The sequence below is a fragment of the Magnolia sinica genome, chromosome 18 (genome assembly GCF_029962835.1).
Source record: "Magnolia sinica isolate HGM2019 chromosome 18, MsV1, whole genome shotgun sequence".
NCBI classification, from domain to species: domain Eukaryota; kingdom Viridiplantae; phylum Streptophyta; class Magnoliopsida; order Magnoliales; family Magnoliaceae; genus Magnolia; species Magnolia sinica.
In genome coordinates, this window is record NC_080590.1 from 50,157,382 (window position 1) to 50,229,470 (window position 72,089).

Below are 72,089 nucleotides of genomic sequence, written 5' to 3' on the forward strand. Positions count from 1 at the left end.
ACATGATGGGTCCATGTAAATAAAGGGTGGACGTTATCTCCCAACTTGTTCCCTCTTGTGTAGCCCATTTAATTAACTGATCATCCTGATTTTTGGGAATTTGATGTATTTATTCTATATCCACGCCGTTCATCTGTTTTTGTATTTAATTATGGAGTACTGGAAAAAAATGAAACAGATATAGTCTTAGGTGGACAATGCTTCAGTCAACAGTTGTGATTGTACGGTCCACTGTTAAACACTTATTAGGACCCACCGTAATGTGTCCATAATGTTTATTTTCCATCCAACCCGTTGAAACGGTTATATAAATCTAGATGGAGTGAAAAAACAAATATCAGCTTTATACAAAACTTTTGTGGCCTATAATAAAGTTCAAGTGGACCCCACTATAAAAAATAGTGGGGATAGAGACATCCACCATTCAAAACTTCTTAGGAGCCATAGTAGTTTCCAAAGAAGCTGATATTTTTGTTTTCACTTCATCTATCTCTATGTTAACTTATGGATGGATCTCAAAAATACATCACTATGGGCTCTATAAATGTTTTAACGGTGGGTGTGACGGCTCCCATAGTTTTCTATGGTGGGTCCACTTGAAATTTAGATCTATCTCATTCTCTTTGTAATACCATAAAACGATGTCTACAAATGGTTGGACGGTATGGATACAACACATGCATCATTGTGGGGTCCACAGAGCTTGGTGACGTCACTTCAGTAGCCATTTGGCCACTGACCTTGTTAGTATCTAATCCGCACCCGACTCATTTTCGGACGGTCTGGTGGTCGGTGCTCTGTGGGCCCCACCATGATGTATATGTTTCATTCACTCCATTCATCCATTTTTACAGACCATTTTAGGGCTTTGTACCAAAATTGATAGGAATATAAATCTCAGGTGGACCACACCACAGGAAAATAATAGTGATTGGATATCCACCATTAAAATCCTCCTAAGGACGATTGTACTATTTATTTGACATCCAATCTGTTGATTGGGCCATATAGATCCAGATGAAGGGAAAAAACAAAGATAAGCTTGATCCAAAACTTTATGGCCCTCAAAAGTTTTTGTCTAAGTTTATTCAACACTGTTTTTGATAATTTATATATACCTCGGTTTTGGTCTCATTCTATAAAATGATGTAGGAAAATACATCATGGTGGGGCCCACAAAGCACCAACCACCAGCCATTGGCAGGGGCGTAGCCAATCTGTTTCCTTTGGCTACGGCTATTGTCAGTAGCCAATCCACGCCATCATCGAATTATGTACTGAGTTACTCAGTACGCTTTTATCGTACTGAGTAAACTCAGTTGGGCCCACTGTGAATTTATGTGGTTTATCCACACCTTCCATACGTTTTTCCATCTCATTTTAGGCATTAAGCCCAAAATTGAAGCTTACAAAAATCTCAAGTGGACCATACCATAGGAAACAGTTGAAACCATTCTATGCCCCACAGTGATGTTTATTTTTCATCCAAACTATTCATAAGATCAAACAAACATGGATGAAAGGAAAAAAAATATAATCTTGATCCAAAACTTCTGTGGCCCCCAGGAATTTTTCAACAGTATAACTTCAATTCACACTGTTTCCTGTGGTGTGGTCAATTTTAGCGTTGCATATCCTTCGTTTTTGATCTATGGCCCTAGAATTATCTTATAAAATGGATGGATAGAGTGGATAAAATACATAAATTACGGTGGACCCCACAGAGTTTACTCAGTGCCGTAAACGCAATCTGCTTCCATCCACGCCCCTTTCAACAGCAGCGCGGGACTCGGATTTCCTTCCTGCACTGCAAGCTTAGGTGGGGCCCATTGTGATGTTTATGAAAATCCTCCCCATCCATCCGTTTTGTGAGTTCATTTTAGGACATGATACGAAAAACGAACCGTATCTAAAGCTCAAGTGAGCCTAAAACGTGATAATTAAACGTCCACAATTGAAATATTCGTGGGGCCACAGAAGTTTTGATTCATGCCAATATTTTTGTTTTCAGTTCATCCCAATAGTAATGATGTTATTAACGGTACGGATGGCATCTAAACATCACTATTGAACCCGGGAAGGTTTCAACGGTAGGAATTTCCCTAACCACATTTTCCTTTAATACGGCTCACTTGAGCTTTAGAAACGGATTGGCTACTCCCCTGCCTTGCTCTGTGGGCTCCACCACGAGGTATGTGTTTCATCCATGCCGTCCATCTATTTTTATAGATAATTTTATGATGTGGGAAAAAAAACAGGTATATCCCAATCTCAATTGGACCACATTACAAGAAACAGTGTTGAATGAACTTTGACCATTCAAAACTTTTTGGGGGCCATAAAGGTTTTGGAACAACCTGATCTTTGTTTTTTCCCTTAATCTGGGTCTGTATGACCTAATTAACAGATTGGATGTCAAATAAACAGTATAGTGGGCCTTAGGAGGATTTAAATGATGGATATCCAATTACTATTATTTTCCTATGGTGTGGTCCACCTGATATTTTTATCCATCTCGATTTTGGGATAAAGCCCTACAATGATCTGTAAAAATGGATGACCGAAGTGGATAATATACATACATCATGGTGGGACCCACATACATCATGGCTGGACCACACCGCAGGAAATAGTTGAATTGCACGTCTACCGTTGAAAAATTCTTGGGGGCCACAGAACTTTTGGATATGCTTAAATTTTAGGTTCATCCCCTTGAATTAGATGGAAAAATGGATGGATGGCTTAAATAGACCACACATACATTCAAAGTGGGCCCAACTGAGTTCAGTCAATATGATAGGAGCATACTCCTCAGTCCGCACAGGCGTTCGTCGGATTTACCTCCCAGGACCTCTCGCATTCGCAGGGCACGAACTCCTCACCGTGAGAGGGATTTTCGCTCGGCGAAATCCGATTTCCTGGTGCGAGAGCGATTTTCGCTCGATGTGAAATCCGATTTCCCAGTGCGAGAGGGATTTTCGCTTGAAGGAAGAAATTAAAAAAACCCTAAAGAGGGGAGATGGCGAGAAAAGAGGGGTTTTGCATACACATACCGGCTTTGTTGATCGAGAAGCTCCTCTTCCAGCTCTGGTTCCGACATCCGATTAACCAGGTACGAAAATCACTCTGAAATTTGTTTTCCCGATATTTATCAAAGAAAAGAAGGGTAGGTAGCTACAGTTTTCTCGTGGGGTTGGTGGCTACAGTCGATATTCTGAAAATATCGGACAGACGCCGATAATATCTCCCGATATATTGTCGATAATGGAGTACGAAATGGCATATTCTGATAATATCACCCATCTCAAAAAAATCGCTGATATTTCGCCGATTTTTCGCCGACAACTGGCAGAGAAACGAATTTAGAGGGTTTCGATGTCGCAGGGATGGCGACACACGGCGTTTAATCAAATAAAGGGATACATTTCATTGATCGCACATTGTGTCGATGAATATTAAAAACTTTGCAAGAGAATATTAAACTTCCGCTACGTTCCGCATTCTCATACCGGTTTGGTTATTTCATATTGCATTTATGGCTGTCTACGAGGCTAGGGCATTGAAAATAAAATTTCTTTAATAACTTTAGATAATGCTTCAATAAATGATCGTATAATATCATTTTTACATAACCATTTCAAGGTAATTGACAATTTATTTTTTGATAGAAAAATATTTCAAGTTTGGTGTTGTGCCCACATACTAAACCTAATTGTATAAGAAGTGTTAAAAATAATTGACCAAAATATAGAGGATATGAGGGAAAGTGTAAAGTACATAAGGGGCTCAGCTTTAAAATTGAGTACATGGAATGACATAGTTTGACGTTTGAATGTGAAATCTCAAAAAATGTTGAAGTTAGATGTATGCATAAGTTGAAATTCGACTTTTGAAATGTTGGATTCAGCCGTGGAATTGAAACTTACATTTCCAAAATATGCAGCACATGATAGAACGTATGCTTGGTTGCCTAATGAAAAATATTAGAGCAAAACAGGAGAAGTTCACAAGTTTCTCAAAGTTTTTTATGACTGTATGAAGATATTTTCTTAAAATAAGTATCCCATGACAAAATGTTTCTTCCATTCGTTTCGAAGATCAAAGAAGTCCCAAGAAAAAGTGTCAGTGAAGGTCTAAATTTTCTGCAACTTGTAATACTTGGTATGTAAATGAAGTTCAATAAGTATTGGGATGAATGTTATTTGTTAATGGCCTTAGCGGCTGTTTTTGATCCTCAATATAAGATAAGCTACGTTAAGTTCATATTTATGAAGATTTATTCTGATCAAAAGGCATTAACTGAAATATTGAAGATTCATTATGCAATCAAAGAATTGTACAATACATATACAACTATAGGATCCACGTCAAGTGATGAAAAAATTAGAGATCATGCTGCTACAAGTTCTAACACAATGTTTAACAATGGATACATGCTTTTCTTAACAAAAGAAAATATAAACAACGAAACAAAAGAATCAGAGTTATACTTGTATATAAAGATTCAATCGTAATGCGGCGGGATTCATACTTCGATGTTTTGGAGTGGTGAAAAATGAGAATGAGTGAAAGAAAATACCTTATACTATCGGCGATGACATAAGACATTGTCAATTTCTATTTCAACAGTGGTATCAGAATCTGCTTTCAGTGCAGTGAGTATGGTCGTGAATAAGAATCGAAGCTCCATTGCATCAGATACAATTGAATCATTAATTCGTACATAAGATTGATTGCGTGCAAGTCAAGGAAATAGTGGTTTTAATATTGATGAGGAAGATGAGGAGGAAAATGAGTTTCAAGACACAGCACATATAACAACAGTAATATGAATGGTTTTGTAATATGTACATTTTATTTTTTATGTTATGTTGATGTATGTTATAAGTGCAAAGTATCAATGACTTTTATTTTATTTTCATATAATATTCTTGTTTATATTATAATTCATATTTTATTATTACTTATATATATATATATATATATCATATTTTACTATTATTTTTATATTTTATATTTTAATTTTTTCATTTGTTTTCATATTTTTTTATTGCTTCATTACTAATTTTTTCAACATACACTGTATATGTCTTTAAGTGAATCATCGACCGACGTCTGGGACTATAGTTTTTTAGTCCATTCTTCAAAATTTAAAAATTTGAAAATTTTGTGTCATTTGTGTGAGGACAAATTTATTAAGCAGAAAAATAGATGGACATCGTGCACATACAACATGAACATCAAAGTGACCCACGGTCAGGCCTTCGACCAGTGACCCATTTCCCTGACCTTGCCCAATCCACACCTCTCGTCAGAGCCCACGTGCGTAGGAGGAGACCGAAGGCGTTTGAGATCGTTGCTGGTCCCACCAGGTGAATTGTCTGGATTGTGCACACTCTTAGGCCCTGTTTGTTAAATCAGAAGTCTAAGTTAAGACCAAAGTCAAGCCCGAATCAAAACCCAAGAAACAATCAAATCAAGTCAAAAATAGAGAGAGGGAGATAGATTAAGTATGAAAATTAAGTCTTGAATTTGAAACAATCTTGTTAACAAACATCCGAAATGTCCAAATATGTTAATTTGACACATTTGCCCCTATCGATCTCCCGTTTGGAAATGCTTTACATGTTGTCCATATATTTTTCCGCATCATTTTATAGTATGAGACCAAAAATGAGGTATACTTTTGGGGCCATTAAAGTTTTGGATCAAGCTTATTTTTAATTTTTCACTTCATCCGGCATGTATGACCTAATCAATATATTGGATGTCAAATAAATAGTACAGTGGGCCCTAGGAGAATTCTAATGGTGGATATCCAATCACTATTGTTTTCCCATGGTGTGGTCAACCTGAGATTTATATCTCTTTTATTTTTGGGATAGAGATATAAAATGATATGTAAAAATAGATGAACGGAATGGATGAAACACATACATCATAGGGGCCACAGAGCACCGACCACCACCGACCGGGCTGGTGGCAGGGGGAGTATCCAACATGGATACGGGTCGTGCGAAGAGGAGTGGACGAGGATTTCCTGCAAAAGCCTTTCGCGGTAAGTTCCAGCTGGGAACTTAGGTGGGACCCACCGTAATGTTTGTCAGGAATCTATTCTTTCCATCCATTTTGTGAGCTAATTTTAGGAGCTTAGACGAAAATTCAACAGGATCCAAGACTCAAGTGGGTTGTACTAAAGGAAAAGGTATTTAGGGAAATTCCTACCGTTGAAACCTCCCTGATTTGACAGTGATGTTTACATGCCATCCATACCGTTAATAACGTCATTCCTACTGGGATGAACTGAAAACACGGATATTAGCATGATTCAAAAAGTTTGTGGCCTTACGAATATTTCAACTGTGGACGTTTAATCATCACGTTTTCGGCCCACTTGAGCATTGGATACGATTCATCTTTAGCCTCATGTCCTAAAATGAACTCAAAAAACGGATGGACGGTGATAATTTCTCACTAACATCCTAGTGGACCCCACCAGCGTTCCCAGCGCAGGAACTTCCTGCGAAAGGCTTTCCCAGGAAATCTGCGTCCGAGACGAGCGGAAACGGATTGGCTACTCCCGCTGACACCAGCCAATGGTTGGTGGTCGGTACTCTTTGGGCCCCACCATGATGTATGTCTTTCATCAATGTTGTCCATCTATTTTTATAGATCATTTTACCTTATGAGACAAAAAATGAGGTATATCACAATCTCAATTGGACCACATTACAGGAAACAATGTTGAATGAGTTTCAACCATTAAAAACATTTCGGCGTCCATAAAAGCTTTGGATCAAGCTGATTTTTGTTTTTTCCCTTCATCTGGGACTACATGACCTAATTAACAGATTGGATATCAAATAAACAGTACAGTGGGCCTTAGGAGGATTTTAATGGTGGATATCCAATCGCTATTATTTTCATGTGGTGTGGACCACGTGAGATTTATATACCTCTAATGTTTTAGATCATGCCCTAAAATGATCTTTAAAAATGGATGAACGGAATGGATGAAACACATACATCATGGTAGGGCCCACAAAGCACCGACCACCAGCCAGCCCAAAATTGGGCGCGCGTTTAAAACAGAGCCACGCGTGCCCAATCTCTCACTCGGCACCCTCCCTCTTCCCTCTCTCTATCTCTCTCTTTCTCTCTCTCTCACCCTCATCCAATTTTCGAGATCGTTTTAGAGCATTAGACAAAAAATGAATCATATCAAAATCTCAAATTGACCACACCAAAAATAAAAGACGGGATAATGATTTTCACCGTTAAAAAAATTCCTAGGGCCTAACAATACGTTTATTTTCCATCTAATTTGTTCATGAGGTCAAAAATATCTGGATTAAGATGAAAAACAAACTTCATATTGATCCGAAACTTCTGTGACCTCGATAAGGGTTTCAATGGTAGACGTTCAATACAACACTGCCTTTTGGAGTGTGGTCCACTTGATCTTTAGATCTCTTATTTTTTGGCTCAAGCCTTACCACGAACTCACAAAATGAATGGACGGTTTGGATATAACAAATACGTCATGATGGGACCCACAGAACTTGCTGACGTCAATACACCATCCAATCTGCTTCCTAATCCGTCCCAGCAGCGGATTGCGTCCTACCCCCGGCCTGACGGATTACTGTCCGGGCAGGGCTCTGTGGGGCCCACTGTGATGTAAGTGTTTTATCTAAGCCGTTCATCATTTTTCTCATATTATTTTAATATAAGATTCAAAAGATGAGACAGGTCCACAACTACAGTGAACCACACCAAAGGATGCTGCAGTGATAATGACATCTACCATTGAAACCTTTCCAAGGGCCACTGTGATGGTTTTTTACCATCCAACCTATTCATTAGGTCATGTAGACGTGGATGAAGTGAAAACACAAATATCAGCTTGATTCGAACTTCTCCAACTCCCAAGAAGTTTTTAACAGTGGACGTTCAATCTGTACTTTGTGGTCCACTTGAGTTTTAAATTTATCTTATTTTTTTGCCTCATAACCTAAGTTGATCTGAAAAAGTTGATGGACGGTGTGGATCAAACACATAAATCATGGTGGGGCATAAAGAAGTTTCATAGGTTAAAGGTTGATTTTGTATTTCGCAAATAATTTAAAAGAAAAAATCGCCGTAATAACTTAAAAAAGGGTACTTTTGGAAGCAAAAATTTTTGTTTAATGAAAAATCACAGAGCGCATTCCGCGTTCACCATTAAGCCAGACTCCTATCACGGAAAGAATTCAGTGAAAAACCACACCTCTCGTCAGAGCCCACGTGCGTAGGAGGAGACCGAAGGCGTTTGAGATCGTTGCTGGTCCCACCAGGTGAATTGTCTGGATTGTGCACACTCTTACCGCTGGCCTGTCGGAGAACACGTGACAGAGAAGCACGTGCCCATGGGATCCAGGTCAATCATCGCGCATGCGGTCTGGACCACCGTTACAACGCTCGGCCCAAACCTAAGCAATGCTCGGTCAATAGGTGGGCCACGCTAGGACTTTGAGCCATCTATTTTCCTGACTCTACATTTCCTGACGCGGATTGCATCCTACCCGCTCGTCTTTAGCTGGGAACGGTCATGAGCTTTGAGTGGCCATTGTGATGTACGGGTCTTATCCCCACCGCCCATTCATTTTAGGGTATAAGCCTAAAAATAAGATAGATCCAAGGCTCAACCACACAATGGTGATTAAACTCTCACCGTTGAAAACTTTTTGTGAACCACATGAGTTTTGGATGGATCTTATATCCTTGTTTTCTCTTGATCCAAGTCTAGATAACTTGATGAATAGGTTGGATGGCAGATAAACATTACGGTGGGCCCCAGAGATGTTTCAATGCTGAGAATCATTATCACCGCTGCTTCCTGTTGTGTGGTTCACTTGAGCCTTTGATCTGCCTAATTTTAGAATTCATATATTAAAATGATACGAAAAAAATGGATGGACGGTGTGGATAAGACCCGTACATCACGGTGGACACTCAAAGCTCCTGCCCGTTCCCAGCTGAGACAGGCGGACGCAATCCGCCTCCTTCCGCATTTCCCATAACGACCACGTGGGCCACGGTCGCCTCTTCAATCTCGCGCGAACTTTCTGGTTTGTAGTTCGTACCACATCTTCCCTCCATTTTCCTTACATCTGCAAAAACCCTAACAAAAAATGTCGAAGAATCGAAATCTCCTTATTTACACTCTTAGATCTCTCCACAGAACTAAATCACCTACAAACCAGCTTTTCTTTTTCGATTACCATCCAAAACCCCAGATTTCTAGGTTTTTATCACTCCCTTCCCATCCTTCCACTGAACCTAGGGGTTTGGATCTCCTCTCGTCGGATTCTAGATTTTCCAGCAGGAATTTCTGCTCGAAATCGGGCAAGGAAGGTGTCGACAAATGCTGGAATTGCGGCACGGCACCGCCTGCTGCGCTGGCGCCGTTCCTCTCCTGCGGGTCGTGTGGAAGCGTTCAACCGGTTGATCGATCCGTGGACTATTTCCAGATATTTGGGCTGTGAGTTCTTTTAAAATATTCGATGGATTTTGTTTGATATTTTGCATTTTCGTATGATGGGAGTAAATGCATGAGGGCGTGAATGGTGTTGAGATGTGGGTCCTTGGCTCAAGGATCCAACCGTTTATCTGATGGGACCTTCAGGGGACCGGGGATTCCCCAAAAATCTTCCAGATTGCAAGATTACAGCCTTCCAACCTTTTCTGGACTGTCACCGTATTCCTTTTTCTGGAACCACCTATTTGTAGTCCACTGATCAAAGGCTCATGGTCATCCAATCTGGGAGGGATTTGGTGAATACTCAATCCTGGATGGGGCCCATTTGATAAACTGTCTAGACTATGGAATTGTGGACCTCAGCAAACTGCATGCCTCTCTGAGGTTCAGGAACCAAATTTCTTTCTTCTTCTTATTATTGCAATATTGCAAATTTTTATTGACCTGTGGATGATAAGGTCTGCATTCAGTTTACAGAAATATTTCAATGTTCTTCTGCTTTAGGGGTAGTTTGGATGGTAGTAAATGGTTTGCGTTGTAAATGATTTACTAGTAAATCACTTTAGGGCGTGTTTGTTTCACATTTACACTGGGTAAATGCACGTAAGGGAGTAATCATTATTTACCTATGTAAATGTGGAGAATTTTGGCCATTTACCCATTTCAATTTCTTGTGCTTGAATTTGCTTGTGAATTGGGAAATTAGTCATCATGACTATTTCCCAGTGTTTGATTTCATGCCGGAAATGGAAAATTCTACTCCCACAACTGTTCTGGTGTTCCCCTATAAAGTTTGTGTGGCCTGGTTGACCGTTGAATGTTCTATGCAAACAAACCACGCATACCGGTGCAGCTATTTGGTTGACCGAAATAAATCGATTGACGGAATCGTAGCGGTGATGTCAATGGTCCACAGATTGAATTCGTTCGACTGGCACATACTGGGCCATGTATTGGTCCCAGCAAATACATCATCCGACTGGCACTTAACAGATGAGCTATTGCTGGGAATGTACAATTAAGTCCGATCGGTGAGACAGATCAGTTGGACCACCATAACATTTGAAAATTATATCCATGCCCTCCTCAAACCTGTTTATAGGGCCCACGTGGTTTTACCAGTGATTGTCAAACGTCTGGCGATTTTACGAATGCCAACACAATTGAAGGGCAAAATAATAGGGACCACCTCGATCCTGCACAGTGCCCTTGTCTTCCAATTTCAAGTACCTGTAGTATAGTCATGCGTGAATTGTCCATTTCGACATCCACATACGATCAGTGGAACCTGTGAATTGTTATCTATGAACATGAAGCCCTTGCAGATAGTTGATCAAAAAAAAAAAAAGAACCCACATGTTCGGTCCAGATCATATGCTGTCCAAAATATCAAAATAAAACCCCATAAACTGTCCATATCGTCCCACCCAACCCCATACCAGCCAAGTATCCTAGCACATTCACAAACACAACAATCCAACAATATAACCACATTTGGGTTACATCATAAGAGCTAAATGACACTTCCCGATCTACCTTATGTATACCTTTTTGGCTGTAGAGTATAAGGTGGATTGTGAGTCCGAATACAAGTATGGTGCAAACAAATCCAAGCATTGCATTGCCATCCTCACTTGACTAGTTGCTCTTCCGACCTCCAATGGATGATCAAATTGCGGTGAAGCATGGGAGTGTTCAGGACCGTCATCTCGGGGGTTGCCTGGCAGTTGAACAACAATGACGTCAGGATATTGGATATTCCCAGTAAAAACATCCCTTCCAAGTCTAGCCTCATTGAATGTGTGGTATGATTTGAACCTAGCTCAGCTGTATCATTTGACCTGTGCGTTGCATTCCTCCCAGGTAAAATAAATACTAGGAATTTGACCATTACAAACTACGTACACTTTTCCCATATCTTATAACCCATGATAATAAGCAAAGGTAATGATTGTTGTGAATGTAGCAATTTATATTATGAGAAGAAAAAATCATATCAACATATGTAAACAAGTTCAAATCCATACTACTATTAAATGACACAAGCATAATACTCTAACCAAACCATGTAACAACTGGGGAATTTTGAAAGATAAATATGTGAAGAAGATATGTAGCAAGTATGAAGATCTGTCATTACAACAAGGTTATATGAACATCAAAGTCATGTAATATAAAGCAAGGTCAGTGGACGTTCAATCCATCATAGCTACTATCTAGGAAATCAATTGACAACCAAAAAGAAGATACTACCGGCACGTGAATACAAGTCCAAAAAAGATACATACACCACCCAAACTACAAGTTACAATTATCAAAGGGCATGTGAGTAGTGATTCGACTTCCAAAACGTAGTAAATTTGTGGAAAAAGAGAGTCACAAGTGGATCGAGTTTGCCTTCAGCAACATCAACACGAAATTCAATCTTGCATCAGTAGGCAGATTAAGGAAGGCGACACCATACGATTCCTCCTTTGAGAATAGTTTGGTCGCGAGCAAAATGTCCAGTGAAGACAAGCCATCTAACTCGTACAACACTGGAATGATGTCCTCTATCTTAGAAAATTCCTTTCCTTGCTTCATGGTAATTGCAATAGAATTCATAGCTGCAGCCATGTCTATCATCCTCGTGCCCACCATTTCCTGCGGATGAAGGACCTTCGCCCGCTTTCGTGTAGTGTTCGCACTAGCTGCATTCGTTGAGTCGTTGCCATTCATGGCCGGGTTGGGATGCAACGAATTTAAATCTCTACTATCATATGACCAATGGATTTTGGGATCACTGTCCCCATAATCCACTGACTATAGGACAACAATATCGTCGTTGAGGTCCACGACATGTCTGGTATTATCTGTTGGAATCCTGGGTCCATTGCGACGATTATGCGTTCGAATGTTGCCCGTCACTCTGTCATCTCCAAATAAGTACTCAAGGTCATCATACAACCGCATGGCCTTTCCTCAAGCATGTTTTGCATAAGGGTGCGACTATATACAATCAAGAAAATACAATAGGAATTGTTAATATGCATCTATATGTTTGAACATGAAATATAATGTAGAATGAGTAGTGTCGAAACTAGGGATATCTACCCGAATGTAATACTCCCATACTTCGTCATGTCCGACAATGTTTTTCAATTCATCATCCCAACCAAAGCCACTAGCGTTCTTCAAATCTTGCACTATATAGTAAAGTTTTCTGACCGTGCAAAGATGGTTCCTAACATTGTTAGTGGTTATAATCAATCTTACTGATCTTTTTTTGCCATTTACCACTTCGTCCATAAGGGTATCAATCAGGCAATTGTCCATTTCGCTAGTCCATTGTAGTATTCCTGTAGTGGGTGACTTCGCATTAGAATATTTGGAGTACTTTCGTGGTGTCCTCCTCTGTGTTGACGCTTCTTCCCCTCCTGTATAGTCGGTTGTACTTTAAATCGGGCACTTAGATGGGGTTGGAAAAAGACAACGCTTGTTTGGACTCATCTCCTCTATTGTACCGTTGGTTATCTACATGAAAATTGATAGCAAATATGAGAAAATGATAACGTACACAGTTGTTAGAAATAGAAAACAATTTACGCCATAAATGTTCTTCATATTACTATCCAATGTTGTTAAATAGCATATGCGAACGATTGCATATGCGCACACGCATATGCGACAGTCGCATATATTTTTTTTTTCGCATTTTTTCAAAAAATTAAAAAAAAAATCAGAAAAATCATAATAAATTATTGTATGTCATTGGGACATGAAATACATTTAATTTAAGTAAAAATAAAATAAAACCAATTACATACATTGATACATATGATAATTAATGATACATTTACAAATTACAATATAGTTAACTTCTTAACAATTAACATTTTACATTTAACTAATATGAAATATGAAATATCCATATTCAACATTCAACACTACATGATATATAATATACCAAGTTATCAACAATCAACAACATCAACAATCAACTTCTCTCTACCTTGTCAATACACTTAGACTTCAATAAATATTAAACAAAATTAAGAAATTATGTATTTATTATATTCATCTATTTTTCGATAATCATTAATCATATACATTGATCTATTTGACATTGTGGCATATCACCACCAGTCCAACCACTTACCACCATAATCATTAATCATACATTACAGAAGTCATCTATTTACTTCCTAACAATAACATTTCATTATTCTTAGTATGTCTATCATCCATCATGCAGCATCTAATACTTCATCATTATCATCATATCTTTGTAAGTATCTTCACATACATCATCATTATCACCTTCTCCTTCTTCAATCTCCTCAATCTCATCAAGAAGTTAATGTATTTATTATTATGCCCCGGCTCCCACTCCTTCGCCTTCGAGTGGTACTACCTTCACCAGGTGTCGATCCGTATGCGGCATCTTCAACTTGTGCCCATGTCAGCTCCTCTCCAGCAAATACCGGGTTCTCTGTCTTTACGAGCCACTCGTTATCTGCATCCAACTCATCTAAGCAGATAGGGTCAAAGAAACCGAGCTTTTCTTTCCTACTTTGGAATCGTTCTCGCGATTTTTGATTGTATTGAACGAAAACCAAGTCGTTTAGTTTTTTTTGCTCAAGGCAATTCCTTTTCTTGGTATGAATCTGCAGGAAAGAAAGCGCATTTGACATTAGCTATTTAAGTAATTAATTTAGCTTAGGCCACTAAAAAATTAAAGTTTATAAAAAAACAATTACTAAACAGTCTAAACTTATCGCCTCGAACGTGCTCCAATTGCGCTCGCAACCACTAGCTGAACATGTGAGTCCAAGAATCTTCATAGCCAGCTTCTTTAGAGCTGGATCCTTCCTGTTCGGGTCCACTCCATCGGCAGCCCACCAGTCAGCTGAGAAAAACAGTTTAAGTATAGGTTAGAGTCTTAGTCTCTTAGAGACACTTTGTAGAAAAACTTTTTGTAAGAGTTCAGTACACAGTTGACAGTACACTAACATTCATTCATAGAAGTACTTACTAGGTAATTTCATTGTCCGATGTCTTATTACGATATCCCTTGAGAATATCCCTTCACTTTTTGTGTAGAAGTCCAGCAAAGTTGAGATCTTGTCCTGTTCTCCTCTATCTGGAATCATTCTTTCCAAGACATCAATAAATCCAACCATATGCATAGTTAGTGCTTCTGCTGGATCAGCAGAAGCGAATAAACAGGCTGGGTTAAGGATGTAAGCAGCCGAATACAATGGGGATGACATTTGGCTGCCCCATCTTCTATCTATAATATCTAAAATTGGCCTGTAATCACGGTCTCTATAGTTAAAATGGTCCATGATCTTATTTTTCGCCCTCTCCATCGCATCATATATGTAGCCCATTGCGGGCTTCTCATCCCCGTCCACCAATCGCAACACAGTGACTAAGGGCTCGGATGATTTTAGCGCCTTTACCACTTGAGTCCAAAAACTTTGAGAAAGAATTGTTTGTTGAACCCGTTTCCCTTCAGCCTTCTTTGACCAAGGCCCACTTGTAAAATTGGCCGACACTACAAAGCTTCTAAGTTCTGATTTCTTTGCATGTAGCCTTTGTAGTATTAAAAAGGCTATAGCGAAACGGGTGACTGCTGGACGTAGCAAGTTACTCCCAATGTGTTTTTTCATTCGACTGAGAAGAACGGCGTGTTTGTACATAAAGACCGTGATTTTTTTAGCTCTTGTAATCACATTTATAAATAATCTACCTATATCTTCTAACATAAGATCAATACAATGGGCCGCACAGGGGGTCCAAAATAAACGTCGCATCTTCTCCATAAGAAGACAACCTGCCATTACATATGAGGCTGCGTTATCTGTAATTACTTGTACAGTGTAGTCCTCAGCTATTTCTTTAACTACACTATCTAGTAAGTTAAACAAATGTTATCCTGTGTGTGAATGGCCTGACGCATCCACTAACTTCAAGAACATTGTCTCAGCTGGACAATTTACCAAAAAGTTAATGAGAGATCGACCGGATCTATTGATCCATCCATTAGCCATTAGTGAACAACTATATATTTTCCATGATTCCTTATATTCAGCTATGAAGGATTGTGTATATTCAACCTCAGTTTTTAGGCATGTCTCCCTCATTTCATGATATGAAGGAGGTTTAAGCCCAGGTCCAAATTGACCTATAGCCTCAACCATTACTTTGAAGCTTTTCAATTTAACGGCGTTGAAAGCAACGCCGGTTTGGTAAAACCACTTAGCAATATATTGGAATTGTGGTTTTCCTATCTTTTTGTTTATACTGGTTCTCTAAAGTTGTTTGAGCCGCCCTTTCCCGCTACCCCTTTGGTCGATCACATCCTCGGGGTGTGATCTACACCATCTATCCATGGGCCCATGCCCTTGGGCTCTTTTCGATGGTTGTACTTGTGGTCTAGACCGGCCTGTCGAAGTAGGGGGAGTGGGACTAGCTTCATCTACATTAATTACATTTATATCTTCATATGCATTTTGTTCCAGATATTCCTCCTGATGTAGGGTACTATCGCATTTCTTTCTTCATTGTTTTTCCATATACTCCACGATCTTCCTTCGGATTTCTGGAGTAATTTTGTTGCATGCTTTTGCGTTTGACCCCACTAAATGTGCAAGGTGTTGCTTGTGTCTTGCAATGCCACTGGAACTCACATACCCACATAACTTACATATTATGTGAGTCTTTTCGGTAGCACTACGGTTGTGCCCATACTTCCAACCCGGGTCATTCGACTTGGACTTCAAAGAGGAAGATTGGGAAGAAGACATTATGATGATGGATGGTGGTGTGTGTATTATTGATTGCCACTTGCTAGTATCCTAGTACTAGAAAGTAACTAGGTAGCTACTGACTAGAAACTAGAAAGTAAATTACAAATAAAAAGAAAACTAAAGTAAAGTAAGAGATTAAGAATTAAGAAGTAAGATCTAAGAGAGTAAGTAAGAGTAAAGAGCTTAAAGAGATGGGACTTGGGGGGAGAGAGAGAGAGAGAGAGAGAGAGAGAGAGAGAGAGAGAGAGAGAGTTACACTTACACACACACTTACACACTTACACTTGTAGAAAGGGAGAGAGAGAGTTGAGTTACACACTTACGCTTGTAGAAAGGGAGAAGAAGAGGGAAAAGAAAATGAGAAAAAGAGAGAGAGTTGAGAGTTACACTTGTAGAGAGAAAATTACAAATCTAAAAGAGGTTCCAACTTTCAACTTCCAAATTCTTGTCTAAGTTGTCTTCTCTTGATCTCTTCACCTTTGCCTCTTGACTTGAGTATTGATCTTGAATTCTTGTTGTAAGTTTGTAACTTGTACTTGTAACTTGTAAGTTGTAAGATCACTAAGATGTCACTTGTAAGTTGTAACTTCTCACTTGTAAGTTGTAACTTCAAACTTGTAAGTTGTAAGTTGTAAGAACTAACAACTAACAAAGTAACAAATCAAGTAACAAACAAAATAAAATAAAAATAAAAATGATAGAAGTTGTTAGAATTAGAAACTTAGACGTTAGAACTTAGAAAACTTAGAACTTGGATATTATGAAATATGAAACTCTAAATGAAAATGAGATAGAAATAGAGAGTGATGTTATGTATGTTCCTTTGATTGAACTAGAAAGTAGAAACTAGAAAGAGAGTTCAATCAATTCATTGGATGGAGATTGGAGAGGAGTCTTGACTCTTGAATCTTGATTCTTGAGAATATGGATGTATCATGTATCTTGGATTCATGATTCTTAATTCTTGTACCCTTCCTTGATTCTTGATTCTTGAAAGTTGAAAGAAAAGAAAAGAAATATGGAAATGGAATGTGGATGGAGAGGATTGGATGTGTAGATTGTAGAGTGCTTAGAAGTAGAATTAGAAATATGTAAGAGAGGAATGTAGTAAGAGAAATAGAGAATAGAGAGGTTTGAGCTTTTTTTTGCATGTAGGAATGCTTAGAATACAGATTTATAGAGAAAAAATCTGGATTAAAAAAAAAAAGGTCAAAAAACGGTCAGAAATCTGACCGTTGGCCATTATGCGATCGCATATGTAGTATGCGATCACATACATTGCATATGCTTATGTGCAGGGATCGCATATGCCACTGCCGCATATGCGATCGCCCCAAAAATATGCGCATATGCGAATATGCGATTGCACATGACAACACTGCTATCCATCAACATCAATCATACAAACATATAGCTTCCAAAAAAAGGAGTGCGCAGCTTGCCGCAACACTCAATAAGTAACCCTTTACCAACTAAAGTACATTCCAACAATCAAGGATATATGTTTATATTCTCTGACTCACTGTATGCAAATCATTCCACATCCTCGTTGCAATTTCATCACGAACTTGCACCCAAGCATCTCTCTCTTTAAGTCGTATTCACAATAATTCGCATCTCATCGATATTTGAGATCTCCGTCGGAAATGGTGTCACACTATCTCCACCCTTTACCGATGATCCCTCATCAGCTTCTCTATCTCCATCTCCAGACATGGGAATAAAGTAGTGTAAAACACAACATGCTAAGGTTATCTTCACTTGAGTAGGGAACAAGGAATTCAAAATCGGTTACATATCGGCTATAACGGTCGATACGTAATGTTAATGGTTGATACCGTTACACGATATGGCCCCGAAACGGGGTACGTCTATTTTTTGGGTTTGTAATGGCTTTTACACGGCTGTAAGCTAGGATTGGGCATATTCTGATACGTCCCCATCGTCTATCGGTAACAGTGGGGATGTATTGGCCATATTGGAAGCTAGGTTTCTAATATTGGCTAGAACATAGGCTGGTATATGCGTCCCATCAATTGCACCAATACAATTCGTGAACGCATTTTAAATGAGATTAAACATCTTCATGCAAGTCACGTTAGAAAGAGAGATTGGAACAGTAAGGGCATGTAAATAACATTTCAACTTCATTACTTGAAAGTAATTACTCCAATTTGGATTCGAAATTACCTCTGATGGAATCTCTGTTCCTGGTAGTTTCACGTATTCTGGGTACAACGAGACTATAACATCCAACACCTGGTGGAAATAGCGGCTGACTGTCTCTCCATACCTTACAAAGTGATGCCCTATAACTTGATTTCGGGCATTATGTCCAACAGTATGGAGGAACATAATAAGTTGTTCTTCCTTACTGACATACTTTCCCATCAGATAGGTATTTTTTATCTATGAGAATTGTGCAAAGGCTGAAGAAGGTTGACTTGCGCATTCTCAATTGGGAGATACTGTCACTATAAGCAACCTTAATTATATTGTTTATTAAATGGAGACGTTTGGAACTCGTTGTCGATGTGGTTTGTGAAATAGATATTTTTGGCAATACTCTCTTGCAGCCATAATAGCTGTCGCTACGCCAATTATTAAGGGGAAGATGGCCATCTCTTCTTCAGTCCATTCGTGACCAGCCATTGTTTTAGTCTAGAATATATATATATATATATATATATATATATATATATATATATATATATATATATATATATATATATATATATATATATTAACAGAAGACGCAACATTGTAAATTTAAAATTTAAGATAAACCAAGGATCCTATTGGTACATACACATCCAACACATTTTCACGAATAGAATGTGAAAATTTACAACAATTATTTCGTATGTGTATTAATTTGCAACTTATTATACTACTAACGGTCATGTTAATTTGCTTAGATCGAGCGTATGCAAAACCTTGGATCTTCCCCTTGCATGGAACAAACATTTTCCAACTCACCATCTGACTGTCCATATCAGTCCATTTCTTATAATAAAGAAATGCATATGACTCCATACTCACTTGACGGAACAACATACCCTTGATTTCATTGGACTGAAGCAGTAACTACCACGCCTTTGTATTGGTCAGAAATCCCGAAGAAGGTAATCCTTACATTGTGAACAAATCCACTCAATGTTCCCATGTTAGGCTTACCAATTAAAATTATATAACAGATTTCAAAAGCAATCCATCTCTAAAACAAGGGATATAAAGACATACAAAACACCATTGAAGTTCATAACTTCTCGAATTTATTTTTTATTTTTTTGTCCTTCTGGGAGGAAGAAAATTACATCTTCTAATGAACATCAAACCATCGAAATTATCTTCTTAGGCGACCTATTATAGCATCAAACACAAAACAATTGAAAGAAATGTAGAGTTAGCAATATATTTTTCCGGATAGTAAATATGAAAGAAAAACTTCAAATTGCCCCAAATTTCCAAACGCATCATAATATCATCTTCTGTAAAAGAAAAAACGGAATAGATTTGCTATTCTCACACAAACCGGAAATAAAGTATAACACAATAGCATCATTTTTTATTTTTATTTTTCTTATCCTTCTTTTTTTCTTCTTCTTACTTTCGTCAGTTGGAAATGGGGGTCAGAAGCCCTGATTTAGTCACATTTATGAATATCAGCAAGCACATCATGGTGCGCCACACTTGGAAAGGGTACCCTTACTAAGAAGACCTCATAAAAAATCCCTTTCCAAAAGCAAGTATGCACAGGAAAGGGATTGGTAGACCCACCGTGGTGTTTCTGAACGATCGGTCTTCTAAACACCTTTCCCATTCAACGTACGCCTGTCCTAGGAGAAGAACACCTCCACATGCATGCATGCATGTGGACATGTCCTTCTTCTGTGATAGAACCCTAAACTGATGTGGGTATTTTGTTAGCCAGCAAGAATGGAACCCTACCTGTCACAACGTTGGAGCTTTGGCTTGTGTTTCTGTTTGGTTCGGTCGAGTCTCTGCACAGGAAAAAATGCAGAAATCAGAAGAAGAGGATGAAGGGAAAAAAGGAGATTAATTAGTTGCTGTTTGCTGGAATCAAGAGCCAATGCATCAGAGGAAATAAGCATGGGAAGACATACCTTTCATCGCAGTAGCAGAGTGGTGAGGAAGAAGGAAATGAGAAGTTTGTGGGTTTTATTTATTTATTTTTTTAAATTTTTTTTTATGGACGTGCATGTGTAGACCTTCCATGTGCCTTCGGAGCATTGAATGAAAGAAGGGTCAAATTCGAAGCCTTGAGAAGCCCGGCGAGATCTTGCAGGATTTCCTTTGGAAATTGGTGGAAGTCCAACGGCTTCGGGACTGCAATTACCATGGTTTAGGAAAGGTGTATTTACACCTCTACCAAACACCATTGAGTCATCATCATTACTTCCTTACAGCTATTTACCCAGTGTAAATGCAAAATAAACACGCCCTTAAGGCTGTAAATGATTTACAGCCTGTCTATCTAGCTTTGAGTTGTAAATGATTTACTAGTAAATGATTTACAGTGTTTGGATAGCTTGGAAATGGTTTATATCCTGTAATTGAATATTCACACCTGAGATAGTTTAGAGAAGTAATTCAGCAAATAACATTCAAATTGCATATAAGAGTGGGTGCTAAAGTGGATCATTGGGTTAAGCCCTTCTCAGTAAACCTTAGGGTTAATCCTCACATAAAACCAAGTAGTAGGTGAGCCATAGAAGTGGGCCCACGAATTCAAATGCTCCTTTATAAGGTTAAACAACTAAATATAACCATAAAAGTACCGAAATAAGAAGATTAAAAACATGTTTTCATAAATCCAAATACATATCCAAATATTCCAACCAAATAAACATTCAGAAAATAAATCTAACGACGAATGGTCCTCTCCAACCATTCAGCTCTAAGCTCATGTTCCATTCCAAGAAAAAGCCTGGATAAACCTGGTCGCTTTGCAAGATAGTTGACCGCCTTCCACATCAGATCACTGTTGATGGTTGTGAGATTTTTCAACTCCTCCCACACATGGACCGGCAAATCCCCTCCACTTTTTTCGAATTCCTGAATTGTATTGCATAGATGGTCCAATTTATTCAATGCACTCTCTTGAGGAGTTGGCTTCCCCTACTTGCGTATTGGAGCGGACGTTCCCTCGGTTTGTTGAGTCGACAAATATGCATCCTTTGAGAAGAATTCATTGCCTGATGGTGTATTTGATCCTATTTCTCTAAAGGGTGATGATGATATCGGAATATAATTCATCAGGTGATATGGTGGAGTCCCTTCAGTAAGTTCTTCTACAGTGCTTGCCATGCTTCCTGTTGCATGGTCCACTCAAAAAACTATCTGCATCTCGTGGAAGATTGGATTTGGCTTGTTCTTTATTGAGCCAGCATCAGGGTGTGCCTATTGATAAAAGTAATTTATATATTACATTATTCACAATCAAGTTTATTTGATAAATAGAAATAGAAATAACAGGATAAGAGATTATGCTTTTAACTAACTCTGATGAAATCTTTCCAAACCTCTTCTTCCGCACTTACACATTTTCGTTCCTCGTCCCATTCAAAGCCACTTAGATTCAATGCTTGAATCGTCAGATTATATTTTTTCCGCACAGTCCATATACGGTTTCTACATTTTAACCAATCCACAAGGACACCAGAGCCATCCAACACTCCCTTTGCTGCTGCAGTTAGGGTAGCTTTAAAATTATTATCACTTTTTATCCCTTGGTTGATCTTCTCAATAAAAAATCAACTAGCAACTTGTCCATTAGGTCGGTCCAAGTGACGAATCCTTTCCGATTGCTCCTTGGTTTCGAAAATTGTGACATCCTATATCTTAAAAGACAAGAAAATCAATTGCAAGCAATATAGTCCAAATACATTGATGAGAATACATTGATTTAGAAAAAGATTCATTTACTGCAACATAATTCAAACACAAACTCAATGAAAACATAGTCTAAATACAAACTTAATGAAAACAGTCCAAATACAGACTTAATGAAAACAAAAATACAAAATAGATTCAATCAACACATTATTCAGGTTTTCGGTTGTCTCACATCGCTTTTGTGATGATTAACCTAAACTTATTCGATCTTCGTCTCTCCCTCCTATCCCTCGCCGCATCGCTTTCATCATTAGCTTCTCTTGGCTCTTTTTCGTCTCCTTCAGGTAAGCCATCATTATCATCTCCATAATCTACATAGTCAAATGTATCTCCATCCTCACCACCTTAATTTTTTTCTTCTATGCCTTCTTTTATTAATTCTATTTCAGGGTTAATACCATTTCTTTCATTTATAATATGATTATATAATATGCAACATGCCATTTCTATCTTCGCTTGTGTTTGTAATGGATAAGCCGGGGTTGTTTTCAATATTGGAAATCATGCATTCAATACTCCAAAACAATGCTCAATGGTTTTTCGTAATGATGAATGCTGAAGATTAAATACCTCATTCATGTCCCTAGGTTGACAACCCTGCCTAAATTCCTTAAGATGATACCGTACTCCGCGAAAGGAGGCTAGGAAACCAGGCTGGTTCGCAAAACCAACATTCACAAAGTAATATTTATCTACAAAGTGCAAAAATAATGCGTTTAACTTCAACTTGAAAATATTTCATTTAAATTTATTGCACTTGTACCATGACAAGGTAATACCTTTCAAAATAAGGAATTCCCCTTCGCACGAGTGCATTTGATAACATCTGTGAATCTGCAGTTGACCCTTCCCACCCAACAAGAACATATTGGAATTTTAAGCCAAAGAGCAACTTGCCAGTACATTTTAGGAAATAAATCCCTCTCGATTACGCCACCTGGGTTGGTCTTTTAAGGGAACAATCACTAGAATGTGCGTACCATCTATGGCTCCAACACAACCCTAAAAAGGTTTTATCATCCATGCTAATTTATTACATGCCCTTTTCATGTATGATTATTATGAAACGAACGAAACATGTTGCTTACTAACTTGAAAATACGGGAAAAACCTTGTACTGTTCATTATTTCAGGAGACACCTCATTCCCTGGTGGTTTGAGAAAGTTTTCACAGAGAAGGATGATTCTGTCAATGATCCTATAGAAATGGCCACTAATCGTTTCACCCGAATGATTGAAATAGTGTTGCAGTACACGATTCTTCACATGGTGACTAAATGTATGTAAAACATAACTAATCTTTCCTCTAATGTCACTCCAGATGTACCACACATGTTACATTTATCTTTCAAGATATCCTGTAGGCGCAAAAAATCCTTACGCATACAAATATAGTTGAAGCACGTGGAACCCGGACCGTTAATAACGGCATTTGCGGCCTGAGCGCCTGTCTAATCTCGTGGATGTGCTTTAGAATCTTCTTTTGTCTCTTCTATCCAATTTACTACCACTGTAGCGGTGGTAATTGCCGTAAGCATTATAGTTTGGTGAATATCCATGCTACCATCATCAATGTCGGTATTTTCGACACGGAGCAGGAGGTTCCAGAATCAGAATTGTCCGACATGTTAACCTGATGTTGGAGAAACAATTATTTTTTATTTTCAACAGGCCCTCTATTACAAGGATAAAAAAACGCCCATGATCTGGACAGTTTGGATTATTGAACATGTTATGGTACATTGGGTTGAGCTCAAGTTGGGGAGCGAGGGTTAGTTCTCAGATTCGGTTGAGCCACCATTGACCTAGCTTGTAGTTGAGTTGGGCTTTGGTGCACCCTCATGCCAACCCAATTGCACCCCAGTACAAACATCTTGATTGGAAGCTAAACTAACTTTAATAATAATATTAGAATTGAACCATAAGAGCTAGATTCCATTCGAGAATCCTGCAATTGGTGGTGTGACATGGTTGCTTGATGTGCCATCAAAAGGATGTATATAGCATTATGTTTTGGAATGGTCAGAATGCAAGCTTCAAGAAGTGCAAGGATATCAGGCCTGTCTTCTATAAGTGCACATCTAAGAGCATGTACCGCTCAATAAAAATTTCAAATGAATCTTTATTGGTAAATTAACGAAAATGTAAGAGCATGGCACTTTCCTTTTTTGTGTTTTCACTTCTCATGGAGAACTAAAATGTCAAAATCTAAAACCTAAATGGTGGGCTAGATGGTGAATTGGCTGAAGGACACTAATAATTTGTCTATAATCGTCAATTTTTTCTCAAAGCTGTGGCCCACCTTGATGGCTATTGACATTTTGACACCCAAAGCAAATTTCTAGGGGAGATTTTGCTAAAATGGATGTGTATAGTCATAGTTGTAATAGAGGGCATATCCATGGGGCCTACCTTGATGGTCGACCGTGCATTTCCGTGGGGTCCACCTTGATGATTTGTTGCATATCCACGTCATCCATCCGTTTCTCTAGCCCATTTTAGGACGGGGTCCCAAAAATTATGCATATCCAAATCTCAAGTGGACCACACCCGATGTAGGACAATTAACTACTTGTTCTAAAAGCTTGAATTGATAAAGCATGGTGAATTAATGTCTTTATCTTATAGCCTAGGCCCTACATCCATAGGTTAGGTCCTCGGCCGAACCCTCCTCGTGGGCCCCAAATCCATGGGTTCCACCCCCTCGCGGGACTCAAATCACATGGGTTTCGCCTCATATAGGCCACCCACCTTGAGGGTGTCCCCGTATCCTACAGGCCACCCCAGTTGAGCCAGATTTGAGATTTTTCAACTTATGACTCTGGATAAAACTTGAACTACCTGAAACCTGAAAGGAGTTTGATGCAAGACAACTAACCACTTGCTCTAAAAGCTCGAATTGATAGAGCATGGCGAATTAATCCATTTATCTCATAGCCTAGGCCCCACATCCATGGATAGGTCCTCGGCTAAAGCCTCCTCATGGGCCCCAAATCACATGATTCTCGCCTCACACGAGCCACCCGCCCGAGTATGCCCCCACATCCCACAGGCCACCCCACTCGAACCCATGTGAAAATGCCCCTAAATTAATCACTATCGGTGAGGAGTCTCGAACACCAGTTACCGTTACGGAACACCTTGACCCAAGCCCCACATCCATGGGTTAGGTCCTTGACCGAACCCTTGTGAGTCCCAAATCCATGGTTTCCGCCCTCTCGTGGGCCCTAAATCACATGGGTTCCACCTCACACGAGCCACCCGCCTCACATGGGCTGCCTACCCTGAGTGTGCCCCCGCATCCCACAAGCCACCCCACTTGAGCCCGGTGTGAAAATGCCCCTGCATTAACACCACAGGAAACAGTGGTGGTTGAGCACCTCACCATTAAAAATTCGAAAGGGCCCATTGTAAAGTTTTTGTAATGTTTATTTACAATCCAACCTGTTCATAATGTCGAGAAAATCTGAATTAAGGGAAAATACAAAATATCAGCTTGTTCCAAAAACTTGTGTGGCCACAATAGGTTTTTAAGGGTCATTCATCACTGTTTATAGCGGTATGGTCCAAACAGAAAAAAGCAGAAAGAAGAAAAAAAACAGAAATGCAAAAAGAAAAAACAGACAAAGGCCCAGCCAAGACACAGACAAAAGGAACTAAACACTCCACAAAAACATCTACACCCTGCCAATCTGAGTGCCGCCGAGAAGAGGGATATGGCTGATGTTTGTAGAGTGACAAGCCCATTCAGAGAGGAGATGCTGAATTCTATTTATCACATGGATGACGGAATGGGACTCATCTCTGAAGCAGCGCCAGTTTCTTTCTTCCCAGATGGCCCACCAAGCAGCAAGGGGAGAAATTCGCCACATCGCAGCTCTGTTATTATCCAGGGGGGCTCCATGCCATGCCGCAAAGACAGAATCAGTGGATTTAGGAAAGGACCAGGAAATGTCGAAGTTGGAGAGAATAGTTGACCAAACTGAATTGAAATAAGGACAATGAACAAACAGATGGTCCATCATTTCTTTGTTTGATAGGCAGCAAATGCAAACATTCGATAAAATCATCACTCTTTTCCTCAGATTATCTATAGTGAGCACTTTTCTCTTTCCAACCAACCATCCAAAGGCAAGCTTCCTAGATTGTTGCAATGCAATTTTGATCGTGTGAGGAATTTTGTGCATTAAGTTTTTCTGATCCAGGAACCGGTATAGAGATTTAACCGAGAAGGTACCCTTACTGTCAAGGGGCCAAACAAGCTTATCATGCTGATCCGGATGAGGAAGGCAGTTTTCTAGACGCTGGAGAAGCTTCACGTAAGACTCTACTTCCCAATCATGGAGATTTCTTCTACAGGGGGAACCCAGACCATGGCGTTTCCTTGAATAGAATAACAATCTGCCACTGTTATAGAGGGATTTGGGGCTAACCTGTAAAATTCTGGAAATTCCTCTTTTAGCGCCTGGAAGCCCACCCAAATGTCATCCCAAAAACGAATTTTGTCCCCTTTCCCTATGGAGAAGCGGCATTGAGTTTGAACCTCTCTATGATAAGATATGATTCCTCTCCAAACAGCAGAAACTCCATTCTTAGACACCCCTTTTGTCCACCAACCTTGAGCCGATTTCCCGTATTTACACTTGATCAACCTATTCCATAGGGTACCTTCTTCTGCTCCAAGTCTCCACCACCATTTTCCTAGGAGGGCACGATTCAAGGCATTGAGATTTCTGATTCCAGCAACTCCATCATGAAAGTGTTTGCACACATCTGTCCAAGCAACCAAATGAAACTTTTTTCTGTCCTCGCTACCATGCCATAGGAAATCCCGTCTGAGCTTCTCGAGGATGTTTAATATCTTTGTCGGACATTTATAAAGGGACATGAAATATAAGGGGAGATTTGAGAGTGCCGCTTTTATCAAAGTAAGATGGCCCCCTAGCGAAAGATATCTGCATTTCCATCGTGCAAGATAGAGCTCGAAACGATTGATGATTTTATCCCAAAACATCATCAGGGGCTTGCCAGTACATAAGGGAAGACCAACGAAACTTGTTGGGAGACTGTCAGGGGTGCAACCAAAAAAATCAGCAAAATGGCGAGTGTCAGAGTCGCTAATATTGACGCCTATCAACTTGGACTTGCTGAGGTTTACTTTCAAACCTAAAACTACCTCAAAACAACGGATGGATGTACGAAGATTGCCCAATTTATCCCAATCGGCTTCACAAAACAGGAGTGTATCGTTGGCATACTGGATATGGGAGATGGGATGTTCCATATCTTTTATCTGAAAACCTCCAATAATACCTTCTGCCTGGCCGTTTCTTAGCATACGCGATAGGGCCTCGACCACAATAAGGAAAAGGAATGGAGATAGCAGATCCCCCTGTCGGAGGCCTCTAGAACTTTTGAAGTAGCCTTTTGGGGATCCGTTGATGAGAACCGAATACGTAGCTGATCTGACACAAGCCTTCATCCAATGTAGCCATTTGTCACCGAAACCCATCCATTTTAACATGTATAGGAGGAAATTCCAATCAACAAGATCGTAGGCCTTCTCAAGGTCGAGTTTGTATAAGATTCCTCTTGACCCGGATATATGGCTGGAGTGCAGCCATTCAGCGGCCATGAGAGCACTATCAATGATTTGTCTACCCTGGATGAATGCACTTTGGTGATGGGAAATGATCTTGTCCATAACTCCTTGAAGGCAGTCGGCGAGGATTTTTGCGAGAATTTTGTACGGACTCCCGAGAAGGCTGATAGGCCTAAAATTATATAGAGAGTCTGCCCCCTACACCTTCGAGATAAGGACAATGAAAGTGGCCCCTAGCGTATCTGATAATTGGCCCCTTTCGTAGAATTCATTTACGAAATCAAGGATGTCCCCCTGCAACAGCTCTCAAAAATGCTGTAAAAATAAGATAGGAAATCCATCTGGGCCCGGGGCTTTGTCCCCTACCAACGACCGAATAGTGCATTTGGCCTCGTCAAGGGAGAAGCCAACTTCCAGGGAGGCAGCATCCATCTCAGATATTCGATTCATAGGCAGAAAATCGAGGGTAGGCCTGTGATGGGTATCTGACTTGAGAAGATTGGAGAAAAATGAGACGGCCTCATCAGAGATCATCTGCTTGTCTTCTGTGCGCTCCCCATTTATCGAAAGACAGTGTATCTTATTAACTCTGGCCCGAGCACTCGCAATAGCATGAAAATAGCGAGTGTTTTTATCGCCTTCTGTCTCCAAGAGATCTCCTCCTCTAAAACCCGGGCAGAATAAACATTAATAAGCTTAGCACGTCTGCAAGGCTGAGTACTATCTGTGGGATCATCTTCGTAGGTAGCGTCAATGGAGTGGATTTGACCCAAATGTCATTAGTTTCGGCCTGCCGCTGAGAAGAAAATCTGATTTCCAAGCTTTAAGATGAGTCTTTAACATGTTCAACTTTTTACTTAGTCTAAATCCTGCGAAGCCATCAACCTTCATCTCCTTCCACCAATCAGAAATGAGCTTATCGAAACCTTCAATCTTTAGCCACGAAATATCGAAGCAAAACGGCTTAGGGCCCTAGTTTTCCTCTTCCATAGAGAGAAGAATCAGCGAATGATCAGACGTTGGCTGAGGGAGAGATGTCTGCAAAACATTCAAAAAAATTTCGATCCAATCTGCAGAAACAAGAAAGTGATCTAACCTTACAAAAGAAGGCGGGTCACGCAAATTTGACCAAGTAAATCTGGAGCCAGATAACGGAATATCTATGAGCTCGTGATCATCAATCCAGCGAGAAAAAGACCGCATCGCGGCAGAAACTCGACCAAGCTGGGATCGCTCCTCCGCATACCACATAATATTGAAGTCACCTCCGATACACCAAAAGCCGTCAAAAATTTCCCTAGCAGCATGAAGATCCTTCCAAAAATTAGATCTCTTATCAGCATGATTAGGACCATAGACCGAAGAAATGAGGAAGGAAAAATTGGATCCAATCTGATTTAGGACCACAGAAACCGAGAATTCACTAATCCAACTACATTCCATTGACCATAATTCCGAATTCCATGCAATAAGAATCCCACCCGCACTACCTGCCGCATTTGAAACCTCCCATTTAGCATTTCGAACTTTCCAAAGCGTGTTCAAGAGAGAAACCGAAAAGGCCGGGGACTTGGTTTCCTGGAAGCAAATAATGTCAGCTTTACTTCTTCCCGTGATATCTTTTATCAGGCAACGCTTCTTCTTGGATCTCACGCCTCTAACGTTCCACGACAGAATTTTCATTTTGGAACCGATCTTCCCCTGCGACCACCACGGATAACACATTCCGTGGGCTCCAAACAATGTCCAGGACTGGTTAGGAGGCTCTGCAACTCTCTATTTCTAATGGGCTTAGCATGAAATTTTCTTGGAGATTTTTAACATTTCAAAGGCTTGCCACGAGCTTCGATGCAGTGGAAAAGAGCCAAAAAATCTTCAGGATCGTCTCCAAAAGAGAGGCCTAAGGATCTTCCGATGTGACTCATAGCATCTCTAATCCACTGTTTTTTCTGGATGGAGGCCGCCAGTTCTGATCTCGCAGCTGCAACCTCCATTTCCATTTCTTGAGATGGGGAGCCCATTCTAAATTGGAGCGGCTCAGCTTCTATAATGTGCCCTCCTCCTCCTTCATGGAATAAGGCAACTAAGGCGGAGTCTTCCATGATCTGGGGATCAGAGATGGATCGTGGCGAAGAGCCGATTATCGATCTGTCGCATTCGGTCGGAGGGGTGGAAACGATGGAACGAGAGTCAGTAGGGACCAAATCCCCCGCAAGGAGAAGGGGAGACGAAACAATGTCAAACCGCAGAGTCAAGATCTATGTTCTGGGGAAATCGGGCGAGGCTTCGAATAGTTCGCGTATCGATGACAAAGAAGGAGACCAAGAGGGAAGGTTGAGTTTGAGCAAGGCTTGAAGTGAGTTAGACCGATCGCATTGATTATTTGATTCGTAGGGGCGAGGATCGGACGAGTGCGAGGAGTGGGAGAATGAGTCCCATGCAAGAGAAGATCCATACGTGCGGGAGAAAGATCACACGATTCGCACGGGCTTTCCGAATGGCTACGGGTAATTATCCGAAGGAATCTCTAGTTTTTACCAACTTCTTCTGGGAAAGTCACCCGACATGTGTCAGGAGCTCTGATGGAAGATGAGGCATTCTGCGCGATATCATCTGCATCTACCACGCGAGGATCGGAAGCGTGATTTTCATGCCAAGTGTCAGTCATTTGGTAAAGTAGGTCTGCGGAAAGTCTAGCTAGATTGCCCTTCAGGTTTGGTACTCTAGCAAAGCATGTAATCTGTGCAGCATCTTCCATCTCCCCGTCCACTCCACTGACAGTGGTGATCTTCGCCCCTTCTCTGGATCTCCATAGTTCCCCCCATCTTGTGTTACACTCCCCTTCCTTCTCCCTTTCTACCATGGCCAACAACTCATCGTCTCCTTCAATGATTCTGATTTCCGAGGGATCTGCAAGAGATCGTTTCTTCTTGATTTTGATCCCGATAACACCCATCTCTTCCCCCTGACAGAGTTTTGGGATCCACCTGGATAAGGGTACCAAGTCGAGCAGCCACAGCAGAGAAGAAACCTTCATTCCATAGCTCCAATGGAACCGACCAAATCAACATCCATATCTCTTCAAATCCGAACGAGGAGAACTCCCAAGACTGAATAGAAACAATCAGCCCATCCTTAAATAGCACTCCTGCATGATTAATAAATCTATATTGTAATCAGGCTTTACCTTTATCCATAGCTCATTAAAACCAAGCGGTTTGATCGTGTAAGCAGAGGAAGGGATTCTACAACTCTCATCTAACCATCCGGTAACTTGGGACAAAGAGGCACCCTCTCTGGTGATAGCGACCACCGAATTTAAGAGACCATCTTTGGCTGTTGCGATAGACTTAGAGTCGATGAAAATGGGATTCTCTTCCATTGAATCTAGATTGTTTTTGTTTTGATCCATAGCTTGTTTTCCACTATCAAATCCGGAGAAGCGCCCCCCCTTTAAATTCTCCCTTCCGATTCAGAGGACATTTCTGAAGGACGTTGGCCGTAGCTGGTTATCGGTCTTGAATATTTGCTTTGCTTTACTCATTGTTGGAGGGAGGGGGTTAGGAGATCTTTGTGTAGAAGTTTGCATTCTACGTTCCGGTCCGAAACGCACCTTCTGGACACGCATTTTTTCTCCTCCAAAACTCTCACCCGTTTCGGTCGTATCAGCTGTTACCCGATTTTGTACCCGTATCGGCCGATACAGGCCCGTTACGGGGTGTAACGGCCATTACGGGCCCGTAACGGGCCCATATCGGCCAAATAACGATAAATTTTTTATTTTATTTTTTCATTTTAAGCTTTATTTTTACTGTTTTTTTGAAACCCCTTGCTTCCAAACTGTTTCTCACTCCTTCTACTACTAATTTCGACCAACCTTGGCTAGGTATTTGAGATAAAAACACATTATATTACGGACTTTCTTGAATCAAAGCTCGGTGGGCCATTTTCCAGAAATTCGTCAAAAATAGGTATTTATACTTTTTTTTAAAATATGTTTTGCTGTTTTAATCACGTCATATGATGTGTTAATCATAGTAGAACATGTTAATGTGCATTTTACAGATTTGGGGTGCCATTTAATAAATTTTTTTATATTTTTTTCTATTTACGCATGAATTTTGGCCCCTTTTTTTAAAATTCGAAAAATCAATTTTTAATGGTTGTTTTGCTGTTTTAATCATGCCATTTGATGTGTTAATCATAGTAGAACATGTTAATGTGCATTTTACAGATTTGGGGTGCCATTTTATATTTTTTTCTATTTACGCATTTATTTTGGCCCTTTTTTTGAAAATTCGAAAAATCATTTTTTAATGATTCTTTTGCTGTTTTAATGATGCCATATGATGTGTTAATCATAGTAGAACATGTTAATGTGCATTTTCCTATTTGGGGTGCCATTTTATATATATTTTTATATTTTTTCTATTTACGCATTTATTTCGGCCCTTTTTTTGAAAATTCGAAAAATCATTTTTTAATGATTCTTTTGCTGTTTTAATGATGCCATATGATGTGTTAATCATAGTAGAACATGTTAATGTGCATTTTACATATTTGGGGTGCCATTTTATATTTTTTTCTATTTACGCATTTATTTCGGCCCTTTTTTTGAAAATTCGAAAAATCATTTTAATGTGCATTTTACATATTTGGGGTGCCATTTTATATTTTTTTCTATTTACGCATTTATTTCGGCCCTTTTTTTGAAAATTCGAAAAATCATTTTTTAATGATTCTTTTGCTGTTTTAATGATGCCATATGATGTGTTAATCATAGTAGAACATGTTAATGTGCATTTTACATATTTGGGGTGCCATTTTATATTTTTTTTTCTATTTACGCATGAATTTTGGCCCTAAAAAATAATTGCAAACACCTAAATGTAAGATATTTTCATATTACATTCATTCAAATAAATCTATCATTGATAGTAGATAGTTAGAAAATTAAATATATGAATTTTGTAGTCAAATTCAGGTTATCTGGTTCATAAATTCATCAGACAGCCCGATACAACTTCTCACTAAAGAGTGGACCGTTACACCACCATAAACATGTTCCAATTTATAAATGAATGCATATTTGGAATGATTAGAATATTACGGATTTAATCCATATTTTTTCATATTTTTTTGGCAAAAAAATTTTTTTGCGCCGTTACGCCGCCGTATCACCGTTGGTGAAGAGGTCTTTGTATAGTATTCCGCACTCTATGCTCTGGCCCAAATCGCGCTTGCTGGACACGCATTTTTTCGCCTCCAAAACTCACCCCATTTAGGAGCTGGATCGCTCTATGAAGTTCACTCTCGGAACTCATACGGACAAAAGCAAAGCCGCGAAGAGATCCATTGCTCTTGTTCCTTGGCAAAACCACTTCCATGACAATCCCCGCCCTGCGAAATACTCGTTCGAAATTGAGGGGATACCATCCAGCTGGGAATCCTTTTATGAACAGAGTTGGGTAGCTAGAAATGTCTCTGTTTTCCCACAAGCCACCCCACTTGAGCCCGGTGTGAAAATGCCCCTGCATTAACACCACAGGAAACAGTGGTGGTTGAGCACCTCACCATTAAAAATTCGAAAGGGCCCATTGTAAAGTTTTTGTAATGTTTATTTACAATCCAACCTGTTCATAATGTCGAGAATCTGAATTAAGGGAAAATACAAAATATCAGCTTGTTCCAAAAACTTGTGTGGCCACAATAGGTTTTTAAGGGTCATTCATCACTGTTTATAGCGGTATGGTCCACCTGAGATTTGGATCATCTAAAGGTATGGGATGTGGTCCTAAAATGAGATAGAAAATTAGATGGACTACGTGGATTTACAAAAAAATACATCAAGGTGGGTCCCACATGTTTCAGATAACACCTTTACATGGTTCTTGCTAATCGGGCACGGATTGGGTACTACCCTCACTAGACCTAACTAGAGAAGGACGATCATGTTAGGGGATCTTTGGGGCCCACCGTAATCTATATGTTTTATCCACGTTGTCCATCTATTTTGAAAGATCATTTTAGGGTATGGAAAAAAATGAGGCAGATCGAAGCCTCATGGTGGGCCCACAGATGTTTTCAATGGTAAGAGTTCAATCCTCATTCCTTCATGTGGTGTGGTACACTTAAGCCTTTGATCTACCTCATGTTTGGTCTCATGCCTTAAAATGATCTCTCGAAATAGATGGATGGTGTGGATAAAACATATAGCTCACGGTGGGCCCCATAGAGCCCTTGACATGATCATTTGTCTCTATCTGCGTCACGGTGGGGGTAGTACCTAATATGCGTTTGTCTTGGCTCCCCTTTGTAGAAGGGGCATTTCTTTAGCGCCATGAATAAAAATAGAGATACAAAACCGAAAAAAAGGAGAAGGGTTCTCGACTAACCTCGTAGGCGAACAGAGAGGGAGAGGTGGAGAGCTGGTGGGTCGATATCGCCGATCCGGTGGAGAGCTGTTACTAGAAGGCTCTTTGAGTTGGAAGATCGTTGGAGAGAGAGAGAGAGAGAGATTGGTGTTCTGAACATGCAAGTGTGTTTTTGCTTTATAGCCACGAATTCAAAAAAATAACCGTTGCTGTTGTGTCCTGCAATTCGGATACAGGGTGTGCACCCTCAGATTTGAGTTACGGTCCACGACTTGTACATCAAGTGTACATAATTCCACTCATCATGCATTTGTTTAGAGGCGTACTTTAATGCATTCTAAGTTTTCACCACGTTAACATCCACACATCTACACAATCACATGTCCGTTCCATACCAATTCCATCACATTCACAACTACATAATGAAATTCCGAAACTAAACTACGTCCACCCATTTGGGACTTTATTTAACTAGAATATCAAATACCGTCCAACAACATCACAATTATAAAAAATTACAAACTAAACATAATATTAGTAATTTAAAAGAATGAAAGCTAATTTCTTTATTGATCGATTACATAAACAAGTCATACATCCAACAGAGCAAGTTTATCTTCTGCCAGATATGACCATCGGTCCTTTGCTTCATTCACCAACCCGGCCTCATTCTCCAGCACTTGATTCAGGTTTCCTATTTTGTTCACCTTTGTACGGTTGTCAATCCACAACGTTGGCTAGCCAAGCTAGTGAGTGAATTTATCATGGTTTATACATAACACAATATAAGATAGCACAACCAAGAATGAATTATATGTATGCAGGCGTGAGTATGTATGTTGAGATGTTATGAAATGCATGTCAAGTACGGTGATCGTCCACTTGCTTGGGTTGGATATCCGTCAACCTACATTTGCACCTGGTAGGCTTCTACCATAGGTAGGCATAGGCAAGCCCCACATCTACTCAATGAGGAGGCTTCCACTAATGTGGGCATCTGACAACGAATCTACCAGGAGAACCATCTAGGGAGATCCCCTAGGAACCCAGGCATGAGGTGTGTATGCAGTCATCTAGAGCGTGCCTCTAGGAATCAACATAGGAATGCTATGGGTGCATGTAATGCATGCTCAATGTCTATGCATTGTCATATATATTTAACATCTCTCTGAGAGGAACAATGAATTCATGATATCAATGTTTTGTATGTCCACATATTCAACTTACATTAACAATCGTTCATATCATGAATCATACAACAAGGATCATGCTAATACAACAACGCAATAGATTATATTAGTCATGGCAATCATAGCAATCATAACAATCATGGCAATCATAGCGATCATAAAAGTCATAGCAACCACATCATCCATCTTAACTGTACATGGATTCACTCACCTATTCTTGGTAGAGCTAAATCCGCTGAACAATTGTATGGTTTTGAATTTAGAATCTCAATCCCTATTAAGATAGTTTAAGGAATCACAATTTTGATTCAATTATCAATTCATTTGGTCAAGGAACTACATGTATTGAGGTCTTACTAATCCAAACATCTTAATTTCGAAAATCTAGAAAACTATACATGGGAATGTCGATCAATCTGGTCGATTGATCGAGCCAGTTCGAAGGCTTTCCATCGATCCCCCGATCGATTGAACATCGATCTGAAAAACTCACATTTAAAAACATAAGTCTCTGACCACTTTTGGATACTTTCGATCGGTCGAACCCTACCTATATCATTGATAATGGTCCAATTTAATTCAATTTGGTTGTTGGACAATTTTGATCATCTTCGGTCGATGCCTTTGATCGATCGAGACCGCTTGAGGATCTCCTCGATCGATCTAACCTTGACTTTGATCCATTGAGAAAACTTTGTAACTAATACTTTTGGTCGTTGGACAAAAATTGACTTGTTCAATCGATTGATGACAACCTTCGATCGATCGACCGAAGTTGGTTGGGTCAGTTACACAGTCCAGTTTCTGAAAATCTTAGGGTTTCTTCTCTATCTCTTGGCCTTTATGGCTACAATCAATCGAAGGGTTTGGGTCCAAACCATCCATCGTTTTCCATCAATAAATCTAAAAAGAACAATGGATTGCTCGGATCTGATTCATCCGGAATTTGTAATCGATAACTGAATTTTGTAATGGTCTATTTTCATTAATACCTTCCATTGATTGCTGTGGGAAATCCAATAGTCAGAACACTCTAGGATTCAAGGCCTTGGCAAGATTTGGCCATAGAAAGTCTTTGATTTGAATAGTCCTAGATTGATACTGCTAGATTTCTCAAAACCGATCTCTACAATACAAGATCTCTCGCATGAGCCATCCTCTTATCTTCCCAAACCTCTCCATAGATCCAAACAAAGAACGTAAGGCCCTAAATCTTGAAGATTCCACTAGGGTTTTGTAAAATTTAGCACAAATTTAGTAAAAACTTAAATACTAGGGTGTTAGGACTTGATCCTCTGACCTCTCCTTCCATCGTGACTAGTCTTACCAATTAGGCTAAGTCAAGGAGTTGGGGTTGAACTTGAGTTGTTCTCTAAGCACCCTGCTTAGCAAATGTCGTCGATGTATGTCACGCAATACCTACATCTAGGCGTACTCGTACAGTTTGGGGAGGATGACTATCAGAGGTATATAAGAGAGTTCCTCAATTGGTACGAGCAGAGGATGACCTGGGAACAGTACTGCTAACATGTTGGGCAACGGTACCTACTCTTAACTGCCATAGGATCCAGACAATGATTACGAGCCACCTCGTCACTCAATGTGGGGATGAAATATGGCTAGAAATGTGTATTTTTTTTTAATTCATTTACTTTTGCATGTCTTAATTGTTGTAAGCCTGCATTTGTATTATATAAACTCATTTTGGTTAATATTTGAGTGATTTCTTATGACAACGCATGCCTTTTGGCGCCCATTAAATGGAAACATATTATTTAATGCATTCTTTTTGCAATTTTTTCATTCCTGAATATGTAAATATGTGTATTTAGGCATGTGCTGAAGTTTCATTGAAAAATTCCACCATTTTCTCCATGTTTCCCCATTTTCCCTTGCATTTCCGATTATTGGCGATATTATCAGCGATAACGATATTATATCTTTGTGTCCGGCCAGCGAAACTTGTAGCAATACCGACAACTCAAACACTGGCTAAGTGCTTGGTTTTTGTTATTAATTACAAAAATTAAATTTCTAATTCTAGTTAGTCCGGGTTTTGTCTCGATCAGCTGGCCTTCTCCTTGCTAGTAAAGCATTTACTAGTAAATGAAATCTCAGGTTTTTGCTAGCAAATGGAAAGGGGGCAAAGCCAGTAAATCATTTACAAGTTGTAAGTGATTTACTAGCAATTTAAGGCATCCAAACACAAATAGTGAATGATTTACTAGTAAATCGTTTACTACTTGCCCCATGTATCACCATCCAAATGATCCCTTGTTGTAATATACATGCTAGTTGATATGCAATGAGGGGGGGAGGGAGGAGGGAGGGAGATGATGTACAATGCTAGACTAAACCAAGCATTACTTCTTATTCAGGCTGGAACGTTACGGCGGGGATCACCTCTCCATTCCCCAACTGCTCATTTGGTTGGCTGGATTTCTTAACTGCCTGATCATTGGTTTTATCACGCTGGAAATGGGTTATTGGCCAAACTGTTCATTCGCAGGCTGTTAAGATTATCTGATGGACCTTTTTCTTTCGGTGGCGTTGTCCACAGATAATGGGGCATTAAATGAATAATCTGGATCACCAAAATTCGGGTCCCACTAGTACAGATGCCATGTGGAACAGATCAAACTTTTCTTGTTCAGGGGCGCATCAAATTAATATAACTATTGTCATCAAGGGTTTCAATTTGATAGGTAGCTATCTCATCAAGGGTTGACGCTGATGCTGATAGTGAATGTGTGACTTTGACGTTAGTCCTGGCAACGGGTGGGCCTGGGGTTGGTTCGGGCCCTGATTTTTTGAACTAGGCAGGCCAGGGCTATTCGAAATTTGATTTTGCCTAGCCTAGGGCTGGCCCAATGTCAGCCCTCATTTAATGTCACACGACCTGTTCTATTTGCGACAATAGAAATGACCATGGTAGTGGAAACAGGCAAGAAAAGAACAAAAGGTTGCCAATTTTTCTCAGAAGAAGAGGGAAAAAAAACAATCACAAGGGGAAGAGAGACAACACTTCTCAAACTACAAACAGGTACGTACATATCCAACCCTAAAGATGCTAAAAACAAAACAAAACAAAACATAAGCCTGACCATGATTGTCCACAGTGATGGAAATGTTTTCTCTATATACTCTCTTTTGCCAACCTCTTTTTGGCGGAAATGGCTTCTTGAAGGATATGGGAAAAAGGAGATGTATGAGTTTGCACATAGATCATGAAATTCCTCCATGTCGTTTGCAACCTTCCATGCAAAAGGATGTTGCTCAATCACACTCTTTTTTTTTTTTTTTTTGTTGTGGGGTTTGGAATTCCAAGATAGACACAGCTGATGATCTGTGAAAATCCCCTGATTCCAGCCAATTTGGGATTCCCAAGCGAACCACCATCCATCAAACTCCTGGCTTAGATTCTCTCCACCCACAATTGGATTGTCTCCTCCCACAATTGGGCACTGCTGGCTAATCCTGTCAAACTGTTTGCTTGGACATGCCTCTGATTGCTCTTATCCGCTCTGCAGCAATCAATGATAATTGACTCGCAATCCTTTTCTATTATTTCCAAGGGACTGCATTATTCCCCCCTAAAGGTACACTGATTTCTTTCTAACCATTGGGATAAAAAAGCATGCCCTTGCCATTGGCAGAAATCGAGGTGCCACCCGCAATTTTCTAGATTCCAGTGACCTTGATAGATTACCCTTGAGCTCTTCAAGCCATTGAAACACAAATAAAAATAACATAGTAGGCAAATAGGAATAGAAAACAAGATTTAGAGACAAAAAGGTAGAATGGAAAAAGACTCATGCTTATGGTGTTTCTCCACAAAGAGATGAATTAGGAATCTCACTTCTTTCTCTCTCATTGTAGAGTCCTGCCTGTATTTTTCCCCCCTTTTTTTTTTGAAGGGTTACTTCCGGGGCCTTTTTTTCCCCCCAACCTCAAGAGGCAGCCTCTTTTGTGTCAGTTAAATACCGTGTAGTTTTGTTTCATATCCCTGGTCTAGTTATAGACCCATCAACCAGAAAAAAATAGTCCAAGTCCAAATAGGACTGTTACTCAATAAAGGAAATAACTATAACTATGCTGCTTTCTCCCATATTAAATCAAGAAACATAATTAAAAAGACTACGTTCAAGCATATGAACTTCTGGGAACATACTGTTTGGACTAGACTTTGTTCCACATGTGGGGCCCACTAAATCTAAACCATACTCGGACCTTCTAATTGGGACTATGGGTCTGAAAAGGTGATCAAAATTGCCGATAGGGCCCCTAGGGCCTTGACAGATTTGAAAATTGATTTTTTAGTCATGTAGGCCATGGGGCATTCTGACCTATTATGATGTTCAGATGTGGTCTTGTTTTAGATTGACTTGTGATTTTGCATGGATTACAATTGCCTGCCAAATGGGAGGGGTTGGCAAACTAGGCCATTTGAGGACACTACCAAATGGGACGTCAATAGGAACATAGAGAAAAATGGTACAGGGATAGTTGAACCTACAGTGCAACCCGATCCCTTGTCCATTTCTATCAAGTGCGTTAATAGGGGGCTATTTGGATTGGGGGAATTGGGATTGGGAATGTCAATTTCCACTTGAGGTGTGATTACTACGTTTGGGGCTACTGGACGTTGGAATACCTGGATATTCAAATGCCTGATGAACGTTGCAATATCCCAAAATTAGGGAATCACAATCCCCCAAAAACCAAAAAACTTTTAATTATCGATTTCCACTAGGCCTACTTGAGACATTGGGCAATCAAAGGTGGAAACACCTGATGGTTAGGGTGATCCACTGAAATGATTCTTTTGAGAGGAATGGGCAAGCAAGGGTGGGACCTACATGATGGTGATGAAATCTTTTGTAGTATGGTGTGGGCCGTCCATTTACGTACCCGCTGAGAGGGATGGGCAACCAAGGATGGGGCTCACATGATGGATGGTCTAGATCAATGATTGGACTGATTGTAGTATATGATCAATATGGACTGTCTATTTTCCTAGGTATTGATTGGATGGTTAGGATCATCTAACCGAGTGATTTTTAAGAGAGATGGGCAATCAAGGGTGGACCCACGTGAAGGATGATATAGATCAATGATTGAACCATTTGTAGTACTATCAATATGGGCTGTCCATTTCACTAGGCACTGGTTGGAAGTTTAGAGTCCTCAAACCAAATTGATCTTTTGAGAGAGATGGGGGAATTGGGATTGGGAATCTCAACTTCCCATTGGGGTGTGATTTATTTATTTATTTATTTTATTTTTTGTGTTTGGGGCTGCTACATGTTGGAATATCTGGATATTCAAATGCCTGATGAACATTGCAATACCCCAAAATAAGGGAATCACAATGCCAGAAAAGGAAAAAAGAACAAGAAAAAAAGAGTTACTGATTTTCACTAGGGTCCCTTGAGATGGTGAGCAATCAAAGTTGGGAAACATGTGACGGTTAGGGTCATCCAATTGAAATGATTTATTTATTTTTTTTGGTTCTTTTGAGAGGGATTGGCAAGCGTGGGACCTAAATGATGAAGAGTCTAAATCAATGATGAAATCTTTGTATTATGGTAAATATGAACTGCCCATTTACTTACCTGCTAAGAGGGATGGGCAATCAAAGATGGGGGCCCGCATGATGGATGGTCTAGATCAGTGATTGGACTGATTGTAGTATATGATCAATATGGACTGTCCATTTTCCTAGGCATTGATTGGATGGTTAGGATAATTTAACCAAAGTCATTTTAATGAGGGATGGGCAATCAAGGGTGGACCCACATGAAGGATGGTATAGATCAATGATTGGACCATTTGTAGTACTATCAATATGGGTTGCCCATTTCGCTAGGCACTGATTGGAAGATTAGGGTCCTCAGATTAGGGTCTTCTGACCAAAGAAATCTCTTGAGAGGGATGTGAAATCAAGGATCGTCTAGATCAATGATTGGACCATTTGTAACTTTGTAGGATTATCAATATGGATTACTATTTCCGTGGGCATTGAATGGATGGTTAGGACCATTTAGGAAAGTTCATTTTTGAGAGGGATATGCAATCAAGGATGGGACCAACATGATAGATGGCCTAGATCAATGATCAGACCATTTATAACATGATCAATATGGACGATCCATTTTCCTTAACCATGATGGTTAAGCTCATCTGACAAAAGTGGTATTTTGATAGTGTCGGGTGAGGGTAGGATTACATGATGGAGGGTATGGATCAATGATCAAACCTTTTGTAGTATGATCAATGTGGACCATCCATTTTCTAAATCATTGAGTGAATGGTTAGGATTATTGGATAGAAGTGATTTTCTTTCTTTTGTAACGATGGGTAATTAAGGGTCAGATTGATGGTCTAGATCAATGGTTGGATCTTCAGTATGGGTGGGCAATTAAGGGGGATCATTTGACAAAAGTGAATTTTTTTATTTTTTATTTTTTATATTTTAAAGAGGAATGGGTAATAAGGGTGGGAGTTGGACACACATGATGATTGTCCTAGATCAATGATTGGAACATTCCGTAGTTTGATCAATGCCACATGTGGTTTCCTACTTACAATTGAACCAAATGTAGGGAATTCAAGTTTTGGGAATCACAATCACTTACTCCAAGTTGTTATCCTGACACAGTTATGATAATTCCCAGTGGTTACAATACTTGGGCTTTGCAATTCCTGGTTATTGAAATATCTAAGTCATCCATTTGACCCTAGTCCAAACTACATCCAAGGAAAATGATCTCAACTAGAAATTGATGCCAGGTGGAAGTCATCATGATAGTCAATGAACCTATTGCTTGTCAATCCGTAGAGATATGTGGTGGTACAATGGCACCAATACTATACTTTTACTTAAGATAGTGACAATCTACCTCAATGTGTTTTGTGCACTTGTGAAAATTGTTTTAGGAATCCTAATGAACAGAACTTGGATAAAAAAATTGCACTAACATTATTGTACAGAGATGCATGGTGGAAGTGCAAAATAGCAGGGGACTAAGAATTACAGTAGCAGGTGGTCAAATTCCGGTTGTCAATACAACTTACCCAAGTGCTAACACAAGTCATTGGTTGAAGAGGAGTGCCAGATGCCATAAAGTAATTATCGAAGAATGGCATTAAGATCTGATAATCTGATGTCTTTTTGTAAGGCATTGGTAATAGCGTGCCCTATTAGCACCATGAACAAGATATATCTAGTCCTGTGATTTTTGGTCAAATAAATGCTAGTATATTCTATTTGTAGGGAGTGCGATCTGGTGCCCTGCCTAATGCAGGAGCATTTTCATACCGGGCTCGAGTGGGGTGGCCTATGGGATGTAGAGGCACACTCGGGATAAGCGGCCCATAAGAGGCGGGTGGCTCTTGTGAGGCGGAACCCATGCGATGTGGGGCTCACGAGGCAGGTTTGGCCAAGGACCTAACCCATGGGATGTGGAGCCTAGGCTATTAGATAAAGGGATTGATTCATGACACTCTATCAGTTTGAGATTTTAGAGCAAGTGGTTAGTTGTCTTGCATCAAAGTGGTGTCAGAGCGGGAGGTCTCGTGTTCGAGACTCCTCATCGGGGGTAATTAATGCTGGGGCATTTTCACATTGGGCTCGAGTGGGGTGGCTTGTGGGATGCAAGGCCCACGAGGGGGGTTTAGCCGAGGACTTAACCCATGGGATGTGGGGCTTGGGCTATTAGATAATGGGATTGATTCGCCTCTCTATCAGTTCTAGCTTTTAGAGCAAGTAGTTAGTTGTCCTGCATCACTACCTCTCATCTGAGCACTGTATTTCACATGTACCTTGAGCATCCTTTTTTTAATCTTTCTATGGTAGTATAATCAGTGGAGGACTAGTCTATCAATATACTCCTTTTTACATCTCTACTGAATTTGTTTGGTATTTGAATATGACAGGGAAAAGAGATATGATGTACCAGGTGAGAACCTTGATAGCAAATACAAAAATTGGCAGAAGAAACTACACCCTGATTTAGTTCATTCGAAGTCTGAGGTTTGAGCATGTACACTTCCAATCTTGAAAATTTTTATACTTCTCTTTTTGCTTTTTGGAGCTGTTGAACCAATATATTCTTGCTGTGTATTTTATTATTATTATTTTTTGCCTATTGTTAAGGAAGAAAGGACATATGCTGCCGAACAGTCTGCTCGGGTGATTGATGCTTACCGCACACTCAGCAAACCATTATCAAGGGCGTTGTATCTGGTAAGGCCCCCCTTTTAAGAGGCATTATACAATGCTTGCACCAAAGGATTGTAAAGTACCTTGGTTCTTCAGTTTGTACAAGTGGAGCCATGGTTCATTGATCTAAAATTGTTGATATAATAGCCTTACCATGGATAGCTCATGCACTAGAAATCACCCGGATTGGAAGATTCTGGCTGTATGATATGTGACCTTTTTCTTGGTTGATTGTTAACTGCTCCTTGTTTTTCTCTCTTAACCGTGTATTTGTTTACCGCCTATCAAAGGGTTATAGGATTCTTCCAATCTGAGGGAATTTTGCTGCATGCACCATCCACACTTCACGGTGGGGCCCTTAATATCAACCCTTTGGATTGTTGAACCATGTGCATTTTATATTCCACGCTTGCTCAAACTGAAATCCGGATGGTACTATACAACCTTTCACCTTAAGGCATTTTATAATACCTCATTTTACCTATGGGTTTCTAGTTGGCCTGAGCATTGTAGACCACCTCTTTCTATGCAATTAAAGATGCAACTTTCAGCTGGATTTCCATCTACGTCAGCTGTTTGTCCTCTTTGCACTATGTTATAGGATAGCATATGGTTGATGCTTAGAAAGAGGCCAAACGGTGTCGTATGGTTAGTATTAAATGTCATTAATACTGTACACGAGCCGTCTGACCTTGCACACAACCACGTGAGTATGGCTTGCTGCATGGTTTGATATATCAGTCCGGAAGTAGCAATCAGCTTATAGAAAGAGACCTTTGGCATCATCCGACTGGATAAGTGGGCCCCAACAGTCATAATCAGATTTCGTTTAGCATGGAAACTGTCAAATGTGTGGTCCATTTTGAGTTTTTGACACTCCACATGTGGTGTTTTGCCTGACGCATCGCCCGGATGCATCAAAATCTGCATATCAGTGTAGCAAGAGGATTGTGTTGTCACACCATTCATGATTTTGAGGTCTTATTATCTGTAGCCATTTGACAGAATAAATAAAGGATTTTCTGCTTTGCCTTTTAAAAAAAATGTTTTCTATTGCCTTTTTTATGCTCTGCTAAGAAAGAAAATGGTGAATGAGACATCACTTGCACAATTGGAAGTTGCCTGCTGCATTGCATGTCTATTACCTTTATTACTTGTGGCAGTTGAAACTTGAAGGAGTACATGTGGATGAAGAAAAAACGGTTTCAGATCCTGAATTACTTACTGAGGTAATTGGCAGAAGAGTTTTCTTGGGTCTACCCTTTGAACTAAGTTTATTTGGGTAGCAGGCTGGCCTGTTAATCTTCTTTAGTCATTTTCTTTATAACTTACATGTGTTTGGTTTAAGACAGACATAAGGTTGGGGGCACATAAGCCTCTGAAAACCCAAAAAATAGAACAGTGCATTGTCACACCCTGCTGGAGTACTGGCAGGCAATTAAGCAATACCCTTGCTTTTCTGGTTTTGTTCAACTGCCTGCTGGTACTAGAATTATACGGTTTTATTAGAATACATTGTTTTATAGTTATTGGTTAGTAGTAAATTATTGGAAAATGGGTTGTGCCTATAGCTCAGAGGATTGTGCCTCTTCAGTGCAACCTTGAGGTCAGTCTTGGGTTTAATCGCAACTTCCCAACCAAAAATAAAAAAAGAAAGAAAAGTATTCCAATAGAGAAATACATTAAAGCAATATAATTATGATTGGAAAACTTCAGGAATGGTTCTCCAGCATCTGCAGTAAACAACTCAATTTTCTAAGAAAAATGGATTGTCCCCTTTTGGAGTTATTCTAAATGTCGCTTTTCTTTCTTTTGGGACAGATTATGGAGATCAGAGAAGCTGTGGATGATGCTGATGACTCTGAGGCACTAAAACAGATCCAGTCTCAGGTAAGCAGACTGTCAATCTGTGTACGTTCCCTTTTATTTGTGAATCAGGCGATTGCTTTTGATTACCTTGCTCGTACTTGGCATCTGTGAAGATAGACAGGAACTGGGACATCCAGTTTAAAGTAATGCATCTAACCATCATGCATTTGGTTTTAATCTTAGATACAATCAAAACTGGTAATCTGGTCTGATTCCTTTGGGACCGCCTTCAAGAACCGGGAATTTGATCATGCTGTGACATCAACCCAGAGAATGACATATTACGAGCGCGCACTTGAAGAGATTGTGAAAAAGCTCTAATGTAGGTATTCTTTTTAATGGAACTCTGTTACTAATATGGAAGTTCACCTAATTACTTGCCATTCGATAAATAAATAAATAAAAATTTCTGATAATTTCATTGGATAAAAGGCCCTTTTCTGTAATGTTAGTGTACCCTTGATCACCTTACAGAGCGTTGACATTTTCGTGTAAACCTGGAAGTTTTTAATGTGCAAAATTCTGCTGCTGCTTGTTATATATGAGATGCAAGATATTGTAACTACAATTACCGAAAGCTGTTCTTCTATTAGGGAGCTAACCTATTTTGAGATTCCCAGCAGTGTTGAGCCCACCTGTGCAGAACCTGTCCGGCAGTGGCCTTTGACATCAGTGGCAGATGGCTCCAAGATTCAGGTAAAATATGACCAGAAAATATAAGTTGGTTGAGTATAGTTCATTTCCAAGTTCTTAGGATTTGCATACCCCTGAAATCAAGGAGTTTAAAACCTGGACAGCTGGATGAGGCCTGAGTTTGAATTGACTCAATACACACTCAATTACTTGAATTTTAGAAGCTAACAGTACAATCTAATCTTTTTGATTTGTGAAATGCCCAAATCTAGTTTACGAGTGACTAGTCTGATTAATTGGGTTTCATAAGAAAACAATTGTGAGCCTGATGTTTGATCGAGGCAACTTGGTGAGCCTTTGAGGCACTTGATCGAGTTCTTAAACACTAATCAGCAGCTAATTTTGGTTTACATCAAGGGGGATTTCTAAATCTGTACATGACCAGATGTGCCAATGTGTCACACATCTTCCACATCCAAGTGATTCATCTGGCAGGTAATTCCATTTAGGCGTTGCAGCCTACGAATTCAGTCTGTCCAATCCAAGGGCCACACACTGTTGTGGAAACATGGACAGGTTTTGGAGTTATTTTTAACCATCATTTTCTCATACGTAACTGGTCCACTCGATAATTGGACCTGCCTGATCTTTCGAGCCTTGGGTTCTACATGGTGGGTCCCACCTGCCAGGATGTTTCAAGCATGTGCCACATCAGCACATATGGGTGCATGTTGGTGGGAATATGAAGCTAGTAATGTCATAATCATTTAGGTCCTATACGCTTCAGATATTTTCATCATCTATAGAGATGCTACATTTATTGTGAAAAGATGCTGAAAGATGTAGTTGAATGCCTGTCTCTTGGCTGATGATAGTTTCATGGAGCAGAGAGTGTGGATGCCCGACTTCTTTTCTTAGCTGACATGAAATGAAACCAAGGACAATCAATGGCTGATGGCTAGGAAGATGTAAATGGAACGTCAAACCCTACAGGAATGTCTACTGAAGCTTTTTGGGTGAATGCTGGTCTGTTAATGTTGTTGCAACTCATAATGTGGAACTGTGACAACTGCTAGTTTTATGACTATTCTTAATAAAGAACATAATACAAGTGGCATTTGATAATGAGGCCCTGTTCAGGCAGTCTGCATAAATTATAGTGTGAGCGGACTAGAGCCCATTGTCGGCTGCTAAAATATGAATGCTGCACTGAGTGCTGGGCCCCATCACGTGGGGTCCATGCCTGCATCCAATAATAATCTGCAAACTACTTCCCAGAAGACTACAAGCTTTATTATTATTATTATTATTATTTTTCTCTCTTGATTTTTTTTTCTTTCCCTAGGTTAATAAGGTGATTTGAGTCATCGGCATCTATGCTATTTTGGAAGTAATGGTATGTAGGATACATTGTAAATCTGTGAATTTATTATTACCATTATATATATATATATATATATATATATATATATATATATATATATATATATATATATATATATATATATATATATATATGCACTTTTGCAGATTTTTTTAATTTGAAAATTGAAGATTTTATTCTTCAAAAACAAACAATACAAATCCATCGTCAATGGAGGCTGTGGACGAACACGGGAAATGGCAGATGGTAACAAACAAAAAGAATGGTAGTCCAGAATTTGGGAGAAGAGGAAAGGTACCCCTGTCGGAATATCAGACTCTTTTCGTCCAATCTTTCCTGGAAGGTTGGTCACCGGAAAACTTCGAAAGGGTCTTTGGCAGTGTTGGGGTGGTAATGGAGGTAGTGGTGCTGAAAGACAGAATCTCGAACTTTCCAGGAGGTTTTGCTTTCGCTCGAATGAGTATAATGGAGGAGATGAATCAAGCTGTTTACCAACTGAATGGGGAGAGCTTCGGAGGGATTAAACTCAGAGTTCAATGTGCTAAGTATGGTCCAAAAAGGAAGAACAGTGAACGGAAAGTTTATCTCCAATCTGGAGCTCCAAAATCAAAAGAGAATGCTACTGTGGGAAACGGACAAAATGGGGTTTGATAAGGAGTTTTTGTTGTCGTAAGAAGTGAGGCCGACCATGGGAGCAAAATCTTACAAGGAAGTGTCAAATGCTAAGCAAAAACAGGGTGTAATGGTAGAGGATATGCTCAATCAGGTTGACTGGTGGGTTTGGAGGGAATCTTTGGATGAAGGAGATATGATGTGGATAGATAATAGGGTCAGTGGAAGAGAGGATTGTGGAGTGGCTGAGTGACAATTGCGCAGGGATATCAGAGGAAGATATAGTTGTGAAAACCCTTCACGTTGTTGTGATGCTTCTCTCGTTGGGGTGTGAAGATCACGCGGAAGAGGTTTTTGCAGCATGCAAAAGATCACTCTGATTTTATAACGGATATTCAAAAAATGGGAGGATTGGTCTGTATTTGGGTGGGAAGAGCATTGGTACCAGATATGGAAGATTCCTCTTGAACTTTGGATGGAAGATATTATTAAAGAATTAGGAGCATGTATCAGTAAGGTTGTACAGGTAGACAAGAACACAGACGATAGCTCAAAATCAGGAAGAAAAAAACAGTCGCTTTCCCGAAACAGGTTTTCTCAAGGGTGAAGGATGTCAAAATAGCAATGTTGGTGGTGCAGGAGAAGGATCAGATTTCTTTGGAGGAGGGAGAGCCGGAAATGGACTTTGGGACCGATGTTGAAGATGGAGCACAGATACCATACTCTCGCGATACATTGTTATGTTTTGAGGAGCGCTGTTGTTCGTCTATTGGCTGTGAGAAAGGGGAGATAGGAGGTGCGGTTGAGAGATGGAAGTGTGGAGCGTCAAACCTATTTCTGGAATTGTGTGTCGAACCGACAAAAGCTTCTTTTGCAGAGGGAGTCCAGGCGTCTTCTACACGTTTGCTGAAGGAGTTGTCCGAAATAAATGCAAGCTTATTGAGAATTTCAATCGAGAACGGTCCGAGTTTGCTAAACTCTACTCGACCGCATATGATGGTTTTGGAGAAGGGGGATTCTTTTTATTATGAGGCATGTGTGTTTGAGAACTTAAGTTCGCACAGGTGCAAACTCAAGCCAGAAAAACGATTCGATTCTGTTGCCCACGTTTTCGCAGAGTTATCTCATACGACAACAGAAACAGATGCAGAGGTCTTGGACTCTTGGCGACGAATGGTAATTTACGAAAACAGGGAGTCTAAGATGGTTCGTACTTCATCTGAAGTATCTCAAGATTCCGATAGTATCTCTGATGCAGGGCTGTTTCCCGAGCCTGAAGACAGTTCCAGGAGCCTGGTTTCTATTGCTCCGCTAGTGATAGACTGTCAGTTTCAAAATGCAGATATAATGGATAACAGGTGTTCCAATCAGTTAGGGGTCCCTGATATTCCAGTTCTTATTCAGCTGCAGAATACAAGGTTTTCAATGGCGCAGGGAATGCGAGGAATAAAACTTATTACGATGGAGGTGGCTCGATTGGTGGGGATAAAATTTGGGGACAGGCCAGAGGATTATATTGCATATTTCGAATTTGTTGAGGAGAGGGGGAGGCAAATAATCCCCAAACAGGTTCACTTCAATCTAAATGGAGGAGATGAACCAGAGCAAAGGGGTAAATCAGAATCACTAAGTTTTATATGAAGATCATGACATGGAATGTTAGGGGCTTGGGCTCTTCACAAAAGCAGAGTCAAATAAAAGATCTCTGTAAGAAATTCAAAATACAAATGGCAGCCATTCAGGAAACTAAATTGAAAGATTCATATGTGAAGTTGATAAATTCAATATGGTGGGACAAACATGAAGAGTGGGTTGCTGCAGATGTGGTAGGAGTGGCGGGAGGTATATTGGTGATTTGCAATTCAGCAGTGTGGCAAAAAGAGGATTGTTGGTTTGGGGATTTTTTTGTTTTGTTTTGTTTTTTTTTTTTTTGGAAAGATGACAAAAACTATATTGATAATAAAATGGGATACAAGGAAAGAGGATCCTCCCGCTGAGCTAGGGAAAGGATTAACCTCCAAAGCAAAGCAAGTTACAATCCTTCAAGTTAACAAAATTGGAGGCCCACTCTGCTAGATACTGCTGGACTACTGGATTGGGGATTATTCGGTTTCAGTCGTCTTGAAAAATTTGCTTCGGGTTTAACATGGATGTTTATTGGAGTGTATGGGCCTCGTAAACCAAATTTACGTGGTGATTTATGGGCCGAAGTGGATAAATGCCGAGATAGATGGTGTGTACCATGGTGTATGGGAGGGGATTTCACTGTCGTAAGGTTCACTCACGAAAAGTCAAGAGGGGGGAAATTAACCACAAGTATAAAACAATTTTTTTAATTTTTAAAAAAAATTTTATATTAGATTTCAAAAAACGAGTTGGTGGATCTACCAATTGGAGGTGTCAAATTTACATGGTCAGATGGGAGAGCCGACCAGACAAAGTCTAGGTTAGACAAATTCCTCATTTTAATGGATTGGGCGGAAAATTTTCCAACGATTCATCAAAGTGGTATGCCTAGACCTTTCTCCTATCATTGCCTGGTATTGCTTGAGGTAGATGAGGAGAATTGGGGCCCATGTCCCTTTAGATTTGAGTTAGCTTGGTTACAGATAGAAGGCTTTGCGGAAAGGATAGTGGAATGGTGGACATCGTTTTTGGTTTATGGGGGTGTAGGATTTCCCCTTTTTCAATAGTTCAAATTATTGAAGGAATAAATGATGGGATAAAAGTGGTTTTGCAAGGCAGGGAGGAGGAAACATCCAATTGGTTACAGGAATTACAGAGGTTAGATTGTAAAGAAGAGGCATGGTATTTATCAGAGGAAGAGAGAGCATGGCGAGAGGTTTATTATGCAAAATGTGCTGCGAGATTGAAGAAGAGATTAAATGTTGTCAAAGATTAAGGGCATTGTGGTTAAAAGAAGGGGACAAGAATAAAAAGTTCTTTCATGCAATAGCTAGCTCTCGGGTTCGCACAAACAAGATCAAAGTTCTTATGGAAGATGGTTAAAGGCTCATGGGGAAGGTGAAATTTAGTGGTGCTATAGTTGACTATTACAAGTCTTTTTAATCAAAATATGGGTGGCATCATCCTTCGCTTGATGATCTATGTTTTGACAGTCTCTTGACAGAGGCAGTGGCCTCATTGGAACAACCCTTCTCGGACGAAGAAGTCAAGAAAGCAGTGGGTGAGTTGGGTAGTGATAAAGCTTCGGGGCCGGATGGTTTCCCAGTAGTGTTCTTTTAGAAAATTTGGGCCTTGATTAGGAGAGATGTGCTTTTAAAAAAAATAATAATAAAATTCCACGAATGAATTTTTTGAGAAAGGTTTTATTGTAGCAGAATTAGAGGCAACTTTCATAACTTTGATCCCAAATAAGGAAGGAGCATAAAGCCTTAAAGACTTTCGTCCTATTAGCTTGTTAGGTGGTCCTTATAAGATTTTGGTGGTGGTTTTCGCCTCTAGATTCCGGCCGGTGTTGGGGAATATAATCTTGGCTTCTCAATGGGCTTTTGTGGACGGGAGACAAATAGTTGATCGGTCCTTACTAGCTAATGAATGTATTGATTTGTGTAAGAAAAGAGGGGATCAAGGTCTAGTTTGCAAACTTGATATTGAAAAGGCTTATGACCATGGGAATTGGGCCTTTCTTGACTATGGGAAGGTTGGGGTGTGGGGTCACATGGAGAGCATGGATCCATGCGTGTGTTAAGTCATCAAAATTTTCTATTACGGTAAACGGTTCATTGTATGGTTTCTTTTCAGCTTCTAGAGGGTTACGACAATGTGACCCTCTATCGCCCTATCTTTTTGTTAATGTGATGGTTGCCCTTAAAAATCTTAGAGAAAGGAAAAGAGAGGTTTGGTGGAAGTATTTGGGGTGGATAGATCAAATTTTCAAATTATGCATTTACAATATCCAGATGATACACTTCTGTTTTGTAAGGTAGATAGTTTTGAAATGCACAATCTCAAGTTGATTATTGTTTCTTTCGAGGCAGTTTTCGGGTTGAAGGTGAGCATTGGTAAAAGCGAGATTCTTGGAGTTGCGATCACGAAAGAAAATGCAAAATTTTTCGCATTTATTTTTAGGTGCAAAGTGGGATCTTTTCCAACTACTTATCTTGGCCTTCCATTTTGTATAGGCAAACTGGCAAAGCATATGTGGGACAATGTCATCGAGCGATGTGATTGGAATGTCCAAATGGAAATTGAGCTATCTATTCGTAGGTGGGAGAATGATTATGATAAATGCATCTGTCTAATCTTCCAATTTATTTCATGTCGTTATTCAAGTGTCCAAAATCTATGCTGAATTCTTTGGAAAGACAGAAGGAATTTCTTATGGGAAGGATCGGAAGAGAAACATAAGTTTCATCTCATGAAGTAGGAAGATGTATACAAATTGAGGGATCAAGGAGGAGCAGGTTCGAGGAAATTAGAGGAAATGAATCTAGCGTTACTAGGGAAATGGGTGTGGAGGTTCGGGGTAGAGGTTGGAGCTAGGTGGAGGGAGATGATAGAAAGGAAATATGGAGTGGATGAGAGTGGGTGGTGGACAAAATCATCTTCTTTGTATCATGCTTCTTATTCATGGAAGTCGATGGTATCCCTAAAACAAAGGGTATGGGAAGGGATAGGTTTTGAGTTGGGGGACAGGAAAGACATTCGCTTTTGGGAAGATAGGTGGTTAGGGGAGACTTCGTTGGCAACCAATTTCCCAAGGTTGGCAGGGTTGGCTAAGGAGCCAAATATGAAGGTTTCTAGTTGTTTCTTTTAGAGGGGTGATGGAGTTATATGGGCTCCCCCTCGTAAAAGGCATTTCCAAGATGGAAGAAATTGAAGATTCTATTAGGCTTCTCTATCTTTTGGTAAAGGACTCTCCAAAGGAGCCCTGTATTGCCAAACGTATCTCATCGAAGATATCCCCACATTTCCCTCACACTCAGTTAGAGCCCAGTATAACGATTTAACTGAAAAATGAAAGTATATTCTTAAAGAAAAGCCATCCACTTTGCATGACGAGCACTTAACTTCTCCTGAGAGTTGAGATATTTCAATACCTCATGGTCCAAGTATGAATGCTCGACAAATTAGGGAATGCCATTGATAACTCAAGCTCATATATGGAGTAGTTCTTCTCTGCACTATTAAACTTTTTGCTAACGAAAGCAATCGTCTTTCCTTCTTGACTCAGCATTGCGCTAATGTGAATATTTGAAGTGTTGCTTTCCACTATAAAGGCTTTGTTGAAGTGTGCAAGTGGAAGAGCTAGAGCCTTTGCTATCTTCTTTTTATGTTGCTGAAGCTTCAATCACCGCTTTAGTCCAGTTGAACTTTCCTCCGTGTATGCAATTAGTGACATGTGCAATGATATTATTGAAAATTTGAATAAATCTAGTAAAATTTCGCCAAGCCATGGAAATTGGCAAGAACTAGCTTCTGAAACGGTTTGTAGGGTGGGCTGCTCTAAAATGACATTGATTTTCTCCCGGTTAACCTTAATCCCTTCTGTAGATGTAATATACCCCATAAACACTGCACTACCAGCAAGTAAGAAACAAATATTTTTTTTTTTTGTTTAAGAAACAATTTTTTTTTTTTTCAAGTTAACATATAGTGACTCTGTCTATAGTATATCAAATATTTGCTACAAGGGATTAAGCTAAGAAGATGAATCAGGTCTAAAAATAAGAATATGATCAAAATTAACTAAGAACTTTCTAATGGAGTGGTAGAGTGCTTTAGTCAACCTCATGAAAGCACTTCGCATTTGAATGTCAGAATTGCATTGCAAGCTACTTGTATGACCTATCTCAAGTCTTAAATGTGGTTTTACACTCATTCTTGGGTCATATACGAATTTGATGATATTCGCTCCTTACATTGATCTATGGAAAGATATACTTTCCGTACAACATGTCCATCATATCGTTCAAACATGGAATATGAAACTAGTACTTGATCGTAATACGGTTGATCGCATGACTGTCTACATACATCCTTCAGGATCCATCTTTCTCAAGAGTTAATAATGCAAGAACAACAAATGATGACATGCTTTCTCGAATTAAACCCTCTTGTAGCAACTCAGAAACCTGTCGATGGAGTTCAACATATGTAGATGGATCTATTCGGTATTATGCAAGATCCGATAGGCTCGAGCTCAACACTAAATCAATGCAATGGTGAATGTTCTACGTAAGGGGAAGTCCAATTGGGAATTTTTGGGCACCAACCCCTGCCTTGCTTTAGTGGTTGTTGAATGCAACTCCATAGCTCTCAAGGATCGTGGCTAGGTATCGTCGCCCTCTCTCTTTATATAAGAGGTTGGCACTTCTAACTGTTTTGTGTCTTCTTTAAGAACCAAGACATGAATGATGCCAGTCTCATTGCTTTCCTCTTCAAACTTTTCTACATTGAGTGATTTCTTTCCCTTGTCCTTATTAGATTTAGGTGTTTTAAGATGTTTCATTGGGCGCAGTGTGATATTAATATCATCCTTGATGAAGGAATAAGTGTTAGTCTGAGTTAAATGCACCATGTCTTGGTCCCACAACCTCAATCTACTCTACAAAATATAACATGCATCCATGATGACCATGTCACACCACATCTCATGCTTGTTTTAGTTGGATCCAATAGAGAAAGAAACTAAGAACATGGAGTGAAGATAAACATTTTCCCTTTCTTGAACTAATGAATCTTGCATGGATCTGGATGTTTATGTTCTTTAAACTTTAATTTATCCAATATTTCTTGTGAGAGAATATTTTTATCGCTCCTCCCATCTACCAAAATCGTACACATCTCCCCATTAGAAGTGTAAGTGGTATGAAAGATATTATCACAACCATTGTACTTCATCAATCTTCAAGGCATTGATAGCATGGTTCATCCGATAACCAAAGACTTGCTCTTATCACCACATACATCTATTACATCTTCCCCAACATGAGCATCATCTTCATGTGCACGTTCTTTATAATCTATGTCATCCTATGCTTTTATACGGTTGATAGTGTTTTCAACATATTATCCCTAGTCAAACTTATCGTAACTGTGGATTGATGTTGAGGAAATTGAAAAGAGCGATATCTCATCAAGCCACACTTAAAGCATGCAAAATGAGTGTTGTTTTGCCCTATCTTGGGTACACTAGTCCCTCGCCTAATTAATTATCGTGGAGCATAAAATTGTCTTGCATGTTCCCAATTAATTATCTCCTTAGCTTTTAATATAAGTGTGTATGCATTAAACACTTAAATTTGTCTTTGAAAGTCAATTCATTTCTTATGTTTGGGTTGAGGCCATAAGAAATCTTGAAATCTTTTGGTTTTCATACTCACAAAACGTGATCTCAAGGTATGGAATCAAAGATAGTGGTAAAGTTCTGTTTAGGTTGTCTGCGTTTGGGTCTCAACTTGTACCATGAAAGACATGGAATCGTCGATTGTATTTTGTTGTGTAGCAACATTAGAACTAGAACCCACTTGAGGAGTCTTACTTGCGATATTGTCTTTTACGCCCTAAAGTTTCTACATAAAAATTGTACAGATCTTCAATTGCATCACGAATCTTATTGATTTCAGTGACACTCTTTTCACCATACAACTTTTTAAAAATGAATATAACCATAAACATTTTCTATCAATGATAAAAAAATGACTGCAACAACCATTACAAAACTGCACTCATACTAATACTTATCAAACTTTAACTACATACCCGTAGTCTTTATTTGTAGAAAATCTTGTCCACTACAGCTTCTGTACAAAATATCTTTTACTCTCTAAAGTTCTAGTAGAAATATATTTGTTGTTAGATATATGCTTCATAAAAAGATCTTCGTTGCATCATAAAAAACTGAAAGAAAGTTGTGAATTGCTTCAGCTCTTGTCTAATTATCATCAGAAGGCAACCACTGATACACACTATCACACTCCGCATAGTGAGAGAATGCATATCTGAAAGCTATCGTTGAATTCAACAGTTCGTAAATTGAATTCCAATGTGTAATGACATCAATTTTATCATTCTTTGAGATGACAAATTCAACCGTTTTACAATCTCATTTCATGTATTTAATTGTGAAGGTGACCCCCGCATGTATTTCATACTCTCTCTGATGTGATCGATCATTAACTTAATTGTTTTAAGGCCATCTTGTACAATCAAGTTTAGGATGTTGACACAACACCTAACATGAAATATTTTCCTACCGAAATACAAGTCACCAGTGGCCCTAAATTGATTCCGTAAATTCGTTATCACGCTATCATTTGCAGATGCGTTGTCTAAAGTTATCGATGAGATTTTTTCTCAATGCCCCATGCCACAATGCATCTATTGATGCAGTATGAAATCATCAAACCAGTGTGAGGAGGCGCAAGATAATATGAGTTTATCTATTTTTCAGAGCCTCCATTCAGCATCAACGTAGTAGGCAATTAGTGACATATATCCATTTCGTTGATTGTATGTCGTCCACAAATATGATATCAGGCGGATTTGGGAAACCGATGCCAATTGTCCTTTCAACTTGACCTTCTCGCTTGCATACATCTTCATGCACACTTTCTTTATTGTTGTACGAGAGACCTCATATATGAGGTTAAGACCTCTAGCTAATACGATAAAAGATTGACTCTCTACCATCTGAAATGATTTTTCATTTACAATAATAAATCTAGCCGTCAATATTTTGTGGATAATACACTCTCATTCGTACTTTCAATAACGTAACAATTATCACTAGTGCGTAAACCTTTTATGATAGATTTTCCTGTATGGTCTAAGATCCTACACACATCTTTTGAGAAGGTGACCAAATGTTCTTTGTAACAGATTTGGGAGATACTAAAGAGATTATGTTTCAGACCTTCTACACAGAGAACATTTTTTATTTTTGGAAGTCCTGGTACAGCTATCGTTCCTTGTCCAATAATTCTGGCGGAGCTTCCATCTCCAAATGTGACTGATCCACCATCAAAGTCTGAATACTCACAAAAAATGAGTTTGGTCACCAGTCATGTGTTTGGAGCATCCATTGTCAAGATACCATTTTAAACTGTTGCCGACTTTCAAAGCAGTATGGATTACTAGGCAATTGTTCCTATATTTCACACCCTTTAATATGCTTTTGAACATGATTCCAACTTCAATCAAAATCACGCTCTAGGCGGTGAAGCCCTTAAGAGAGACTCGCTCTGATACCAATTGAAATTGTGGTAATGACCGCTTTAGTTGAAGTGGGAATATGCCAATATGTCCTAGAGGGGGGTGAATAGGACTTTTTAGTATTTTATGATAAATTAAAATCCTATCAATCTTACCTTGAGAAAATATGCATGTATCGGGATTTCTTCAAAGTAACTTTAATGGCTTCCAAGCCAAATAGAGGATCCAGTCATAAAACTATTTGAAAGATAAACAAGATGCAAATCATAGTTTATGATGGATGTGACTGTGTGTGAGGTGTGATCTTAGATAATCAAATATGAAAACATTTAGGGAAATCACACAAGCAATAAAAGAAAATAACAATCTCAAACATAGTTGTTTTTATAGTGGTTCGACTACCTGTCTACTCCACTTCCGGCGAACGCACTCAACCCTTGAGTGTATCGGATCTCACTAACGGAGGTTTCATAACAGGTTCACCTCAAACCAGAACAACCTACTCTAGGCTGACTCTAACGTGTCTACACGACATAAGTTTATGCCCCACACAGGAGTAAGGGTCAACACACAGCACCCAACTTTTAGGCCACACAAGGAACTTCACCAGTTTATGCTCCCATGAGCAAGGGTCAACACAAAGCACCTGAGTTTTAGACCACACAGGTCAAGGATCTACACAAGGACCTAAGAGTTTATGCTCTCCACAGAGCAAGGGTCAACACAAAGCACCCCTACGTACGCTCCCGTCGGAGGCCTCCTATGAGGACTTGAAAGGGGTGAGAAACACCTTAGACCCAATCCTACAGAAGGAATGATCACAAGGGTCCTCTGGACTCTAATGACTTACAAATAAGTAGATGAGCACCATTTAGCACGTTGATGAAGATCTCCTCCTTTGATGACGAAGAATCTTCAGCTCCCTTGAACCGCAACTCAAAAGATGTACCAATATAAGGCGACGGGTTGGGTCAAGGTTATGATGAAATCCTACTCTATTAAATGTTTTCCTATAAAGGAGATAAAGCGATTCCAATCATCTATGCATTTAAGGCATCCTAGCTTAATGATTTGCCATTAAGATGGTAGTTGTAGGATCCTTAAATGCGGAAGTTCATTCCCCAATCCACTCTATTGAATGTCAATTATGAGGGTGGATTGGAGGATGAACTTCCATGAGAGAAGGCTTAAGGTATGTGATCTGGGGTTAAACACTCAAAAGCATTTTCTATTTTCTCTACCAAGAACCAAGGCCAAGCTCTCATTAAATAGGCAAAAGGTTCCAACGGATATAAAACGGTCACATTTTTTACAGAGTTCAATATCATCGAGCAGGGTCGATATCATCGAGCATATACTCGCGATAACATTGATTGGCCGCTCGATGACACGAACCCAACTATCAAACGCTTTTGAAACTTTTTACCAACTAGTTGAGGAGATCGAACACGCATCGATGTCATTGGATTTCGAACTCCGATTTCGTCGACACTGGATTCAATTCCTTGACATTTGAAAATGTGAGAGCACTTGCCTTTGAAACAATCAGGTATATGATATGATCGAGCATTACTCGATATCATCGGAATTTGAATGTCGATGATATCGATGACTGTGTCGATTCATCGATAATTCCAAGGAATTTTCCTATAAGCTTGCTGGACAGTTTATGTCCACTTTCGATGACATCGACCTTGCCTCGATATAATCGATATTTGAATATCAATTTTATCGAGTGACCCTCAATCCAAGAAGAATAACCTGAAAACTTGCTGGATAGATTTGTATCCCAAACCGATATCATCGAGATTTGAATTCTAAAGATATCGAGGAGCCCTTTGATATATCGAGAATCACATGACTTGCCCTTTGATGTCGATTTTATCGAGTCGACTCAATGGACTCGAGATTCAAAATTCGATGATATCGAAAGATCCATCGATGTATCGATAATTCAGTCCAGAGATCTTTGTGGTTGTTGGACATCTTAAATCCTCATTTTGATCATATCGAGTGAGCTTTGAGGACATCGATAACAAGGTTCGATTTCATCGAGCCATGTATCGATAAATCGATAAAGATAGAAAACTTAAGGATTTTCCTGAGTTTGAAAAAAGTTTTCTAACCAAAAACCCTATGATGTTTTATGCAATTTTAAGGGTTTTAATTACCTAGTGTTTTGGGACATGGGATGTGAGGCTAAGATTTATCTGTGACAAGTTCGGGCACACATCCTGTTGAGGTAAACACTTTATCAATCTTCCTATGGGGGCTCCTTTGTCTAGCTGGCTTAATGCTCTTTAATTGACAAACCAGGGCACTTTCACACCTTGCAACACAAACATGAGTAAAATAGGACATTCAACATTATCATATTCATAAAACCAAGATATAAATGGGGGATAATATGTAATATTTGACCCTCAACAGTTTACCTTAACAACCTTATGCAGTGTGATTTTCACTGGCTCACCATAACAAAATCCACTGTGATTTTCACAGGCTCACCACAATAAAATTCACTTTGTGATTTTCATGGGCTCACCACAAAACAACTCTTCTGAGATTTCTGGGCTTATCTCAGAAAAACCCAAATTGAAATGAAAGTAAAATAGTACTTATCTTCAATTAGCAAGTCGAAGACGTGACTGTAGCTTGAATACAACAATCTTCTTTCTTGGGATATAGATGAAGCCGTGTATGTGTTCAACCCAAAAAGAATGTAGGGATCTAATATATTTTCAATGAAATGAACAATACCATAATGTTGTAAATTTGATTATTTAAATATCAAGTATAGATTACTCTATTAAAACAATTTAAACAAACTTGAGAAAGAGAATAGAATTAGCTAAATCAAATATAAGAATTACTGCTCAAATAGCTTAAGGAGGCTTGGACTTTCACACTTTTCTTGAGAAGATCGATCTATATTTTTCGTTTTATGAAACAGTAAGAGAAAGCCTTTATTTATAGCTAAAGGAATTGGAAATTCAGCTTACCCGATTTTAGGTTTGGCTGGCCAAATTCCAACGATTGTATTCCAGCAGATCTTCGGATTTCGAGGGATGAAATCTTTCAAGACTTCGGTTGGCCCAAGCCAAAATTTGGCTAGTCGAATCTCAATGAGATTCAAAATCTTAACTCGCTAGAAACTTAATCAAACATACTTCAAGCTGGCCGAGTGGATAGGTTCGGATAGCCGAACCTAAGAATGGGCTAGCCAAACTTGCTTTGGAAAATATATGACTTGCTGTATACTTGCCCGAATAATGTTGGGTTCGCCGAAGGTGGTTAGGCTGGCTGAACTTGAGGTTGGACTAGCCTAACTCTAGTGTATTTTACTTAGAATAATACGCTATCGTGATATTATGTGAAATACACCTAACCTAGGGTCAATCTAAGGTAATACCACCTGATGGTTGACATATATAAAGTGTTCCGATCTTCGAACTAAGTAAGGCTTTAAACTCTTTAAATGTTGAGTCTTCCTTGAGATGTTGATCGAGTCTTTACGAGGTCTTCATGAGTTGTTGAAGCATATCTTCATGAGTGCTTATACTCCTTTTAGGACTATGAAATTTGACAATCTTAATTGTGCTTAAGTATAAGTGCTTACAATCTTCTCCCTTTGTCAATTTAGTGACAAAACACAATCATGCATAACTCATTATACAAACATACAACTTGAAAAGGCCAGCTTAACAGTCTTGGGGGGGAGGAGATTAGGACTATGCCAAATAAAAAATTAAAGCGCAAAAATAGTAATAAAATCTCAATCGCACTAGTATTAAAAAAATTGATTCAAACTAGTTCGTAGGACAACCTACACCTAAAAGAAATTTTAGGTAGGACAACCTTATTTCATAAACGTTTATAAGAATTAAGATCTCAAACCAAGCAAAAGTAAGAAAACCTATCTATTACAAACATTCACCACTTTTGCATAAATAAAATTACAAACATTCTTCACAAATGTAAAAAAGAAAACATTCACCACAAACACCAAAAATTATAGTGGTTTAGTGTGTACAACAACTGTTCTTCAAGCAGCCACACCTACTCCACTCCCAAGATTACTAACTTCGTAATCTTGGCTTTGACTATGAATAAGGTTTTCACAGGGTCACCTTAAAACCTGATACAGTTGTGATTTTATCGGGCTATCACAAACAAAGAAACCCCTCTCTGAGATTTTCAGGCTATCTCAGACAAAACCTCTAATGAGATTTTCTGGCTATCTCATGAATAACCAAATACAAAAAGTAAATTGATACTTATCTTCACCGAAGAAGATGCTATAGCCGTAGATCTCTTTCCTTGAATGACAAATGTTTGATGTTCAGTTCAATAGAAAAGGTCCAAGGTTTTATTTAATTTTAATTAGATTTAAACCCAAAGGCTATTTGCATTAATTCTCTCAAATCTCAATAAGAGTAAACACTCTTTTTAAAATAAGGATGACAGAGTTTTGAGATAAAGGAATTAATGAAAAAGGTATAAAATAAAGTTATAAATACCGCTTAATAGCTTGACAATAAATGAGGCTTCTCTCTCTCTTGAATAAGGGCTTTGATAGGCTTAAGTTATATTTTCGGATTGAGAAAGAATCTCTATTTACAGGTAAAAAGTTTGTACCTTCGACTGGTCCAAGGCAGTCTTTGACTGATCGAAGCACCAAATTCAGTTTTAACAAATTTTCAAATTTGAGCGGGATAAGATTAATTAACAGATCTTCAACTGGTCAAAGAGCCTGTTCGACTGGTCGAGGGTGACCTTCAACTGGTCGAACAGTTTGTTCACCTGGTCAAGTAAGCAGAATCCGACTTGATTATAGTTGCTAGACTTTGAGTCGAGGAACCTTCGACTGGTCGAAGGGGGTCCTTCGACTGGTCAAGGACTCCACTCGACTAGTCAAGGACGCAACAGAATTTCTGTTACACTTCAGCTGTTTCTTGGACTAGTCGTGAAATTTCTTAGACTGGTTGAGGCAAAACTTAGACTAGTCGAAACTCAGTCAATTATAAGTATAAAAATTCAAATTAAATATATTTTGAAAGCCCCTAAACCTAAGGTCTTTCTAGGGTTTAAAATACCTATATGGACTGAACTTCGTAGGATTAGAACATCATAAGGAGCTTGATCTTCTACTAGTTGATCATCAGTAGGAGTTGAACTTGTCGATGAAGCTTGATCTTCTACTAGCATTTTTAGTTGAACTTGAACTTACACTTGAAGGTGAACTTTCCATCTTGATCCACGTGACTTGAACTTTAGCTTGACTTCAACTTGAACATAAGCTAGACTTCAACTTGAATATAAGCTTGACTTTAACTTGAATATAACACTATGCTAAGTTGTTTTGAGAGGACAAAATTTGACAAACCAGGTGTAACATGTACTTTAAACATAATAGCACTTACAGAACTCATCATAACAAATTACAACATCTCACAGACTCATCATACAAATATGATCTTTGGTTTAAAGGAACATTTGTACATCACCGGTGATACCATATCTCGAAGATCTTGAAGCTCTCCCTTAGTACTAGCATTTGTAACTCCCCCTGAGTACTTAGTCACATAGAATATATTTCCATACAATCCAATACTTTATCACATGCCAAAAAAATAATTTTATACAATTCATGCGTGTGAGTGCAGGTGCTCAGATATTCATTCATGTGAGTGCAGGTGCTTAGATATTCATTCAAATGAGGAGTTGTGCTCATATCTCATGTATGCATAACCATTTTCTCCCCCCTTTTGTCAGAAGTCGACAAAGGAAGAAAAGTTAAATGAAGTATGTAACATGAATATCATAGATATAGAACATAAGAATAGACAATCATTTAATATTAGAGATAAAATCATCCAAAACAACTAAAGACAATTATCCAAATGTCCTTAAAGGAAAGGCATCAAGTAGTGCATGAATCCAAAGAGAGAATGATAGTTATTACAGACCATAAGAAAAATTATCAATCAGAACCAAAGGACGATAGTGTATGCATCTCAGGATCATTAATTTTCAGACTCTGATTAAATCAATGAAAGTACTTTTTCATGTACTTCATATGTTGTTTTTTAGTCTTAAGTTTAGTCTTAAGTAATGAATCCTAGGACACATGCAAGGCATCCACCTTTCTCTCTAAACTCTCCAACCTATGAAAAAATTGTGAGGGTTGAAAATTCGAGTCATTTGTATATGCAGAATCTTCCAAGTTTGCAAAAATGTCATCCATGTTGATATCACCTGTTGGATCCTCTTCCCAATTTCCTTACTGCTCAGGCCTCATATCTAACTTCATGATGTTCTGGTTTGCATTACTAAAGGGAAGTTCGGATTTCGATGCTTCGATCGCGGGAAATTGGACATTAAATTGCAAAGCAAGGGAAGTAATAAGGAATGCAAAAGGAATGGAACCATGATGAGGTTGGAAACGATACTGAATGATCAAATACAATATCAAAGACGGAAGACAAATGTGAATACCGGATGAAATAGAATGCATAATACGCATCATGAAAGGAGTAAGATCAATCTTATTCCCGGCCCTTGGATAGACATTAGATGTAAAGATGCGATGAAGAATACGGTATTTTGGAAGTAAATTATAAGTAGGGAGAGAGTTATCGAACCTCCATTTTGCATTGAATCCACATAGCACCCGTGTAATGGTAGTTCTTTCTGAAGTGTACATTTCTTCAAAAAGAGGTGTTATGGGTAACTCGCCATCTGCCATCTCGATGTCCATAACGGATGATATGATAGAGGGTATGATGGTGATAGTTTCTTCTAGAAGTTAAATATTAAATGAGAAATTTTATGTAGAAACTTCATTAATGGATGCGTACATCCCTTTTGCAATGGACCAGTAAGTCGCCCCGCCCCATTTAAAAATATTCTCTCATCCTACCTCAGAGAGTAGTTCAATAAGACCATATTACGCGATGTGATCAACATTAACTAATCGCTTAATAATAATGCTCTGAGAGCGCAAATCCCGTACATTATTCGGATCATCCTCCAATGCATGTATGAACCACACAACCCAAGGAGCAGAGCGGGATGAGGAACTAAAATGCGGTCTACGAACCATGAGTTTAATCCGTTGTTCCATGGAGGAAAGTAAACAAGAAATAGTAAAGTGGATGATGGGTTTGAGTAGATCAGATTTTTATGGAAAACCCACCAATATAAAGGATCTATATTCAAAGAAAATATAAGATTTGCAAATAAACCACAACTAAGATCTTAAATCTAGAAGAAAATAGCAAATAAACCACTTACAAGAGGACTATGAAGATGGGTTGGCCGAAGGAAGCACCAGCGAGCCGAAGAAGAAGTGGAAATGAGCAATTTGGAGTTTTTCCTCCTTTTTTGTTCAATCTGTGCCCAATTCGACTAGCCCGAGTGGGCGCTCGGTTGGTCGAACCGGTCGGTCAGCTATGGGCTGGTCAATAAATCCTCAAAAGTTAATTTTTATTATTTTATTCTTTTAATGCAAATATATATAACAAAAAGCATGAAAAAGAAAATTAATAAATAAAATGCAATCAAGTGATGCCACATAATCCAATAACATTTTTTAAATTGGAGAATCTGACACCGTCTAACAGTTTTGTCAGAATGTCTGCAAGTTGTTTCTCAATATTAATGTATTCTAGTATGACAGTCTTGTTTTCAACTAATTTTCGAATATAATAATATCAAATGTCGATGTGTTTTGCGTAAGAATGTTGAATAGGATTTTTGGATATGTTTATAGCACTGATATTGTCGCAGTATAAATTCATAGTATCTTGATCAATACCATAATCTGCTAACATACGTTTCATCCACATCAGTTACATGCATGCATTCCCTGCTGCAATATTTTCAGCTTCTACAGTGGATAATGATACTTAGTTTTGCTTCTTGCTCATCCAAGAAACTAAGCAATTTCTAATGTAAAAGCATCCACCACTTGTGGATTTTCTGTCATCCACATTACTTGCCTAATCTGCATCAGTATATCTAGCAATTTGTAATGATGTATCATGAGGATACCATAAGCCTAAGTTAGTTATGCTAGCAACATATGTAATTATTCTTTTAACCACAAACAAATGAGATTCTTAAGGATTAGATTGATATTTAGCACATAAGCCTATGCTGGAAGAAATATCAGGTCTACTAGTGGTTAAATATTATAGGCTACCAATCATGCGACGGTAAAGACGGGGATCAACACTTTTACCTGAATCATCTTTAAATAGTTTGAGTATTGTATTCATGGGTGTCTGAAAGTTTTTACCATTCTCAAAACTAAATATTTTTATTAGATTCATAACATATTTGGTTCAGATAAATATCCAATCTTTGAGTTGTTTCACTTGAAGAACAAGGAAATAATTTAGCTCACCAACCATACTCATTTCGAATTCTGACATCATTAAATCTGCAAACTTAGAGGAGAGGTTAGTACAAGTTGAGCCATAAATAATATCATCTACATATATCTAAACAATCAACATGTCTTCATTACATTTTTTGATAAATAGAGTTTTATTGACACTCCCCATTTTAAAATTTTGACTAAGAAGAAATTTACTCAATTTTTCATACCATGCTCTTGGGGCTTGTTTTAAACCACACAGAGCCTTTTTAAGACGGTATACATTATTAGGAAGTTTGGGATCTTCAAAGCCCTTATGTTATTCAACATAAACTTCCTTATTTAAGTCACCGTTTAAGAAGACACTTTTGACATCCGTATGGTATATTTTAAAATTTTTATGGCATGCAATGGGAATAAACAATTTAATAGACTCAAGGCAAGCAACTGGAGCAAAGGTCTCATCGTAGTCAATTCCTTCAATTTGAGTGCAACCTTGCACCACCAGTCGTGCCTTCTGTACATGTGTACGATAACAATCTAACAATCCTAACCTTACATCTATTCTCCAACATGAATCTAACCATTATGAATAATCTCTATTCATAGATCAAGTCATCTGACCATTGATTTTGAGATAAGATCATGATATACCCAAGCATTCTCATTTGTCCATCATAACCGACCGTTCAGTCAACTATTCACCACTAGGTAAAGATATCCAACCGTCCATTCTGAGTTTGGACCACTTGATTATGTAAACTAGCTACTTGATCTTTGCATCCTCTCGTACACATACAAAATTGAGATTTTGATCCGTTCATCTTGTTCACCACCTATGAATATGCTTAACCCACCTTCAAAACTACAATATGAGAAACTAACACATGTGAACAAGTCACTTGAATCTAACGGTAAACATGTTTTACCTCTTGATCACTCCAAAAACTCACTTGTGATCATACGTTTACAAAACTGACCGTACACCCACTTACATACATGATCAGAGTACTAACCATGAATTTTTTCTTTTTTTAACATGTCATCTGATAATCCATTATATTAGTTGATATATGTACATTCTCTTAATTACTTTAGTGAATAATTCCTTATTTATAATGATTTAAATATAAGTTCTTTTTTAAGAATTACTTAGAAATGTGCCTATAACCATGCAGAACCATTATATTTTCCAAAACTTTCATATCAATAATAATTATGAAAATGTCATTAACCTAGACCCCTAAATTCTAGATCACATGGTTCCTAAGATCCGTTTGATGTGAAATTTTATACCATGCTTATGTATCTTAAATTAACCATATATGTAAAATTTCGGCCCTTAAATCATTGTAAAAGTGACCCAATTGACAAATCAGCCCCTTAACCGTTGATTTTAGTATCCATCAAGTGAAGAAATCTTGTGGGTAGTCGTAGTAGAATATTTCCTTTCATATGAATGACTTAGATTGCCCATCATATGGACCAAGGGTGAAATATGAAGACTTCACTTTGGTAGGCTTTTCCTTGGGCACGAAGTTATCCTGTCAAGACTTACCAATTCCTTATAAATCTTGATCTTCCGATTTAACCACTTCCTTCCATCCATCACAACTGAAATTTGGACCACACCTTGATCTCATATAACTATGAGGTTATACAAAATTTAGGCCTCGATCTATGATCATATACCATTGAAGGTTGAAGCCAGTTCCTTCATTTTATTTTATTTTTACAAAAAATGAAATTTTAGATTTAGGCTTTTTCCACCATTGATCAGCCACCAAATTTTGTTCAGCTGTTTGCCTATCCTGACTACACATTTTTTTCAAAATTGGGCCCTGATCATTAAGTGTGGATCGTTAATTGAGATGAAGTTCGTTTTAAAACTTATCAGGAGAATTTTCAAGATAGGTCAATCTAAATTTGAGATCACCAAGAAAATCATATATTCCTAATACAATGGATGAATTAGATTTAAAGAAATATCGTTAGAAAAGGAAAAATTGGAGAAACCCAATCCAAGTGGGATGCGAAACACACCCCTCTCACATGCCCACTCCTTTTAAAAAGGAGTGTGCGTTCCCCTCTCTCACACGCCCAATGTCCTAACGCTCAGGAAAGAGAAAGAGAAAGAGATAGAGAAAGAGAAGCCTAGACGTCATCTTCCTTCTCCATATGTACGGTGTCTCCCTCTTGCTCAAGCGATGTCATGATTCATGTTGAAGCTTTTCATGTAGAAACTTTCCTACATAGATATCTACTTAGGGTTTAGATCTAAGGCTAAGGTGAGGGATTCCTTTAAGCTTACATTAATTTGAGTTGATATAATTTATCTTGTCCTTTTGCATGCTTCCATGTTACTGTGAATCCTCTTTGCAATTATTTGATTTATCATCATCAATTATTTATCCTTTGTGAATTATGATTAATGTATGATTTTAATTAAGCGTGATCTTTATGAATTTATGTGAGGCTATTGATACAAGCCATGCCCTTACCTTTACTAATTTCATTTAATTAGCCATTGCAACTCTTCTCTTTTGTTGAGTTAGCCATTGTTACTCTTCTCTTTTGTTGAGTTAGCCATTGCTACTCTTCTCTTTTATTGAGTTAGCCTACCGTTACTCTTCTTTTTTATTTGAGTTTGCTTATTGCTACTCTTCTCATTTATTATGTTAGCCTTGTGCTACCTCCCTTTATGGCTTGGGCATGTGCCTTGGAATTCCAAAACTCCTATGATTCAATTTATTTTCCTTTAGTGCAAGTGATTTGTTAATGGTATCACAACTAGTGAGTCAATTATTTTATCATGGACGTAATGCACTCTGGGTAGAAACCCTCTTGGTCGACGCGTAATTCCCTGGGTTTGGGTAGTAGTGAACAAATCGATGTAAGTAATTTACAATGCGTGTTACATTACTTCCAGGATTGGATGTCGCAAATAGTCACTCCATGAACAAATCATGTCACTTAATTCATCCGACCCATGTATTGTGCCGCCTCGAGGTGTTCATGTAAATCCACGGTAGTGTTGGACATGCTAGTGAATCTTCGTAGCGTGAGAATGCGGGGTTAGCTGGGTTTTCTATGAATTATATTCCACATTGTAATGACCACTACATATGATAAATTGCACACACTTTACTAGGCATGCATTCCTATAGATATTGGTTGTGCATACTGATACCTCTCATAGTGGTGGAGTACAAGAGTATCAGAACCCTTACATTACCTTTATGAATCTCTTGAATTATTGCTAATCTTAAAAGATAACTATCACTATGAGTGGGGCGTTGACCCTCTCCAACCGTACAGATGATGCAGGTGATGTACAAATTGAAGACCCAGAGAACCATCCCTCCATGGAAGATTACACTGAATGAATAAGAAGAAAGTTTTACAACTTACTTTTATTTATATTTCTGCTGCGAACTCAATAATGTAATAAGCTCCTATTGAGAGGGCATTTGATAATTTTGTTAAATTCTTTTATTCTAATGAAATAATAAATACAGTTGATTTTATTCTCTTGAATAGTTACCTTCATGAATGTAACCGGATATGATATAAATGAAAAAAATAATAACAAATAAGGTACGATTTTTAAAGCATCTAATTTATACATTATTAACACCCAGAATTTTCAGGCACGAGTATGTACTCGAGCAGCAAAAATTTCAGGATGTTACACCTTGCACCACCAATCGTTCCTTATTTCTAATAATATTTCTCAGTTCATCAGTTTTATTTTTGAAAATCCATTTAGTTCCAATAACATGTCTGTTAGAAGGTCTAGGAACCAAATACCACACATCGTTTCTAACAAACTGATTTAATTCATCTTGCATGACTATAATCCAACTTTCTTCTGCTAAAGCTTCATTTACATTAGTCGGTTCTATCTGGGAAGTGAAGCAAACATAACTACATATGTTTTTCAACTGTCTTCTGGTTTGAACACCAGTATGAGGGTTATCAAGTATTTGATTAGTTACATGATCCTTTACTAATCTTAGCTCAATTAAATCTGACTTTGGTTTAGATTGATTGATAACAGTTATTTCATTATCTTGATTAAGTTTGGGTGTGACAATTTGATCATCAATAACAACATTTATAGATATTTGTATCACCCCAGTTCTTTTATTTAAGACACGATATGTTAGACTGTGTAGAGTGTATCCTAAAAATATTCCCTCATCACTTTTAGCTTCAAATTTTTCCAGATTTTCTCAGTCTGGTAAAATGAAGCATTTGCTTCCAAAAGCGTGAAAATATTTAGTAGTAGGTTTTTTTTTTTTTAATCAAACCAAAGTTTATAAGCTGTTTTATTTTTTACTGCTCTTATGCAAATATGATTAATAGTATAGCAAGCGATATTAACAGCTTCAGCCCATAAATTTTTAGCTAATTTTAAACTATTTAGCATAACACTAGCCATTTCTTGAAGAACCCTACATTTTTTCAATTTGGGTAGACCACGTAGATGATCTCTCTTGCTTAGTTATATGTCTCTATATTTTACATGTCCAAAACGTTGATGCCAAAGTTTAGTTTTGTTTATTTAGGCCATGTAACCAGAGTGATTTGTAGAGCTAGAGTCATCAATGATATAGCAATTTTCGGAGGTTCTTCGTCCATTTAATATTATATGACCTTGATTATTGATTATCTCACACCCGTGATCTAAAAATTTTACACTATGACTATTATCACAGATTTGAGATATGCTCAACAAATTACGTTTTAAACCTTCAACATATAGTACATCTTTCAAGATAGGTAGATTTGGAAGTTTTACATTACCTCTTTCAATGATCTTGTAGTTGCTACCATCTCCAAATGTAATTAAGCCGCCATCGATTTAATTGATGTCTGATAGAATCGCCTTATCACCTGTCATGTGTCTAGAACATCCACTATCCAAGTACCATCTTGAATGGCTACTTGCTTTGAAAGCTATGTGGATAACAAGACACTCTTCTTTTAGAACCCATTTCATTATGGTTTTGGGTTTAGGAGGATCTCTTACAATTCTATGTGTTTGGGAGTAAGAATTTTCCTTATTTCTACTTTCTCTATTATTTTCAAAGTTGGATTTCAAGAGCTCTTTGAGCAAGTCCACTATTTTATCTGTTAGAGGAGGATTATTATTTCTCCGTTGATTTTTATAGTGGTTAGCATTAGGTTTTGAATTATAAGACTTTTGAAAGGATTTTTCATTCTTCTTTACTTCCTTTATAGTTTCTCCTTTAGACTTTGAAGATTCACCTTTTACAAATATGGGAGTAGAATTTTTAGATTTTTCAGTGCGACCTTTGATATATCCCAAACCAGATTTATCACTACTTCTATGAGATGCAGTTAATAATTTTTAAAGTTTCTAGTTTCCTTGGGTGTATATCCAAGTATCTTTTAAATTCTTAAGGAAAGTTACTTCTAATTTTAAATTCTCATTTTCAGTTTTGAGATTTTGTATTTCAGAAATTTTTAAACTTAAATCTAGTTTGGTTCTTTCAAAACAATCAGAAAAATGAGATTTTTGCAAAATTGATTTTTTAAGTTCTAATTTCAGTATAACAAAGTTTTCTTTCTGAATTTTCAGTTTAGCTGCAATCATATAACTTTCTTTATATAGGGCATCATAAGCGATTTGAAGATCATCTTCATTTTCAGAATCACTTTCAGTTGTTTCATAGTCAGAAGTTTCACATTCATCCGAGGAAGTGATTCTAGCTATGGTCATGAAAGCTTTTTGATCTTTCTCGATTTCTTGGTCTGATTCATCAGTTTCTGAATTGGATTTAGATTCTGATGATTCATCCCAAGTGGCAATCATGCCTCTTCTTCTGGATCTATCCTTTTAAAGCTACATGCCCAAATTTAGAACAGTTGAAGCATTAGGTGTCTTTAGATTTTGATTTCTAAATATTTGAGTTTCCTTTTCTTTTGTCAAAAGGTTTTCGAAAATATGATTTTTTTTTGTTTTTAAAAATTTAATAAAACTTTTTAGCCAACGTAGCCATATCATCCTCTTTCTCATCATTTTCAGAATCTATGTCTTTATATTTAGATTTAGAAGATATAAGGGCTATGGACATGTTTTTAAGAGCTTTGAAATTCAGGTCATAGGTTTTTAGAGATCCAACTAATTCCTTTACCTTCATGGTATTGGTCTCCCTCAAAACTTGAATCGCAGTGATTTTAGAATTAAACCTATCAAGAAGTGATCGTAGTATTTTTTCGCACACCTTGCTTTTAGGGATTTTTTCTCCAAGACCCCACATAGAGTTAACAATGTCATTTAGTTTCGTATAGAAGTTCATGAATGATTCATTTTCTTCCATACGGATTTCCTCAAACTTCGTTGTGAGGATTTAAATCTTAGACTTTGTGACAATG

At 38.6% G+C, this 72,089-nt stretch overlaps 3 protein-coding genes across 15 annotated transcripts; 2 read left to right on the plus strand and 1 right to left on the minus strand.

The window, feature by feature from the left end:
* Window positions 1-9,022: 9,022 nt before the first annotated feature.
* Window positions 9,023-47,250, plus strand: LOC131232456 (iron-sulfur cluster co-chaperone protein HscB homolog). Of its 13 annotated transcripts, none has more exons than XR_009164848.1 (8): window positions 9,023-9,523; window positions 43,338-43,434; window positions 43,558-43,647; window positions 44,787-44,852; window positions 45,445-45,513; window positions 45,676-45,818; window positions 46,086-46,188; window positions 47,001-47,250. XR_009164848.1 is itself a non-coding variant. In XM_058228692.1 (7 exons), the coding sequence occupies exons 1-6, from the start codon at window positions 9,174-9,176 to the stop codon at window positions 45,811-45,813; spliced, it is 810 nt and encodes a 269-aa protein (XP_058084675.1). In that variant the 5' UTR covers window positions 9,023-9,173; the 3' UTR covers window position 45,814; window positions 47,001-47,250. The 13 variants fall into 13 exon arrangements, 2 of the variants coding, with proteins under 2 accessions (XP_058084675.1, XP_058084674.1); XR_009164845.1 differs by having other exon boundaries at window positions 46,113-46,188; XR_009164851.1 differs by having other exon boundaries at window positions 46,113-46,188; window positions 47,014-47,250.
* LOC131232455 (uncharacterized) lies at window positions 14,227-15,131 on the minus strand. The gene is made up of 2 exons (XM_058228690.1): window positions 14,535-15,131; window positions 14,227-14,408 (listed from the first exon to the last, which is right to left on the minus strand). Exons 1-2 carry the CDS (start codon window positions 14,890-14,892, stop codon window positions 14,242-14,244), a joined length of 525 nt encoding a protein of 174 aa, XP_058084673.1. The 5' UTR covers window positions 14,893-15,131; the 3' UTR covers window positions 14,227-14,241.
* A 469-nt stretch (window positions 47,251-47,719) lies between the features above and the next one.
* Window positions 47,720-48,160, plus strand: LOC131232392 (serine/arginine-rich splicing factor SC35-like). The gene has a single exon (XM_058228616.1). It carries the CDS (start codon window positions 47,720-47,722, stop codon window positions 48,158-48,160), a length of 441 nt encoding a protein of 146 aa, XP_058084599.1.
* The last annotated feature ends 23,929 nt before the right edge of the window (window positions 48,161-72,089 follow it).

Bases quoted from the DNA above. Each gene is read 5' to 3' on its own strand.
- LOC131232456 (XM_058228692.1), top strand. From the start codon at position 9,174: ATGTCGAAGAATCGAAATCTCCTTATTTACACTCTTAGATCTCTCCAC. The intron at 43,435-43,557 runs GTTTGAGCATGT...CCTATTGTTAAG, and splicing joins TAGTTCATTCGAAGTCTGAG to GAAGAAAGGACATATGCTGC. The intron at 44,853-45,444 runs GTAATTGGCAGA...CTTTTGGGACAG, and splicing joins ATCCTGAATTACTTACTGAG to ATTATGGAGATCAGAGAAGC.
- LOC131232392 (XM_058228616.1), top strand. From the start codon at position 47,720: ATGGAGGCTGTGGACGAACACGGGAAATGGCAGATGGTAACAAACAAA.
- LOC131232455 (XM_058228690.1), bottom strand. From the start codon at position 14,892: ATGGGCTACATATATGATGCGATGGAGAGGGCGAAAAATAAGATCATG. The intron at 14,409-14,534 runs GTAAGTACTTCT...TGTTTTTCTCAG, and splicing joins TCGGACAATGAAATTACCTA to CTGACTGGTGGGCTGCCGAT.